The sequence below is a fragment of the Tetrao urogallus genome, assembly GCF_951394365.1.
Source record: "Tetrao urogallus genome assembly, chromosome: 13".
In the NCBI taxonomy this organism is placed as follows: Eukaryota; Metazoa; Chordata; class Aves; order Galliformes; family Phasianidae; genus Tetrao; species Tetrao urogallus.
Window position 1 is genome coordinate 9,651,860 of NC_136826.1, and position 60,948 is coordinate 9,712,807.

Consider the following 60,948-nt stretch of genomic DNA (forward strand, 5'->3'; position numbering starts at 1 on the left):
CTTGTCTCTTCGCTGTGGAGATGGGTTCTTTCTCCTCCCATAGTTAGATGATGTTAATACATTTTCTGAACATAGCCATCTGCACCCCGAAGGTGCTTTGAGTTGCTGTAGTAGTAGTTACTGTGAATAGGCACCAGAACACATTGGAGTGCTTTGGCTGAAGCTAAAAACTCACAGCTGTTTCCTATCCTCTTTCATTTCAGTATAAGGATTCCTTTGCATTTGCCATTTCCTACAAATGTGCACTTAGATAGTTTGCATTTCTTATCCAATGCATAGTGCAGAAACTTGACATGTGTCTCACCCACAGCCACAGCAGTCATTTTGATGGCATCTTATCACAGTTGTTCTGCCATAAATAAAGGTCAGCAACAACCATTGTGGTGAGATCTATGTTACTTAATTTTAAAGAAGAAAGCAGTGGTTTTTATGCAGTTGTTCTTTCCTTATGGGAATATTGCAAATGGAAGGGAGAAGTATGTCAATTTCTTTTGTACAGTCATGAGAAGTGTACACAGAAATGCACCATACCAGAGCCTAGAGAAATGAAACCATGATGTGACATAACAGATCATTATCAAAACCACATAATAAAGGGTATGGAAACTATAATTTTCCACTCCAACTATAGTATTCTACATCTCCAGCTAAATGAATAACCATTTGATTCTAAAGTCATTGGATTAGCCATTGAGATTTTCATTGCACTGAGTGAAAACTACTGGCATTTAGACATATCTTGTAAGAGAGAGTAGAACTACTTTAAGTTCTAAATTGTGGACTTACAATATACAATTAACATCATTTATATTTATAACATTTCCCTCTTAGAAGGATATTACATTGATTTACGTGTTCTATAACTTTTTTCTGGGCATCAGAAATAAGAATGACCCATTAGGTCACCTAAGTCTACAGTTCTGCTGGTGCAGGTTTTATATCAGGATCCCTTCTCACATCACTGAACTGCAGCCACTTTGGTTGTCACTAGGCAATTAATCTGCCATACATCTGCCCATCATATCACTACACTTTAAAAGGGCAAATTAAAGTAAGGGAAAATTGTTATGTCCTTGGAAATTACCTCTACCTTTGACAGTCTGATGGTCAGATAACCTGCTGAGCAAAGTCCCCTTATAATTGCTTTCATGAACTTGATTTGAGCCAAGAATCTGGCCAGGAAAACTTAGGGAGTTACAGACAAATCAGATGTCGTACACACAAGAAGAAAATGAAAAGAAATTCCTTTCTGCAACAAAAGTGCACTTTGCCTTGTTCCCTTTTACACTAACACATTCACTTTTGATTCCAAAAAGAAATTACTAAACTTGATACAAGCTGTTTAATGAATGAATATTACAGTTATTAATCCCTTTTCCATCATTTTCATTAATCCCGCATTTTCTCTTCACTGTATGCAACAGCAAAAATTTTTTGATCATCTTTACATTTATTCTGAAATACTATGGGAAAAAATGGGTTGTTCTGTAAAGAATTACTATTATGAAATGCCATCATCAGTAATACAATGATTACTTTTCATATGGAGAATTTTCATTGAGTGAGTTGAAAACAGGCTGAAGGGGCTAGTGGCAATCCAATCCTAATTAACATCTTCACTAATGATCTAAGTGATGGGGCAGAGTTTACCTTCAGCAAGGTTGCAGATGACATAACCTTGTCATGCTTCTCCATGGGAGCTGATATATCAGAGGTGCTGCTGCCATCCAGAGGGACCTTGACAGGCTGCAGAAATGGGCTGAGAGGAACCCCGTGCAGTTAGCTCTACAAGCCCACGTAGGTGGACATGGCAGAATCTAAGGGATGATGGTGCACACCAAGTTAAATATCAGCCAGCAGTATGCCCTGGCTGCAAAGGAGGCTAACTTTGCACTATCCATTCTGCAAAGTACTGGCAGCAGGTTGAAGGAGATGTTCCTTCTACTACACTCAGCAAATGTTAAGCCACATCTGGAGTGCAATTTCCAGTGCTGGGGTCCCCAGTATAAGAGAGCCACGGCCATGCTGGAGAGAGTCCAATGAAGGGCCACAAGAGGATTTCCTCTCCAACTAAGAAAGGCTGAGAGAGTTGGACTGTTCAGCTTAAGGAAGAGGTTGTGTGTATTATTAATGTGAGTACTTACCTGAACAGAGCATGTCAAGAAGAGAGAGACAGACATTTCAGTGCTGACCTCTGACAAGATAAATACAACAGGCACAAACTGAAACACAAGAAGCTTTATCTGAACATCAAGAAACACTTTTTTACTATGAGAGTGATCAAGCACTGGCAGTGAGTTTGGATGAGATGATCTCCAGAATTCTTTCCAACCTCAACCAACCTGTGATTCTGCAAACTCCAAGGCTTGTTAGAGAGAGTTAAAGAAACTAGGCAGAACACGACCACAGATGATAATGAAGAATATTCTGTCTTAAGAGTCGCTTAGAAAACTAATTTGCCTGCACAAAGTGCCTATGCTCCCTAACTATAAACCATAAATGAATATGTTTGCATTTCAAAAATTCAAGAAACGGTATTCTTCTCTGATGCAGCTTGCCACTAGATCTTGTTCAGCATCTCTACCTGTCCTTTTTTTGTTCCTCCACTAGCTGAAATAAGAGGCAAAAAAGGTAATTCTTGTGCTTACCATAAAGATTTTCACTGCACTGAAAGAAAGGTGCTGCATCTTTCTGCTCCTGCTTAGCTGTAGCACAAAGATGTTCAGCTTGCTAATGCTCCTGTGTAAATTACAGCACACTGCTTTCATACCTGCAGAACCTTCTGCAGTGATTTTCTTTCTTAGACATAGAACTTGCTTCTTTTAAAACCCAATTAAGGGAAAGATAAGCTGAAATCATACCATTGCATGGAATATAACAACAATGCTTCTTAGAATTAAAAATACACTCCTGTATTTTTATATGCAACTCTATTTTACTGCTAAGCTCTTAAAAAATGGCTCCTGAAATCTACCATTTTTTTTCCTGTTTAAGAGACCATACGTTTGATTTTATTTTTTTGTTATAGCAAGAGAATATTAAAGGTCTACGTATGGTACAACATTATACAGAACTCACATGGGAACATTTTTAATTCACACAACACGCTTTTGATCCCTACACGATCACTGGCCATTTGTCTGGGATTTCTGGACATCCGCAGTGCTCTCAGAACTAGTTACTGCTCTGAGTATTTTACGATCATTCAGGAATCCTGGGCAAATGACCAAAGGCCTCTAATCCCATCTGGCAGCATTTCTGGGTGGAAGAACAGGGCATGTTAGAAGCCCATCTATACTGTAGCCACAAAATTCCTAAATAAAGTGGAGCAGAAGTTGAAGAAAATGCTTTCCAAGATTATTAGTCTCTGTTCCGTAAAAAGCTGAGCCTTCTGTCAGGCCTTACAAACAGTACGTTATACGTATCTAATGTAGATACAAGGGAAAGCAGAACACAGGTTATTCTCTATCTAATTTGAACTTGCATCTTACTAATAAGATGTGAATCCTGGTGGGGAATTAAGAGTTTGTTTTCTTAAAGCATTATCACTTGAGAATTCTGATATAAGAATTTCTCTAATATTCAACAATAGAAACAATAATTTCTCTGTAATTATTTACAGATATTTTTTTTTCACTTTAGAACCAAGGATAATTCTTTTCTAATTTTGATGTTTTTAACTGATAAATGCCAAGAACTCTGAAAAAAAAATGTTACAAATGATAGCTTTCATGAGGAAGATATTGTGTGAAAAAATATTATTTTTCATATATGTTAGGGATGACATAGGTTCAGTTTTATTTTTTCCTATCATTTTTAGCAATTCTGTTGATTTTGTTAAACAATATACAAATCTGTCTGGACTGTTGCTATAAAATGAGCAAAATAACTTTTTCATCTAACTTTGTCTAAAAATATAACGAAGTCTGCCACGAAACAATATTCTTTGGTAGATATGAGCATATGTGGAAGAACTCTAAGGGATATTACTGCCCATGACCCATTGCAGAAAAATAATTACAAACCCTTGGCTCAGGTTCCTCCTCCCTCACTCCTTCCTTCACACATTCACCTATAGCAGCAAATTCTTAAATGTTTCATTGATAACAATCTTATCTAATAAACGTGCATTTATCTAGAGATCAAGTTCTCATTCTCAAATACCATGAAAGGAGCTTTGACAGGAGATTTTCTTTCCTATAGATGGTAATAACATTGCTCACACATTTCCCTTTCAGACTTCAATGGGAACCACCAGTTAATAAATCTCATTTGTGGACTAATGAATTCATACTGTCAGGAACAGCTTCAATGGGCACAGGTAATAAGATCATCTGAACAGGAAAACTTCTGGAAACAACCCAAAAATGTGTTCTGTAATCAAACCTAGAAGAAGTACCTAAACTGTTTCATGACTTCACACACCAGGCTTTGTGGAAAAAGCCTAATTCTGTATACCACGAAAACAGTGATACTAGTGCCATGTTAAAAAAGTTGCTTGAAGTAGAACAGACATTTCATGAGGGATTGTGTGAATGTAACAGCTAGTCACAACAAGGTACACTGCAGCTGTAGATGTAAAAGTTTTCTGGGTAAATTGCTGAGCTTTGATTCCTAGTTGTAAGGTATGTCAATACTTTGTGACTCTTCATTTTCTATTACAATCACACTTCAGGGGGTTGTTTGTTGGTTCTCCCAGAGCTACACATTACTTTTAGAGATCATATCACCTGTAGGTTAAATGGATTGTATTTCTCCATGCTTTCGACAACATATTCTTTTCGTGCCTAGAAGTACAAGCTGACACAGTTAATCTAGACACGATGTCATACTTTCATAAAGTTGGAACATTATTAGAAGAAAGTATCGAGGTGATACCTCATGGCATTGTGGTCAAGAGGGGAAACAGTTAGTGAGAAAAACAATTCAGTGTAGCCTTGGGCCTTTGACTGATCAAGGCAGACCATGTAAAGTGTATTGTTTGCCTTGAGCTTATAGCATTCCTGCCCTTCCATCAAGGCTGGAAACTAGACCGTGTGCCATACTGCTGCACAGAGCATGTTGGCTCTGCACCCAAACAGCAGGGAGAAAAACTTATGTATGAAATGGAAGACTTTGTGATTTAGGAGCTTATACCAGACTAATAGAGTGCTGAGAGAAAAACAGCACTAAAACCTCTTTTTATGCTAAACTCTTCTAATTTTTGTTACAAACATGCCAAAACAGCTGCCAGGATGCATTGTGGAGATGGATACGTTGCACTGGCAAGAATGACCCAAATTATCATTATTATTAGCTGTCATACAAGAAACTAAACAATCTTCTTACAGTAGTGATTAGGAAACTACCTGCACCTTCATCTAAGAATTATAACTTTTTTAATCAAAAAGGATTAAAACAAAAACAAGTTTTTCAGCAGCAGATTAATAACTTGAAGAAAATATGAAATCTTTAAGCAATCACTGAACCTTTTACAACTTATACAAGTTATTTTACAAAGTAAAAAAAAAAAAATAGAATATTCACATTCCACTTTTTCTGTTTTGAAAGTGCTGAAAATCAACTGTTCTCAGTAATTCCTAATTTACACATAAGAGAGAAATTAGAGATCCTAGGCATTCTTCCAAAAAATGTTACATTACCCAATGTAATGCAGGTCTCTCCAAAAGTTGTGCCTTCTATTTATTCCTGTGAAAATGGAAACAGATAGAAAGAACACAATAACACCGTTTGATAAAGCCAATTCTCAGCACAAAGCATCTTTTCCAACATAGCCACCACCATTAGCTATGCATTTTCACTAGCAATGAATAAGAGCCTTCATTCCACACTCATAAAAGCCTGCAGCAGCTGTTCATAGTCATCTAGAACACTGCTTTTCTTTCAAATCACTGTCATCTCTGCTGAAACACACCACCCACCACACCTCCATGCTCACATCCACTCTTTGTTCTCCATAAACATTCAGCAAGCACTGATGAAAATCAATTGGCAGCATTTTTTCAACATGGAGGAATTCAATTCCACCCCTTTGCTTCATACACATTTCCATATCAGACACCATTTTGTCAGACTGCCCCCTGCTGCCATCTGTCACATGGCAACAAAATGGAACAGAATACTGATGTTAAGGCTCAACCTTCCCATCTACCAAAATTCACCTTTGATGTCATTGGCCAATATAATAAGATAGGAGGCATTGCTTTTGGAGCAGTTCTCACATAAAGAAGTTACCTTTTTATACAGCCAACCTGTTATCTGAGCATATGTCTATCTACATGCTTACACGGGCCTTACTGGTGAAATATCCAACCACAATTAGCAATGAGTTTTATTCTCCAGACACCTAATAGGTCATAGATCTATCACACACTGTAAGAAAAAGGTCAGCAAAATGCGTGCTTACCCAAAGCTAAACAGGTTTGCAGCGAATGAAAGAAAGGAATAAAAATTTCCATGTTAAGTCTCAACTCTTAAATGCTAGAGTCTTACTTCAAGACTCCTCACTGCAAAGTACAATTTTATCTCCTGAAGATTTATGAGATTCTTCAAAGAGCATTCGCGTGGTGATCAGAGAGCAGTAACTCTAAACATATTAAAACTGCCTTTTAAGGACATTAGGCTCATAATGAATGTCTTTCTTTTATTTCAATAAGCTACAAATACAGTGCAGTAACGTATTTGCTTTCTGGTGATTTGAGATGTCCTTGTTTCTCTATGCAGAATTTAATGATCCCATCTCAATCAAACTAGAATATGAGGTAAAAAGGACATGAAGTCAGTATCTATACAGAGATGTGGATGACAGCAAAGAATCTTTGGTAGAAAAACTTCCTAAAGAGTGAATACTAAATGTAAGGAAAGCCAACCAATTATGTTAATAAACTGCTGAGGAGCATCCTGGCATAAGAAACCCTACAGAGAAATACTGCTTCCCATGTAACACACTGGAATCTGATACTGCATGACACAGAAAGTAGCCTCGAAGGAATACTGCATTCTAAATATATTCCTGACACCAATGCACAACCACTTCAATCTGTAAATTTAGTTACTTCTTTTTTTCTGTGCTGGAGGACATCATTGTGCTTGAATGGGAATTGAAGCCACTTCTGATGTTTCAATTCATGTATACAGTCTTTTGGTACTACAACCTAGTAATACACTTTTATCTTTTTTATCTTTTATGTTTTATTGTTTATAGTAGCTTCATATTTGCGTTCTGTATTTTCACTTGGAACAATCAAAACCAATAAGAAAAATCTTGTATCTGAATTTTGTTTCCTCTTCTCACCTATTAATATTCATGTTTCATGCCATGCACAACCACTAAAGATAAAATCCTCTTGGCTATGTGCAGTGAGACCTAGAGAAAGATCGAGGAAGATTCCCTTCATGCGATTTTGCTTGGGTCACACAGAAGGGCAAAGTTAAGGATGCAGCAGCATAGTTTTTTGGCAGGAATTCTATCCTAAATCATGTCAAATGCTATTCAGATACAAAATGTCTCAATATTGCTATTGCTAATTAAAGAAAGGTTGGTTGTTGACAATCATGCTGATCAAGGGGAAAAACAAACAGGACTGGAAGGAGTAAAGGCGCTATTTAGGGAGCTCTGTGCTTAGGGAAATAATGCTGGCTCTTAGGTAATGCAGAAGCCAGCGCCTCAGCAAAGGCTGGGGGAGGAGGAGGGGAAGCCACACGGGGGGGTGGAAAGGACAGCCAAAGGGAATGGCCACTGTGCTCGGCACAGCTGCAGTCACTGAGTGGGCTGAAACATCTGCATCACATAGATGTGTGGGCAGAAGTACGTATATCACTCTTTTCTATTTTATTCTGCCCTCCCTGATAACTATGTTGTCTATTATAAAACTGAATTATTCAGAAGAGTAGTCAAATAAATCTTTGGCATGCTCAGGGTGGTTTTTAGGGTTGTGTTTTTGGTTTGTTTTCTTTTGGTTGGTTGGTTTGCTTGCTGTTGTTGTTTTTTTTGTTGCTTGGTTGGTTGGGTTTTTTGTTGTTGTTTTGGGGTTTTTTTTGTTTGCTTTGCTTTGTTTTTGTTTTTAACGCAATAGCTCTTAGGCCCCTGGAGAGTTAGCAGGTCTGGACTTGCAGGTGAAGTGTGCACAGGTTCACTGCAAAGGTCACAGAGTCATAGAATCATTTAGATTGGAAAAGACTCTTGAGGTCATCAAGTCCAACCATCAACCTAACACTGCCAAGACCACCACTAAGCCATGTCCCTAGCCACCACATCCACACAATAAATACCGCTTAAATACCTCCACAGATCAGGGCCTGTTCTATTTCAAAAGAAACATGCTCATTTAATATAGAATTGCCTGTTAGAGATATGAAATGGCTGCTTCTTTCTCCTTTATTATTGGCATTACAGTGTGCCCCTGGGCTTCCTTTAATTTATGCACTGTGTGTGTGTGTGTGTGTTAAGCAATGCAGAAAATAGGACTCCCTTGAAGTACCAAAAGAGAACTTTCATATAGGAAAATCAGAACAGTTTGGAGAATCAGGACAAATGTTTAGCCCGTTTTTTAGATTAATAGCAGGTTATCTCTTATCTTACACACATAAAGATCCACAATGAAGGACTGTAATTCACATTCTGGACTTCTAGTCGGCTTGGTAAAGCCAACATTTTGCCTGCAGTTTTTCTGTTTGTATTTAAAAAGTGTTAGAGGAGGCATTTGTTATTGCCTATTGCCCCCTACAGAAAAACATGAAGATAACAGTAAATTGAGTGAAGAAGAAGAGAATATGTCTGTACTGCAGACCATCACAAGTCCAACTTTTACTGATTCAGAAGTTTCTGAGCCTGAAAATAATGTCACCTATTTTAGTGAAGTTTTAGCTTAATTACTTTTAAATTTGGTGGTGATCATATAAAAAGCAGCAAGCAAAACCAAAGAAAGGTAAATAAAGCAAAGCAACAAATCACGCTGATTTTCAGTCTAGCAGTGGCAAGAAATCTTGAATGCTGTCATTTTTCTCCAAGTCTTTTCCTCCACTGCAAATAGAAAATATTAAATCATCTTTTCTGCTTCTTATGAGATCTATGCAAACCAATATCCATCAGTGTTTTATTCTAACACGAAGGAGAGTTAAACTTAACTTCCTTGACAGGAAAAAATATTGAGCAGAGAGAAACTTATTTATCAGAGAGACGCCTTTAAAAACAGATCTCCTAAGCTCGTATGGATACAGGAGAATGAATTAAGCGTGAGAACAAAGGCACACACACACACACAGGCACTTACACAGAAAAGCAGTTTTCTCCTGCAGTTTGAAAGGAAACTGCACAACGACTTCAAAACATAATGATCTCCTAATGAAATAAGCATGTATCAGCAATTATAATTTCAGTGTGAAATGCCATATACAGAAGAAAACTTCAGCAAGCGAAGATTAATTGTGACCTGCTTTTTAAATGGGTAGGGTTGCAAATGTTCTACACAATGATTGGATTAAAATGTGAGTGCTAATTCCATTTCAGTTTGCATGAATGGTTCCGCAATTAGGTAACTGCTCCTGCATAGTCACTGCTCTGGGGTCACTCATAGGACGCTAAGAGACATCTTACAGTTCTAGAAGTTTTGTCTGCCTTTCAGGGAACTGTGTCACAGCTCTGGACTTGCATTGCACTCTGGGGTGTGAAAGAAATTTCTCAAAGTGGAGACAGTTTTAGTCCCATGTGAAACGTGCTAAAATGTGCTAAAATGTGCTAAAATTACCTACATCAGTCAGCCTATACTCAGCAAGCAGCTGCAGCTATGAAGATACGTCCTTCTGAACCAAGAATCCAAGATGAGTATATGGTCTAATAAGCAAGAAGAGATTTCCTGTGTTGTTACTTGTCAAGTCTAATGCAGAATGTCTCAGAACAGTCTCCAAAGCAAAGCTGCCAGGAGAGCTCAGGAAGCCACCTATCTGCTTCTGGACTGCAGATCACTTAGTCATCAGATGATGCTTTAGTACAGCAGCAAAGACCTCATGTTATTGAAATCTTACTTAGTGACATTTTGCATAACAGACTTTTTTTTCCCAGTATTTCCAGGATATATTCATCATAATAACGAATTCTTATCACAACAGTTAGTGTAACTGGTTAGGATTTTTCACTGTTACTCCATTTTCTGTAATAAACATACTTTTGCCAAGGCAATAACTTTCTGTGGAAATGTACTGCCTTAATATCTTCACGGAGAATTTTTAGATTAAAGGTACAACATTCATGCTAAAGAGGAAGGGCTTACTTTGCCCAGGCATTTTTCTATTTGAGCAACTGCAAAGGACATGAAAGATTCAAATTCAGATCCCTGCACTGACCGGAGAACCTTTGGTCAACTGCCTATGAAAAAACTGATCAAATTTCTTGCCTGGGGAAGAAAAGAGATGAAGACAATAGAAAGCAGGTTGCTCAGGTCTTTCTGTATCCAAGATAAATTTACTCATTAGAGTTTTGCCACAGAAATGACATTTTCTGAATTGGGGAAATAAGGAAATCAGTCACACTCACAGAACTACACCAGACAGTTCCACTTAAATCTTCAAAAAGCTTTTATAAGTGCTTTTGAGGAAGCAGACTTGCTTTGCAAAGGAAAATCATTGTGGTCTGGGCACTAGTAACATCCAGACAACATTTCACAAGCATTGGTCTAACTTCTCAGAATGCTTCTGACTCAACTAAACTTCCTCTTCAGAGGGATTTCTCTTTCAGTATGTCATTTTTTGGTTGGATATCTGCTAGGAAAATGTACCATTTGATCTGTGGCCTTCAAAGTGAGCTTTATCTCAAGCTACTTCTTTTCTTTCTGTAAGACTAATGTCAGACTCTTCTCATTACAATAAGTGCTTAGACACAGATACACATGCCTTTACAAATACATGTACATAGCACATGCACACATGCACACACATACAGAATGTGTCCGTTTTATATAAATGCATGTATAAAATCTACATTTGTAGATATAAAGTCTCATTACTCAACAAAATAAAAGGCCAAACTTGTGGAAAATATTAGCGCAGTTCTTACCAGCTGGTATTATTCCATTTCACTTCCCTAGGGTTTTATTTGTTATCCTAAAGATTGAAGTTTAAGAACTGCATGTTGGATGTTGATCAGAATTTACCCAATATTCTTAGCAAATACCCTGAAATAGATGGGAGGTGGCGGTGAGAGATCCATCAGCCCAGAACTCTTTTCATGGTAATAAGAGTAATAATGAACTCAAACACAGTTTGAATTCTCAAAACACTGAGCTGATGGAAATTGGCTATTCCAAAAAGCCATCAGTGTGAGGTAAGTGAAGAGGGAAAGCTCCTCCTGAAAGGCATTTTTTTTGTTCTTATTTTGAGAGATTTATTTTTTTAATCTTCATCTGTTTTCATATTATTTCCTCTTTCTGCTTTCATCTTTCAAAGTATCAATTCTCACAAAATAAATGAGTACCTAACAAATGTAATATTCTTTAAATCACAGCTACGTGTATAAACTGTAAAATGCAATTACAAATCATGTCTCTCATCCCATTTCCTTAACCTTGAGTTTAGTATCTTCAGAAACAGAAGACTTTAAGCCGTGACTCTTCTTAACCATTTTAACACTGTGAAAATTTCTAATAATTGCAATGATTACTTAGAAAGCAGAAAGCATTCAAGTTATCAGAGTTTTCTTTAGAGATTATTTTTCTTTGCAGAGGACACTGGCAGAATTTTATGTACTCACTTCACAAGTTACGTTAGCGTAAATAATCATCATCATCAAAAATATATTGCTCTGTGCAGTTACTGAGGTTTAATTGGGCCGTAACTGCGCAGCTCAGGCAGAGATGGCGATAGAATATGAATGCATAAGGTAGAGCTTGTGCACTAAAGACAGAAAACAGTTGTGTCACCCTTAGTTTAAAAGAGCACATACATACAATAAGTTACGCTTCTGAGGCAACGGAATGGATAAAACAGCCTACATAAGCACACTTGGCTCCTTTGAATGTGCTTAGATTTTCCAGCTGTTCAGCAAAAAAAATATCATAGGTAGAAGCAGAGAAGAGCACCAGAATAAGTCACAACCAGATTATTCTTTTAAAGTAAACTTTCTTTTAAGGAAGGAGAATGAATAGCTGTTCCTGAAAGTCCCACCCTTGAAACAATCTAAAATCAAAAGAATGTTGTCTATGCTGGAGCCCTATTTATACAGCACGTGATTTCCTGCCTGGAATGTGTTGGAGCGATCCTATTGTTAGCAAATGACAAATGCAGATTGCCGAAATGTTATTTGGGAGAGGGGGGAGTTAAAGAAACATTTGGGAAAATACAAGTAGAAAATTAATTCTTCTATTTTATGTTCTTGACAATTTCTTGCTCGCTTAGAAATAATCAGTGAGTTAAAATGTGGTACCCGATTACTAAAAACTATTTAAGAGTCATTTATCTCATCCAAAATTCATGGGCATTTCAAATCACATCAGAAAATAAATACTTATAGTTAGTATTTTCAGCAAACACCCCTCAAATAGAGCGAGCACACGATCACGGGAAAGATTAGCCAGCTTCACTTATTTGTACACTTATATGTACTGTGCTATGGAGGATTATGCATAGTTCCACTGGGACCTGCTTCTCTCTGGGAGGATGCATTTCAGTACTTCTGATAGAAGATAAAGGGTACGGGTGGAAACCTTAGAAGCAGGAGGCAGGAAATATTGCCCTTACTGCCCGGCAATGGAGTCCGCCACCTCCCGAGGCTCTGACCGCACCAGTTTGTGCTGCCGGGCTCTGCCACTAGAGGGAGCACGGAGACCGGCTGTCAGACACGGCCCGCTCTGATGCGGAAGACCGGCGAGAAGGAGGAGGAACAGGGCCGGCCTTCCTTCCTTCCTTCCCTGCTTCCCACCAGGGTCTGGGGATGCTCCCAGCTCTAGGCCCCAGCCCGACGGCGGCACTGCTGCCAGGCCCTCTGCATGGGGCAGGAAGGGGCAGGCAGGTGGCATCCTGATACCTTGTGCGAGTCTCCAGTTGGCCCTGGCTGTGGCAGGGGACTTCTGGAGCAGTCACAAGGAAGTTCGGGGTCTTTATACGTAGCATCCCTGTCTTTGTGCTATCTAGTGGAAAAAGCCTATCTGACCCGCTGCCAGGGCACAGCAAGGGCTGGCTGCTCCTCTGGGCCAGGCTTGGAGGTGCAGTTTTACCCCAGGCAGGGTAAGCAGGCAGAGCCAGGGCTGTTTGTTAGATCTGAATAACTGCAAGTTCAGATAATCAGGAAAACTCGTGATCTGCTCTCCCCACTCCGCAGAAACTCAGCTGCCTGCCGAGAATCACAGAAACAACCTTTCCCAGACCTGCAGCTCTGAAGGAAAAGGGACTGGGGGCGCTTTGGTCAGACTGGAAAATGAAACCACCCACTGTGTCTCCTAGCACACAGCTGGGTGCCACGAAATCCAAACCTCAAAACATAGAACCACCCTTCCCTCCAACACAAGATACTTTCCTTTCATGTAGAGATCTTCATGGATGTAATCCTGTACAGAAGACAAGGGCTGCCCAAATGCCTTCTGCTGTACTGTTCCTGGGTTTCACTTCCTACTGTGAAAGCAAGAGCAGAGACAGCTGTGCTGAATGAGAACTAGGAAAGTAGGATGTGGAGGTGGTGGACAGGAAGCACAGCTGGCCCACATGGGCAGCTGATGCTCCAAGACCCCAGCTGAGTGCTGCATGGCTGGGCTCAGGCTGTCCTATTTTTTCTTTTCTTTTAATGCTCTGCTTTGCCAGGATGTTGCAAAACCCACAGCTTCTTTTATTCTCTGCAGCCCAGAAACAGCCAGGCGTAGCATCCCAGTGTCCCAGTTTGGAGGAGACAGCAGCCATCCTAAGATAGAAACATCTTTCCTTGAGGTGCAAAGATGGGTCCTATGGCTGAATCAGGGAAAGTTATGCTGTGTGAGAAGCTGAGCGAAGCCAACCCAAACCCTGACAGTTTGCAGGGAACTACACAAACCAGCTTTGTATCACAGCTTCCCGAAATTGGGGTTTCAAAATAAACTGGCCAGAACAGGTGAGGTGCAACCCAGTGATTTGCAAAAGGATGTTTCTACAAAAATACTTCTAGATCGTGAGTACACCCTGCCCCATGAGCTGTCTTGACAAGTGGGGGAAGGGGCCTCTGGCAGCTCCATGGGTAGTGGATGTACATGAGCCTTCTCTCAAGGAGCTCAATAGTTCTGAGGATAGGAAGGGAAGAAGGCTGAAAAAGCCCTGAGCCAGCGGGAAACCTGCGGTGGGAAGTTCTGAGTCAGTTCCAACCACTGAAATTTGTCCCCCCTGCAGCCTCCATGTGGTTTGCATGATTCCCTAGAACACAACAGAGGGTCTGCGTGCCTAGCAGAGAAAGCATATGCTGTGCATGTCTGTGTCTGTCTGTGTGTGTGCTGGAAAGAGGAGCACAGAGGTCTTGGGATTTTGCTCTCTCCGAGGTCAGTCCAATGCTGACTCAGGTGGGTTTAGGACAAAACCAAAAAGCAAGTGTTCATTTAGATAAACTGGCAGAACTGTGGTATGAACACTGCCACACTCTTTTCAACATGGGCAGCAAAGGACTTTATATTCATTATTAAAAACAAACAAAAAAAACCCTTCCACAGGCCTTGCTGACAGCATCAGCAGTGTGTGATCTGAACAACTAGGCAGACACAGCTATCCTGCACACCCTCTAGGATCACTTCTGAGATGGACTTGCATTGTTCTGCTTGCCCCACCGCTCCCTCCCCAGGAGCTGAGACTCCCTTTCCAGAAAGACATTTGGGATATGGCTGGAGAAGTGTTTCTCTACATGTCTCTCATAAACACAGATCATGAAAACTTTTGGGGTTGGCTGAGGAAATTTTCTGCTGGTTCAACTGTGGTCTCAGGCAGATTGAGACTGCCAATCCCAGAGAGGGACTGGGTGCAGAGAGACTGCTGCATTGGCATCGTCAGTCAGCGTTTGGGCGCTGAGTCATGTGGTTTGAGTGCTGAGTCATGTGGTTTGGGTGCTGAGTCATGCCTGCTTGAGTTGCCCCTTCCTGGGCCTGCTGGCACAGGGAACCTCTGTGCAGCCCCATGGTATGTGTGCCTGCTTTGGTGCCTGCAGCTGCCAGAGCCTGAGCAGCCAGGCCAGCTAAACCACGTGCTCCCACACTCGCTCTTGTGGCCCCCTGGGAGGGCAAAGGGGCACCACAAGCTCCAGGCTAAAACACTTCAATCTCTTCCACTCTGAATTGAGGCTTTATTTTTTTCCAAGAGCATCTGCTGCATTGGCCACTTCCTCTGACATTTCCTCAGTAATGTCCCTGTGACCCCAAAAACTCCCAGCAAACACCCTGCCACACACTGCCTGTGGGCTGTGTGCCTGCTCCTAGTGAGCCCACAGCCACATCACCAAGGGATAAACCCCAAAGTGTCTTTCTCCACCCCCACCCCTCCTCCTGTTTATCTGTCTCTAAAGCACAGGTGAAATTTGGGCAAGTTAAATGCGCTGTAAAATCTCTGGTATTCTGGGTGGAGGAGATAAGAGGCCTGGCTTTAATCATCTCTCTTTGTTCAAGCAGCAGCAGGTCTGCCACAGCCATCTCCAGCTCTTTTCTGCTCATGCCGGATGGAAGAATGGCAATTTCTGCTTGGAAACATGGCAAAGGAAAACACCACGTCTTGAAAAGCCTGAAACTGATTGTAGGAGCGGGGACCAGCATCCCAGCATTTCCCTGCTGGCATCCGTTCCTTTGCACTATTTCTATATAATGAGCACCCTGAGAGCAATCCTGCTATTTGCATATTTTCTTGGAGCCTTTAATCTTCATCCAAATCAGCCTTTCCCCCCTTTGTCTGAATGCACTCAGTCAGGGAATGCCCCTGCAGCATCCCATAGGATGGACATACACCAGAGCATTGACCAAGCTAAGCATCTTCCTGCCAGGCATCTCAAGCACATGAGCAACCACACAGGTCCTCTGAAAGCCTGTGTTGAGCAGATGGAAACTGAGGCACAGAAGGGCTGAGACACATCACTGCCAGTCCACTGTTTCCCAGGTTCCTACTACAAAAAAAGCATGCTGACCCAAGGATAAGGTGAACCATCAGAGGTTCTCCCTGAGGGTAGAACTGAGCCTGATACAGATGTGGATTCTCAACATAGTTGAGACAGACTGGTCAGGAAGATGAGCTGATTAAGTGCATCAGCTGGAAGCACCAGGCTTCCTATTGAACCTTGGGAGTACGATCTGGTACAGAAGAAGATTTTTTGCATGAGGCTCAGTGGAGGAATTGATCAGTTCAAATCGAAAGACAAATGTTTGAGAGAGCATACCAGAAAGGTTAGCAAAGACCTTTCTGAGCTGCGTGCGCTGATTTCACATCCCGGGGGGGCTGCTGTTTCCTGACTAAAGATCATGTAGCCAACACATGTTAGAAATCAAGCCAGCGAGAACAAGGCTGTGGCTTGCCTTAAAGGAGCAGTCTCACAAAACTGAGAACTGGATCTGAATCTCTGCTCCAGAAGGTACAAACCGGGAAGGAATGAATGCCCTGGCTAACCCAGCTCAAGAGGAATCCAGTATAGCCTAACCCGGTGGATACTGATTGTACTATCACCTCCATAAAAACTGGGAAAATCACATTACTAAATTGTGCATTCAGCCATCATACCTGAAGCAAAGCCAAAGAGAATCTAAGTTGCAGACTGTAAAACTCACACAGCTCACATCACTATGCAGGCAATATCTGCCTAGTTTCCCCTATTCCAGCACTTTGGTGATGATGCAAGGCCGCAGCAAAACACTCTCTCCCACTTTCCTGCACTGGTTCTGCATCACTGAGTGCTGAGGAAACAGCTTTCCAGGCTCAACTGGCCCAATTCTCCTAGTGCACGGACCAGGAAATATTAGAAGTGAAAAACAACTCTCCAGCCAGTCTCAGGAGGCATTTTTTTTATCTGGCTCCCAGCCAATTTTCTTTTTACAGTCCAAGTGCTGGTCCTGCCCTCACTCAGGCTTGGCTGCTTTGCAAACCTCCCATCTCCACGGAACAGAGATGAGCTACTGAGCGCTTGCAGCTCCAGGTGTCCTGCTGCTCACTAGCAGAGCCCAGGTGGGCCCTTTCCTCACTGTATGGAGAAGCAAGTGGACCAGGAGCACAGCACATGGATGAGTGCTACCCAAGCTGCTTCTGCAAATGCATCCACATTCCAAATTGCAAATGCATTTGGCCCCTCTAGCCCGTGTCCACCACCAGTTACTGATCCATTTCTCATTTTCCCCTTCTCAACACATGCCAGGGCAGGACAGTGCCGTACCAGTGCCTGAGCAGAGCAGCAGCCTCTCAAGGGCTTAAGGCACCATGTCATGCACGGAGCCAACGGAAACCACCCAGTCACTTGACAGATGCTTTTGGCTGGATGATCCCCCAGTCTCAGTAGTATTTTTCCTGATACAGGGAGAAGGGGCAGCATTTCCTCCCCACGTCCCTACAACACAGATCACCAGGAATTCAGCAACCATTTCCCACAGAAAGAGTGGATGCTGGGAAAGGGTGGTAGAGATCTTTGCACAGAAAATGAGTGATTAGATCAGTGATCTGAAAACATTTGTACTGAGCTTGCATTATTCAAGGCTCAGCAAACACTTTTATAAAAGCAATAAGAGCAGATAAGGTGACTAGTTACCCACTTCTCCATGTCTGGGAAGCCATAACTACTACTCATGTGGCTGCTCTGTGTGCAGTACATATCAGAAGCCCAGAGAAGCCTGTCATATCTGGCACTGCTGAAGGAATTCTGCAAATGCATGCACACCTAAGTCTTGAGGCTATGAAAGCACTGAGATTATGAACCCACCATCACCACCATGGGAAAGCAAACATGGATGGGGGCAGACCTGTGAAGAAAACATTCTCAAAACTACTCCTGTGGTACATGCCCTGCAACTCAGTCCACAGAACAAGGGTCAGGAGGTACGATGAAGGACCCTCCAAATCTGGCCAGGAGCTCCAGTGCTCCACGAACAAGCTCCAGTGCTCCATTTGTACACGGAAAGAAGAATGCACAAGCAAAGTAGGACTGCAAGGATGTTTGAGAAGTTCTAGTTCAAGCTCCTGTCCTGGCATCTGAAGGAAAGGACAACTCCTGTACCTCCGTAGCTGATCCCAAGGCAATTGTGGAGCTGCTGCTTCACCCCCAGGCATACAAAGGAAGCAAAGCAGCCACGATGACTTGTGAAAAGATATAATAGAACTGCTCCTTTGTTTTAAAAAGGTGGTTGCTGTGAATAGTTCCCTCTTCCTGCATCCCAACCAGCAGCTCCCTGGGGGAAATCTGTCTGCAGAAAGCCAGAGCTTTTGGGATTCAATGGAAGATATAGTGTATACAGTGCCACTTTTGGCAGGCAGGATGTAAAATGGGACAAGTTCCTTTCCTAAACAAAAAAAAAAGCCAAAACAACCACCATTCATGGTGTGAGAGCCCTGAAGAAGCAAGGCACTGGTGTGTTGGCTCTCCCCAGCAGCTCTCCTCACTCCAGAGGTGTGGGGCTCCTCTCTCCTGCTGTGGCTTCAGCACTGGCTGTGGCCCTGCCTCCATCAGGGGCCCCTCCTGCTCACAGTCAGCCCCTCATTTTGCTATAAATCTTAAAGTTTACCCCGGGGTACCACTTGGGGTTACTGGAGCTGTCTGTGGGTTTGGCCTGGGGCCAGCCCACAGTTTTCCCACATCCCATCCTTAGAGAAGGGACAAGGGCTCGGGGAGAACTATAGTATTTGTGTATGAAGATCTCACTTCCATTGCAGGGGTAAAAGCACTACAGACTGCGGTCACCCGAGCACAAAGCAGCGACTGGCAGTCATCAGGCAGCAATCCTCCTCCAGGTTTTCTGTTTGCTTTCCAAACAATTCAACATCCCCACTTCAGAGGACAGGGAACACTGCTCACCAGCAGAGCACAGCCTTGGGGTCAGCAGTCAGCTATCAGAGAACAACCAAACGCTGCTTCCAACCAGATGCTTTTCCAGCACTCGGGCCCAGGATGGTTTCTTAGCGGTGGGCAGTGGAATGAGCCCCGGGAAAGACTCACAGCAATCAATACCTTTCTGCAAACATTAGCCTCTGGGGAGACCCGCTGAACCCTGGCAGACATCCCCGGCACCCCATAGTCTGCATCACCCAAATCATTGGCCCAGCCAACCCCGAGACCTCCCGTTCCCAGCCCAGACAGCGCAGGGACTCTCCACCGCCTGCAGCAGAGCGTCCCCAAGCCCTGCACCTCCACCACCCTGCCAGCCTCGTGCGGCTCACAAAGGACACAGAGCCTCACTCTCGCAGCGCACGAACGCCCACCGCCCCTCTCCTGCCGCGCAGGAGGAGGTGCGGGACAGACCCCACCCCCGAGGCCACGCTCGACCCAAAGCCCGAGGACCACCCCCACTCCCACCCGAGGCCGCCTCCATCCGTGTCTCCGCCCCTCCCTGGTCCGTCCCGCCGGAGCTGCGGGCAATTCGGAGCGGGGGGAGCGACGGCCCGGCCATGGCCCCGCAGCAGCCCAGCGCCGGGCAGTACCTGCGCTCCGACAGCGGCGGCTCGGCCACCCGCATGCTGGGGGACGGTCCGGGCACCGATCCCGGGGAGTTGCGGGAGAGGCGGCGGCGATGCGGGCCGCTCTGGGGCAGCGTGGCCGTCATGGCCATCCTCGCCCTGCAGATCGCCTCCACCACCGGGCTCTTTGTCTACTTCACCATGGCCATCTCCAAGGTGAGCGCGGCGCGGGGCCTCGAGGGCGGCTGGGCGAGGGCTGCACCCCGGGAGCGCCCGAGCCGCGGCTTCGCTCCCGGCGTGGGACGGCGCTCGGCGCTGGGGATCGGGGCTCCTCCGCGGATCCCTCCGTGCGCAAGGCGAGCCCTTGTCCTGGGCGGCGGGTGCCGACGGAGCTGCTCTCTGCCCGCGGGTAACCTGAGGATGCGGGTCCGGGCTGGGGCCAGGGAAGGGTCTGCACGGACGCCCTTTGGTCCCTGTGCCCTGCCCTGTGCTTCTCATCCCACGCACACTCCAGGACTTCTGCAGACGCTGCAGCCTTCTTTCTCTCTTTGTGAGGCTGGGGGAACCCCACACCTGGAGCTCTCAGGCGCTTCGTCCTATTGAATGGCGCCCAGTAGAGGGGTGCAGCCTCTCTGGCTTGCCCTCGGCATTGCTCCTGCCAAGCTGTTCCTGATCTCAGCTCCCATGGACCAGGTGTTGCAGCCAAATCCTGCCATTGACAGCTGCACCACTGCTGCCCGATGGGCATCAGCAGCCAGAGAGCTTCCCAGGGCCCCTTGACCACCCTCACACAGGCACTGCCCTTGTAACAACAAACTGCAGAGGATGGCCCTGGTCCTACAAGCCCCGCATACACACACTGCTGCCCCTGCTATGGCAGATCCACAGTGGTCCCCCAGCAGTGGAAGGGTCAAACACCAAACAGGAGACATGGAAAACCAAAGGACTACCAGGCAGCTCTTATGAGGGAGGGCCCATCAGTGGAAGGGCACGGGAATGCTAAACTTCGCACAAAACCACAGCAGAGGTGAGAAATTGGACAAAGCCCCATCCCTGGGTGCAGGAGGAACAGTCTGTCCGCTGACTGCTTCAGCATCCTTCAGAGCATACTCCAGCCTCCACATTTTCTTTCCTCCCCTGGATCTCCTGTGGCACCCACTACAAGGGATTTACATGAGAGGTATCAGCAGGAGAACGGAAATGTGGGCAGACAGAGCCTCAGGGAAGGGCTGAAGGAAGAAGGCAGTTTACACTGATTTACATCTTTGGAATAACTTCTGGAGTCTCTCACTGGATCCCAACATGGGAACAGTTCTGCTGGTAGCACTCAGAACTCAGCATCCCGAGGGCACAGAATCACTTGCCTTGGCCAACCTCCCTCACCCAGAACACACGCACACCCAGTCTGCCCTCCCATTTTACAGAAGTTTCTCCTATTTTTCATTTAATTTAAGGGGAGACAGACAAGGTAGGGACTGCAGTTATCCTGTACAGTGAGAGGTGCTGGTGGCACATGCAGCCTATCACAGTGAGCCTTAATCAAGGCAATTAGCAGAGCCAGTCAACTGGTAGTCAACTGGTGGCCAGAGGGGTATGGTTGCAGTGCTCATTGTTATGCTGGGACTGTGCCACCACATTACCAGGGCTGACCCTGATTATATGTGCCTACACCACAGTTAGTGCTGCTGGCAGCACAAAGGAGCTGGCTGCACACACTGGCTCTGCCCAAGCATGCATTGTGTTGGAGAGTTTCATGCGAGCAGCCTCATCACTTGGGGATTTACAACAGGCACTGTGCTTCCACCCACTCAGACAAGCATGTCTTTGCAAGGCTGGCAGCTCTGCCACCTAAACCCACCCCAGGTGAACCCCTGCGAGGGCTGTGCTTACCCGCCTGCTGTGCCTGCGCCACAGCACAGCACTACAACCCATCTCCCACCCACTGTGCTCCTGGTAAACCCAGCCCCAAAGCACACACACACACAAAAAGTGAGAGAAAAAAAGAAGACTTTTTATCTCACCTCAAATAGTCTTTGTGCTGATTCCAGAATCTCCACTGATCGGGGTCAGGAGGCAGGCAGACATCTGGTGGAAGCTGCAGGCTGACTGGAGGAAGCACAGGATGCTGGTGGGACTGACAGAGTGTCCAAGGGCTGCTGGGTTGGCTCCCTGATCTGGGAACAACCCAGGTGGTGCAGGCAGGCTGGTCCAGGTGCCTGCACTAGTTCCCAGCTTCTGAGTGGCAATTTCAGGGCAACTGTCCCATCTGGGCCCTGGTTTTCCCACAGCCAGCTGTGTCCATCATCCAGGCAGCAGCTGTGCAGAATTAGGCCAGGTCAGCCTAAAGACACGCTGGCGAGGCATAGTTCACTATGCAACAGCCCACATCACTTGGAAGGAAGGCTTCCTTCCCCCAGCCACAATACAGCACAGATTACAGAGTGTTTGAGCTCTGTCTGGGCTGATGCAGTACTTGGGGTCTGGTCTCCAGCCAGTATTGCTTGGCCCTGGGAGGGAAGAGATATGTGAGAGCTTAGTTTACAACAGGATCAACAGCAATAAATTACAGAGCCTCATCACCATATAGCAGCCATGGAACAGGCTGCTGCATGCTTCAAGCATGGAGCTGGTATTCTTACCTCTCTGCACAGCCCCTGAATGGGCCAAGGACTGCAACCGCTTCCCCAGAGTCTGTGAATATCTTCTTCACAGCTAAGGCTGGGTCATGCTTGCTTCCCCAGTGTCACAGCAGGAGAGGTGAAGGAGATGGAGAAAAGGAAATTTCAGTACCTCTCCTTTACCTGGTGCTCTGCAGCTTGCAAGAATCTATGTCTTCCACTCATGCTCAGCACTGAGACTCAATGAAAGGAGCTGTCACATTTCTATAACCGCTGATATGAGCAAGCTTTTGCCAGCTATGGGGATCATAGGAGGACAAGGAGGATTCAACCCATTCAATTTACAGAACAGGTTTTGGACAGAGCTTGGGACACACTCAGCTCTCTGCCAACTGATTCTTTTCCAGAAGAGCAGCTTCAGTCCACATTTGTGTCCTGATGGTACCTGCCCATCCCACCATCAGCTTTGTGCCCAGAGAAGTGCTGGGTTATGCTCTATGCCATGGTGTGTCTGTGGGCATCCTGACACAGGAAGAGCCACACCAAAGGCAGCTGACCTGGGCATGCACCCTGCAGGGATCCCCACTGTGCCCAGCCAAGTCATGTGCACTGCTTTACCCTGCTCTGTCCAGTCTGTGAACATCAAGGTGTTTCCATTCCAGCTCAAAGCTCAGTCGCAGGGCAGCTCGGAGGAACTGAGGTGTCTGCAGCTTATCAATCAGCAGCAGGAAGGCTCCAACTTGGAAGAGCTGATTAGCAACCAGTCTTGCCTCAAGCTGGCCAACACCATCAAAGCCTACGTGGCCACGGTGAGCCTGGGGCTGCTGGCTGCAGGGCTGGGGAGGGTGGGATACATGAAAGGAGAGCTCCCATTTGCCTGCCTGCCTCAGTTTCCCCATTCGCTTCAGCGGTGGGTGACAGAGGCTCAATCCAAGCAGGACTGCATGCCAAACCCTCTGCACAGAGGAGATGGTAAAGTCCAGAGGCATAGCATGAAAGAACATATTGAAAGCTTGGAAGGATGAGAGGAGCTGGGGGCAGGGAACAGCCTTTGCATCTTTAAACCATGGGGTTGTTTTTCTTCTCTAATGGTTCAGGTGACAGAGAACGCTATCAGCAGAAGCGTGGTGAATGGTGAGTGCATCCCTCTGAGCACTGGGGCAGGAGTTGGGGTTCCACTCACGGGGAACCTTTGCTGCATGGTGTCACGGGTCACTGAGCTGCGCTGTGGGCTGAGCCATGTCCACGTGCAACAGCTCAGCATGGGGCTAGGGCTGCCAGCAGGTCAAGGGTGATCGGCCGCTCCCAGGGCAAACTCCTCCGGCACAGCACTGTGAGCTGGGCGGGAGGGCAGACTGCCCCACCGGGTTGGAGGGATGTTATGTCTGCTGGATTGGAGACTGGGGAACCCGTCTACCCAGGAAGCAGCACAGAATTGTTAGATAATAATTGACTACACAGTCACCCCAAGTGAACTCCCCCTGTGTAGGGTCAGTGAGGCGTTCTGCTGCCTTGTTCTCTCTAGTTGTTAAGTAAGGACATGCCAGAATTGGTCTGCAGGTCCCTGCACACTCTGCCTCCTAAATCCATTTGTCCCTTTCTTTGCAGAGGCCCAGAGGAGCTACTTCAACAGCTCAGAGGGACAGGTTGCTACCAAAACACTCGGCAAACCCTCAGCACATCTCACCCTCCGCCCACAGAGCCCGGCCCAGGATGGTGAGCCAGGAGACGCCAGCAGGGAGCTGGGGGGGCTTCTGGGGTGGGGGCGGGGAAAGATCATAGAATCATAGATCTCCCCCAGAGATCTTCACCTGAGAGCTGAGCATAGGAAGTTGCATTTTCCAGCAGATAGAAAGATGTTTGTCCTTTCCAGTCCAAGACCACCCTCCCCACCCCACCTCCAAGCTGGATGGTTGTAGGAGCACGATGGGGCCAACCCTACTGGCCCTGAATTGATGCCCTCAGTGCAGTACGCTCCCTTAATCACCCTGCCTTCTCCTCAGGAAGCTCCAGACGCTTTGGGAACCTCTCGCAGTCCTGCCGCCACGCCATCACTCGCTGGGAGGACAGCACCATCCACTCACACCTGCAGAACATCACGTACCGGGACGGCCGGCTGCGGGTCAACCAGGCGGGCAAATACTACGTCTACTCCCAGATCTACTTCCGCTACTCCCGCGATGGGGCCGGCGCCCGTGTCTCAGTGCCGCAGCTCGTGCAGTGCATCAACTGGAAGACCTCCTGCAGCCAGCCCATCCTTCTGCTCAAAGGGGTGGGCACCAAATGCTGGGCACCCGAGGCAGAATACGGCCTCCACGCTCTCTACCAGGGGGGACTGTTTGAGCTCAAGGCCGGTGATGAGCTCTTCGTCTCCGTCTCCTCACTGGCCATTGACTACAACGATGCAGCAGCCAGCTATTTTGGGGCCTTCCGGCTCGACCTGTGACAGCCTCCTTATCCTCACACCTTCCCTCTGCTCTTGCTGGATTGACTATTCTGCATGGCCTAGGGCAGAAGCAATTTGAGCTGCTGTTGTGTGCAGCTCTCCTCATGCTGTTGCCTTCCTCTGTGTGGGACAGCCAGCCAAGTGGCCAGCGGTCCAGCTGGGCCTGGCATAGTGTAATTCCCTGCATCTGCTGTGCCTGGTGGGAGTCAGCTGGAGCTGGGCGAGTTGGCACAGGGAACACAGAGCAGAACACACTTCTACCAAGAGCCACACCACTAGGGTGCTTTGTAACCACTTGCTGTGCATCTGTGTGCCCCCCACGCCATCAAGGCGGAAGCACAGAGGCCACAATGTCAGACTAATCCTTCTCATGGCAGGACCACCCCCCTGCAAGTCTGAATCTAGATTTGGCACATGCAGGTAGCAAATCATAGCCAGCCATGCTGCCAAGCTCCCGGATCTTGAGCTGGAAGTGCTGGGGCGGAAGTCAAGGTTAGCAAAGAGCAGTGGTATGAGGAGCATGGCTGCAGGGCTGCCCACCACCCCATGGCCAAGCAGCCTGCAGGCACAGGACAGATCCAACACCAACTTCCAGGAAATAGTCAAGGAGTTTCAGTTCAGATCAGTTAGAAACCTGATCTGTGCCAGCAATCAGCTTCTAAGGAGGCAAAGAGCAGGGTCATAACGCTACAATAATTACCAGCACAAGCAGCTGCACCCAGGCACATGGCAGAGATGCACTCCTTGCCCAGGTTAGACACAGCATCAGCAGAACCCAGCATGTGGCACATCCAGAGCAGCATCTTCTCCCTGGAGAGAGCTGGGGAGCTGCAGACTTGCAAGACTGGCACCTTGGGCTGGTTCTTAGCAGGATGGAACAAACAGCAGCACATACAGCACTCCAGGTGCTTCTCTGTCGCCCACATAAACCCCTGACGGCGAGGAAGGGACACTGAACCAGCTGTGCCCAGGGTGCAACGTGGTCCTCAGCAACTTTTCACGAGCCTTATGTGACAGCAATGAAAATGCAGAAAAGCGGTGCCCCAGCCCCTTGGTGCTGAGCAGGGCCAGCAATCCACATGCTGGAGACAAGCTGGGCCACCTTGTGGGGCAGCCCACATGCACACGACCACCGAGATGAGGAGCTTGACATCTCGCCTCCCTTTGCTTCTGACCTAGCATCCCTTTCTTTGGGATTTTGCTTCTCCCAGCACTGTTGGGCAGCAGAGCCACTCTTTGCTCACATCAAGTTGTCACCCTCCAGGATTGCTGCCCAGGCCACGCTTCAGCTCAGGCAGTAGTGGCACAGGACCCAGGACAAAAGCAAACCCCTTTTGCTAAACCTCCAGGACACATCGGACACAAAAGACAGGTTCAAGCAGAGCAGAGCATGATAAAGCTGGCTGGGCCCACGGACACTGTGTGGACATAGACCACTTTGATAACTACTTGTATACTCTGTATCATATTATGAATGTTAATGTACAGGGACAGACCAGCAGCACAAGCTGCCACAAAGGACACAAACACCCCTCCTGCCAGCACAGTTCTGGGGGGGGGGGTCTCAGTGCGGCTTTCAATAAATCCTGTACTCCAGCCCTGGCCTTGCACCTCTGTGCAGCAGCCTCAAGGTGGGTATTTAGTCATATACCATTGCATAGTAATGCTGCTGGTCCAACCAGACAGCAGGATGTCCAGGCCAGCACACCCACCTGCTCTGTGCTAGCACACTGCAAAGCACTTGAGTGCTGTGCAGACTCTCACTGCAGAGCAGCTGTATGTGTTCTTCCACTGCATTCCTTGCTATAGCACAAGACCCAGCAGAGGCTTTCCGCAGGCAGAGTGTGGCACAGGCTGGGCACAGAAGGTTGGTTTGCCCACTGCAGCCTGCAGAGTTGTGCTCCCAGCCCTGTTCCCTGCACAGCACCTGCAGCAAGGCACCGGGAGTGGTGAAGCAGCTCAGTGTTGAGCGAGAGCTGCGCGTGCCAAGGACACCTGGGGGAACAGGTGCCTGTGATTCCCAGCAGCTCCAGCCCTGCAACTTGCAGACAGTGAAGGCTGCAGGCAGCAGTGGGGTCTTGTCTCATCTTGCATCACCAATGGCTCCACAGCCCAGGCTAAAGTCATGCCAAGGCAGCTGCACCCTCTCCCCATGAATGCCCCAGGCTTTCCCAGAGAGACACACCTCTGCTTCCTAGTGCATTCCCTGCCAGGGCCAGGTGTGGCTCCTGCTGCAACCCTGCATGCTGGCTAAGCTCAACTGGGCATTCAGCCCCCACCCCGCTGAACTGGGAAAGGGAAGGGCTCAGATGTGGTGCAGGAAGCACACTGCTCCCATCAGCAGCTGTCCAGAAGAAGCGGGAGTCGGGACATCCCTCCCAGCTGCCTTGGGGGAGTCCTCATTCTGCTCCTCTTTGCTTTTGGGTTGCTGAGCCAGCTTAAGGCTTCCAGAGCCTAGGATGGCTCAAGCCCACCCAGTCCAAGACCCAGGGAGCTGAGATGGGCTTTTTCCTCTTCCTGCCAAGGCCAGGCAGGAGCTGCTCCTTGCTCCTGCTGTCCACCCCCCATCTTTTCAGGCCTAAGCTTTCTCTACATCATCAGTTGGGGCTGGGATCCAGTGCAGAATGAGCCAGAGCACTCCTGTGTCTCTCTCTACATCAGGAATGTGATCTCTCCCCCCCACAAGCAGAAGATGTTTACCTCCCTCTCCCCTTTCCCTGCCAGGCCAAGGAAAAGAGGCTGATAACAAAAAAACTGCCCAGCAGCAATCCTGTGGTTTGGTAACCCATGCTTCCCTCCTCCACCCTGCCTGCTCTGCATCACCTGGCCCCTAACGCACTGTTCTCTGCCTGACAGCTCTGCTCTGCACCCAGCACCCTCCACACCCAACATGTCCCTTTCCCTCTGCTGTGTCCAGGCAGGGCTCAGAGGGGTGCAGCCCTGCTCCAGCCCCAGCAGCCTCTCCCTGGCGCTGTGCAGGAGGCGAGGCTTGGCGGTGCTGCATCTTAGTCATGTTTTGCTCTTGTCCAACACAAACAAAACACTGAGGCCTGCAGTCCAGCTGGATTACGCATAAGACTGTTATGCGAAGATCCCCAAACACAGCAGCCCTCATTGCATCATTCAGTCTAGTTGATTTCTGGTGCTAGTTAAAAGCCCTTCCTTCAAAAAGTACCTTGCTGTTCTCATCTTTGCATGAGCTTGGTGAGCAGCAGCAGCAATCAGCCTCCCAGGGCTCTGCCAGGAAACAGAGCAGGTGGTTCAAAGGTTGTCTGTGAAACATAGCTGAGCTTTCCCCCAGCATGGAGGGGTAGCTAGATTATTGTTTTTCATGCAGCATCCAGGAACTGACAGCACTCCAGGTAAACCTTCCTGTTGCATGACCTGGGACAGCCGAGTGCCAAGTGAGGCAAGGGGCCACTGCACTGTCCACTGGATGCTTTTGTAGAAGATAAACTGCATGGCCAGCTGGCAGCCTCACCAGAGTGGCGAGAGCCAGGCAGTACTGTGCAATGAGAGAAACTGGTCAGGAGAAAACAGGTATCTGGCACAATAGGGTGTAGTTTGGCTCTGGTTTGGGACTGTCAAGGTCTCTGCTCTGCAACATCTATGGCTCTGCAGCTTTTCCGGTGCTTGTGTGCGCGCTCCACAGGGCTCAGCCGTAGGGAGAGGGTTGGAAGCATCCCCCAGAAATGGAGCTGTTGCCAATAGCACCACTGAAGCTGTTGGGTAGACCAGGCCTGCAGCCACACACTGCAGGAGACCAAGATCTGATGGAGAAGTCCCCACGCTGCTTTACCTCCACAGGGCCCTAGGCTGTCTCACTGCCTTTGCCAGCACTGACAGCCCGGAGCTCAGGGAGCAGGGACATGTACCAGCTGTTTCTGCTGTCTCTGGAAAAGTAACAGTAACTTTGCCCAGGCCCTCCAGCCTTCCCTTCACGCATTACAGTCATGGAAAGCTGTAGCAGCCATCAGCAGCATGGTCCAATTGCCCCTCTCTGCTTCTCAGTCCACCAACCCAAAGTGATGTTATCAGCAAACATCTGTTATCACCAGATCTCATCTGCTTCGGGGCCTATTCCTGGTGCCACCATCAACACCAGCCAAAGACCTTGATTGACCCCGTGTCACAGATTTTACACCAAAAATCCTATACGTGCCTGTATACACTGTGTGCCTGGACAAACACGCAGATCATTTACCACCTAGCAGCACATACATAATACCGTCTGTACCATTACTCATCTGCTTGCCTGTGGCAGTGTTACTTTGCCCAGCAGTGATTTCTTCCTGCAGAGCAGGGGCAATGTTGGGCGGGTGCCGGCTGCGTGCCTGCCTGTGCCTCCATGGGGAAACCACGGCTGCTGGGAAAAGGATTGCTGCTAAACCTCAGTGCCACCAGCCCAGTTACAAAAGTACTCCAGTAATGGAAAAGAAACGTGCCTTTCCCATTCCAAAGGCAGAAGGACTAGCACAGACACTCTCCACGAGTGCCACTTCAGGTTTCTGCCGTCACAGTACAGAACTGCACAGAAAAACCCTGCACCTCAAACTGAAGCACTCTTGAAAACACTCCAAAAACTTTCACTGAGTAAACCCACCACTGCACCAGCACAGACCCCTTCCCCCACCACAACCCCCTGCACCACAGCCTGCTGTGAGCAGTCTGCCAGTTGGCATTCCAGAAGCCTCTCCTGCCCTTTTCTGATGCCTTAAGAAATATGGGGGGACAGAATGACAGCTCTAATAACATGCTCAGGATGACCTTAATTCTCATGGCTTCACTGTGTTTATTTGATCTGGACACATATTCCTTCCTTGTAGCACTGCCAAAGTAAGGTCTTATCTTTGCTGTCTTGAAGCTTTGCTCTCAGTTCATTGTGTGGCTGCACAGACAGCTCAGACAAACTTGCCAGACAGACCAGGACCTTTACAAAGGTAGCCTCATTGCCCTTTATCTCTAAATAAGTTCTGGGACTGAAATCGCTATTATTTTTTTGCTGTTGATACTGACCAGTTCATCGCTATATGCAAGTCCTTTGTTCCATTCCAAACAAGATCTGCTTTTACTTTCAAGTCCCAAGCCCAGAACGAGTCCTGAGGTAAGGAGGAAATCAACACTGAAAAACACGCCAACACCCCAGGAAATCATTTCTTGGAACACTGTAAATAAAGTGCACAAAGAGAGAGCGCATGCAGGTTACGAGGTTACAGCCCTGCTATCACACAAAGCCAGGCACAGGAATCCCCACAGCTCCTCCTACACTCCATGCCCACCTCCCTGTGCATCCCACAGCACAGCTCTGCTCTCACAAAGAGAGGCTCATCGCTGTGAATCTGCTAAGCCTTTGCGAGAGGCAAATGAAACACAGCAAACCTATTTCCTTCAGCGATGCAGATTCGAGCAGCTGGAGGAAGCAGGGGGCTCTTTAAACCAGTCCTGTTTACAGGGAAAACAGCATCACATTTCTTGCTTAGCTGCTGAACTTATAGGCTTGGTTTCTTTCGTCAAGGGTATGGATTTATAAAACCACTTATCAAATCCCTCCCTGAACTGCCTCCAGCTATGATCTGAATAATGAGCCATTTCCTGGAAACTCTAGGGCTCCTCCTGGAGTCTTCTCTGAAAGCAAAACAACGCAACAGCAAGAACTGCACAGGGCAAAACCCTTCTCAGCCCCTACAACTTCCCTGGGCAGGGAAACCTATTTCCAAGCCAGCATGATTATGATCAACATAGAAAATGCTTCAGCTCAATAAAACTGAGCATAATTTCTGCCCTGCACAGAATTTCTGATGGAAGTTTAACTCATTCTGATAGGAATTTAAGTGATGAGGCACTCCATTAAATAAAAGCTGGCACCAAACAGCCAGGAGCCTCTGTAACAGGCATCAACTTTACCAAGGCATCAGCCCCAGTATGGAGCTATACACCCAGCCCAGCAAAACCCCCCATGAGCCCTGTGTTCTGGCATCACTGCTGCACCTAGTGGAATAATATTGACCACGTAGTTTTGCTGCAAGCTTCCATGTAGAAAACCACATCTCAGAGAGAGGTCTGGAGCTGGAATAAATATTTTCATTACATGGACACAATTTCCATTGGTCTGTATGTGGTCAGTAGGTTTTCTCTGAGAGTAGGCTACAAAATGGTCCTGGGCTTCTATTTTCACCTGGCTCCCATACACCAGACACCTGCTCTTTAAACTGTGTATTCACAGGAAATGATGCACGAGTGGAAAAGTATGCTCAGGCAAGAGGCAGCTTCTCTCTTCTCCAAAGCCAGCAAAACAAAACCTCTTAACATTGCAAAACCTTTTTATTTGCCCACCTTCTTCATGTTTGGTTTGGCTTCATGAGGACTTGGTTTCTCTAAAATGCAGCTCTTCCAGGCCTTCCCACTGATTCAGTATGTTTTCCCTCCCTCTCACCTTCCTGGGCACAATTTTTTCAGGTCAACCTCTTCTGGGCAGCTCCCCATGCCAGGAAGCCATGTGAGAGGCTCTCTGTCCTCACTCCACCCAAATCATCACCTTCAGAAATCCTGGAATGAATTCCACCTGCAGCTTATCAGGCAATCCTGTCCTCCCCGGGCTCAGCTGACAGCTCGGAGGAACTACCTGCACACAGGAGAGCACAGCTGGAGAACCAAGCACAGCTCAGCTCTGGCCAGCAGTGGTCTCTTGTGGAGTCAGCTCTTATCTAATGTGCCACAGCTCCTGGTCTGCTCACAGCAACCTCTCTGCTACCAAAACCTTACCACAAGCCCAACAAACTGGTCTGATGCCAATGTGATGTTTGCATTTCAAATGCTCCCAGCCTCTCAGGACAGCTGGGCTGTGTGGTCAGCTCTGACAGCCTGTGCTCACTGCCCTGCCAGCTTCCACAACAGCTTCTCTGCTGGGGATTAAAGCACCAGGCAGCTGTGACAACTCCAGCCCACAACTGGGATTTCCTGTCAGCACCTCCTCTGCCCTCCTGGCACACAGGACTAAGGCTACTGCTGCCCTCCCACAAGTAGTTCCTCCTTTCCCCTCCCTGATTAGGAGACTCAGCACAGTGACCAAGTCCAGCATCACGTGCTGTTAGAGAAATGGACTGGCTTCTATTTCAAGTACAGGTGAGGACTTGGTTTATATCTAAGTGAGTTTAAAGCTGAGAATGTTGCCAGCCACTTGTAGCCAGGAGCCCCACCTGCCCACCAAACAGCATTACCCTGCAGCATCAGTGGCCTTATAATGACAACCCATCACCTCCTGCCACCACACCTTAGCCTCACCCTGCAGCCCCAGCCTGGGCTGAGCAGCTGGCACCAGGACCTCTGGGGCTGAGGCTGTGCAAAATGTAACACCTGCTTATGTCTGTCCATCAGGAAGCACAGTCAGATTCTTCACAGCCCTTAACCCCTGGCCAGTACCAAACAGCTCAGCTCCTGCCAGATGCACTGACAGTGGTGAGCTCTATTTTCACTAACAAGCCTCAGCCACAGATAGTGAAATGAAGTCTGCTACAGACAGAATCCATTATGAATATAATAACCTTCAAAGGCATTTATATACCTTAAAAATTCCAGTAAACTTATTACCAGAAAGTGAATTTGAACAAAGATTTGAGAAGCACAGACTTGGAATAGAGCAACTCAGGAACAAGTTACGTTGCTGATAGTGGTCAGGAAAGGTTTTTATTGCATAGTTGTTGGTAAAATGAGACACCGAGCGGTGAACATACATAAAGTGGCAGTGTTCTCCATCCTAGAGCCAGGATCCAAGCCTGAGTTTGGTGCAGGGCTGAGGAGAGGAGCAGGGAACAGAAAATGCATCCACGTAAACATCCCAGGCTCAGGAGTCTCCATTAAGACATCCTCAGCAACATAAGACACTGCTGATTAAGGAAGAGGTCAATTGTGCAACATCTAATATGATCAAAGTTTACTTGGAAGTGCAGTAAAGCCAAGGCTTCAGGATTCAGTCTTTGCAATTTTAATTACATGCTCAAGAAAAATCAAGAAGAAATCCTTAGGCATATATCAAAATAGAGATGATGACAAGAATACAACTACTAACTCCTCCTGCCGCCTCCTCTGGATTCTCCTAGCAAGCCAGCATCGGAGAATAATTAAATACATTCACAGAAGATTAATCAAAATAAACTTCTTCCCAATCAGAAACCAAACCCAATTTCATGAAGATTGGTCACCTGGAGATTTGGTTTTTCTCCTTCTTTCAGCGAAATATCATCAGCAAGCCAATAGAGATTACTGAGGAGTTAAGCTCTTGTATGGGGTTAGTTACAGAGCCACTTATCATTTTATAAGGGTGTTTTTCAGCACTTTTTGTTTGCTTGTGTGTTCTTGTTCTTTCTTTTATTTTACCAGGTTCTTATTTTCACTAAGTAACTAATTGGGAATACACTGCCCCTGAGTTACAACTGTATCGTTCTGCCACCACCTGAATACTGTGTGCAAAATCATCCTCCTTCAAAGTTCCAGAAGGTATAAACCTTGTCTTCCCCTATCCACATTAGTAACAAGAGTTCAAATAAAATAATAAGAAGATATATAATTCTGTAGCATTTTGCTTTTACTCCTTCATGGAATCTTTCCAATGCAACTTCACAAAAGCAATGTAAATAGTCTTTTTTTCTTCTAAAAAGAAGATTATTTTTCCACAGACTACGTAGTGCAATTGGTTATCATGTAGAAAAAAAAAATCTTCAGCTCCATGGAAGGAAATGCTGAAAATAGTTCCAAGGTCTCAATAAAAATAGGAGAGAATATCCAGAATCTTCTATAAAGTATCTTTTGTGTTTAACACAATACCTACTAGTCTGCCTTTAATTGAAGAGTATAGAATCTGGGTCCTGGTTAGCCAGCTGTGCAATGTGCTTTAGTACATCCTTCTTGGTAATGATCCCAAGCAGTTTCCTAAAAAAATGAAAACACATTTTTAATGCATCAGCACCCAAGGAATGTATTCTTGCTCTTGCATAACTTCTCCTACGGCAACTATAACGTATTGCAGTAGCTGAAGCACTTATGTGGATCCAACACTGAAACTTCATGCAAAATATGGTACTCGTCAGCACCAGCAGACACTTTACCAAGACATGCTAATGATTTCTATTAACACCTACCTGCCTCCTCCAAACAGATGGACCTGAACATCTAGGATTGCATTTTAAGTGTTGCTTCTCTCAGCAGCTCAGTTTCCAAAGCATAGTGGTTGGAACAGTCACGATAGGAACTATGACAACTTCTGCTGGGAAGGGTTGCTTAACAATGCTATTTTCTGTCAGAAACTGGAAAGAACGACTGGTCCAACTGCACCACAGCGAGGGACAACAAAGGACAGGGAGAGAACTCCTCTTTACTTCGGCTCTTCAAGGAGCAGATTGCTTGTTTTAATTGTTGGCTCCTATTCCTTCCCACCTCGCCAAGCACACTGCTTCAGAATTGATACCACAGTGATTTCAAGAGATGACGTGATACATCACCAGATTTGTAACAAAAGGCTGAGAGCTTTTCATTAATTTTAGGTATATCAAACCCATCCCCAGCTGTGTCTGACCATTTCACTAGCTCACAGTTACTGTTTCAACTGAAAGAGGTTCAAGGGTTCACAGCTGTTTCTTTCCAGATCGTATTTGCCTAGAGGAATGCTTATCTCTACACACTAGAGGCTTCTGTTTTCTTGAAGAAGAGGTTCTGACTCAGATCTGGAAGTTTAATCATTGAATGGTTTGAGCTGGAAGGGACCTTTAAAGATCATCTAGATCCAAACCCAATGAACTCTTATACTCCTGCATGGAGTTTTCCTGCCAAAGTTGAGCAGAACACCTCAATGACCTTAACTAATCCAGCACAACCCATTGGGACCTCAGGCCCAGGGCTACCTTCTTACCCATTGTGAGTAACGAGGCACTGGCGCAATCCAAGCTTGCGAAATATATCCACAACAATCTCCATAGGTGTTTGGTCTGTCACTGTGAAAGGACTGAGGTCCAGGATGCTCCTGAGTTTCAGCATTGAGGGGGAGCTTGGCGGCAGTGGAGGAGAGTGGTCAGTGAAATAAATAATTGAAGTGCTAACAATTCCATCCTGCTTCTTCCGTGCATTTTCTGAAAGAAGAAATATTTGATTAAATATCATGCCTCTTTTCTAAATTGAAGGGCATACCTTTTTCTCTTTGCCACACTGAGATGGCCTTAGAAGTCCATTTAAGTTACTCAAGACTCATACCTAATGACCCAAGTGGTGACATGATTCCATCTTCCTTTCTATTCTCTAAGGACTTCAAAGCCTCACCATAACGGTAAGCTCAGCACACCACGTTACAGGGCTTTGCTTAATGTCAAGCCTGTGTATTTCAGCATTTTGCTCCAGCCAAAAGGACACAAAGTTTTAGAGACAGCATATTTTCACCTCCAGAAATAGTAACTGCTGCATATGATTTCCATTCAGAGGACATGCACGGTGATAACTGTCGTATAAATGCAAGTCCTGGAGATCTTTAACTCACCAGTTTAAGAGCAGGTAAATAAAGTGATTTGTCCTTTTATCAGTCACTGCTGTGGGTCCCAGCAGGGTAGCTAAAGAAGTATTTTTAAGTGTATAACCTAATGGCTTAGACTCCACACTTCCTAACCAGAGCCAAGAATAGGAAAAAAAGAAAAAAAAAAAGCCATCAACATGGTGTCAAGAACCTGATGCTGCTCAGATATTCACACTAGTGCATTACTGCCTAATGCTGCTACTTGGACAATTTGGATGTCTGCTGTATTGCTGTTTCAATTTGATATTTACATTCCAAGACTCACTGGGCAGGGAATAACTTGGCATCCAAAACACCAGACTTGATATTCAAAGCAGGCTGTCAAAAGCAAAATCCCATTTTCTATGTATCCTGCAGAAAATATTATTTTTAAAGGATTCCCAAGAGACTCAGAATAACACAAACCCACGAATTCATGGCCATACCACAGAATAGCCTGACAAAACAAAGGAGATGTCCATAATTATATGCTACTGCACTTTTTCTGTATTTTATTCCACTTGATCATAAGCATTTGGCCATATATGTATCAGAAGAGCAATACTTGAGTGCTCCAAAATAATGTGCTGTATGTCCTGAGACTGAAAACTTACCTTAGAAGAACACACAAGGTTGAGTCACAGCTGTAGGCAACTTATTACAAGAAGTATTCTACCTCTGCCCTAGCATATAGCCAGCTCAGGAACCAAAACTTCTCACCATCCATACAACAGACATCAAGCTTGTGTTACAACAGTGCATTAAACCACACACTGGAGAACACACCACAGAGCTCAAGACACCTCATGCTTCACAAAGTTTATGAATTCAGCACAGCCATACTAACTGCACTGGTCAAGCCACGCTGTCCTTCACGCTCAATGCACGCAAACCCCACAATGCTGGGAGATGGAGATGCAGGCTCGTGTAAGTACAGCCACCATCACTACTGACTCAAATCTGTGAAGTAAATTAAGAGTTGGTGCTACTTGAAGGCCTCAAACTGCACTCTGCATCATTTATCTGTAGAGCACCTTGCTTCCTTGCACATACCAATTGAAATGATGAGGTCTCTCCTGAGGACAAATCCAACAAGCCTTTGGGACTCCCGTGACACCACCACTGGATAGCCACTGTATGTGGTTTCATTGATTATGGTCTCAATGTCTTCTACTGTCATGCTGTCCTGAGTGATGACAGTCAGAGGAGGATCATTCCTCCGTGGCCTCATTACATCCATTGCAAGTGTCTTGTGTGAGAACTCCTCCTTGGCTTCCAGGAAAGGATAGCCATTGAGGCGTATGTGGGCATCGTAAATGCCCTCCCGCCCAATAGCATCTGCCACCCACTTGCTGGTCATGGCTGCTGCCATCAGAGGAACTATGTATTCCAGTCCACCAGTGAGCTCAAACATAATGACCACTAGTGACACAGTCATTCGGGTCACTCCACCTACAAAAAGAACACAGAAAAACAGAAGACATGAACACAGTTAATGGAGATTTACAGCCAGGAAAGCTGTCCTGACATTTACTACAGCCATCCTCCAAAGATGACGTTAATTTCAACAGGCAACAGGACATACCCCAGTGCCACATGTCCTCTGATTGCACATCATCTGAATTACAGAGCTCTGTGAACAATGTGGTTTATCTGTTCTAAACTTACTTCTTAAGACTATATAATATGTCAAAACATTTCCTAGTGCCAATTTGCTGTTACTTAACATGAAATTTAGCTAGCTGCAAAATAGTCTGGTCATGACATAAAGTGGCCTTACAAATAACAGCCATAAAGAGATTCATGAAATGATCTCTATGACGACCTTTGTGTATAGCTTAAGTAGCATCCTGACATCCTCTGCTTGCTATCATTAATTTTCCTAACAGCAAGGTTTCCCTATATGGAAATCTCAAGCCACTGGCCAGTCTCACTTGTTCTAGCTACATATTCAGGAGATTCCCCACTGAAATTTGTCGTGTCCAATGATATATTGATGCTAGTAAAAGAATGCAAACAGGATGATAAACATATTAGATGCTAGACTATGACGTTCCCTATTCTTGAGATTGAGCCCATTTTTTTGTTTGTTTTTCCTGTTTTCTGTTTTTAAACACAGACTACAAGAACATCATCAGCATTTCACTACTACACATTCAGATAGGCAAGCAAGATTCAAACTTGCACTAGGACTTCAAGAGACATCTCTTGCTTACCTAGACATGCTGCAGCCCCAACCATGGCATACAGGCCAGGAGTGATACAGTCAGCTCCTTGACTGCACCAGCCACTGAAGATGATCCAATCATGATGGTAAAATGCCAACTGCTCCATTGCTACCCCTAACAACCTGCCTGCTATAGCACCAACTGCCATGCTTGGGATGAAGAGACCCGAAGGGACCTATGAAAAAACACATCAGGAAATATGCCATTTCTCAGGGAAAAAGTGTTCAAGGCTAGTGACAGTCAAAAGTTTAAGTCAAGACCGATTTAGAGGTTATACTAAAGTTAAAATTGGTATGGATGCCATGCTCCATCACTTCTGCTTGTCCAGCACCAAAAAAATGGTGAGAGAACGCCTCCTTGTGTCCTTGAACTGAACAAGCAACAGCACTGAGAGTGCCAAATGCTGTCCTTACTGAAACAACATGTGTTCTAAGACCTCTGTAACAGAATTTGGATGTATATCTTTCTGAGCAGGAGAAACAGCCATACATCAGTTTAGTGTGGGCTAAAACACCACCAACACTCCCTTATGCCTTTCCAACTACATGAGTATTTGAGTACTTATTTATGTAATTCACAGGATTTTCCCACTCCGTTGGCTTCATGTCACTTTGCAATTAGGAAAGGAGGGATACAGGAGAAGTATCAAAAAAGGCTTAAGGAGAGACGAGTTAGAAGTATATGGTGTTTGGAACACAGGACTTTCCCATGACCCAGCAGCTTGATCTAGCGGTCACACACAGGATAAAAGGTTTCTATTGCCCTCAGTTACTAACAACAGAATAACTGCAGTCTATCACCCCTCAAAAAGCACAGGTGTTTTTTTCCCCCCTTTTAACAGGGCTCGGGGGGAAAAAAAGTCAATTTACTGGGCAAGTAAAAAAAAACTCTAAGGAGCAGAGTTTCTGCACAGAATGAGAAAAACATCTTTCACAGCTAATTCTCACCTTCATGCCAAAGGTAAAGATTGTGATGAAGACTTTCATTATAAGGGCCAAAGCTAGCTGCCACATGGCTGTGTAAACTCCCGGGCCAGCAGCTCGGTCTGGCAGGTCATCCCCTTTGGTGCTGTTGAAATCATTCACGTACTCGCAGAGCTTGGAAGAGTCCAAAATCCCACAGTCATTGAAGAGTTCAGAGATCAGCTCACTGGTGCTCATTCTGGTGTACTCATTCGGGAAGGCCAGGATGGCTGTGATGGCAGTCACTACAAACACCTCAAGCACAGGATATTTACCAAGCTTGGTTGTCTTGCGTCGCCTGCACCAGGCAATGTTGCTGCGAATGAAGAAAGCTCCCCAGAGCCCACCAAAAATTCCCAAAAGGATGAATGGCACAAGCTCCAGAAGATGCCATGGCATGTGGAACTCCACGTAGAAGAGAACCAGGCGGCTGTTCCCAAAAGGATTGATGGAGCGCAGAGTAAACGCAGCTACCAGAGCAGCAAAGAAGGAGCGCCACAGTGTCTTGAGAGGAAAATAGTAACTGACCTAAAAAGGAAAACAAAGCAGATTCTGCCACTTGACAGGACACTGATTGTTGCCCCGTAACAAAACCACTATTGCATGAACTACAAAGCAAGGACTGAGACTGGTGTTCACTGGATACATACCCTCTACTTCAGCTGAGCACCCCAGATTTGATTTTGAGCTCCTTTCTACACAGATCACAACAACCAGGATGTACCTTGGTTTGCACACATTTTCAGTGTAGCAAAGGCTCTCTATGATCCCTTAAGCAGAGACAACTTATACAGATAAGCTATAAGCTGAATTTGGAGGAGTATTTGTCTTGCATGCTTGCAAGGTCCAGAAATGCTAAGCAATTGTGTTTGCCATAGCAGCTACCACAACTATTGCTCAGCTGAGCAAAGCCATCCCATTCTTTCTCTTAGTTAAACCCTGAAGACAGAAGTGATTATGTATTTCATGTCTGAATCAAAAGAATACAAATCAAAACTTCATTGGTAAGAAAAGCAGTTTGATGAGCAAGATAAGTTTGTTGTGAGGCAGCCTGTGACAGAGCTGACAACAGAATATGGACATACAGAAAACACGAGAGGCTGTAGCTGCGAGCAGTGTTGGTGAGCATGGACAGGTTGGGGAAATCTAGCAGGTTTACTGCAAAGCTAGAGAAATACATAATCCAAAATAAGGTTCTCCAGCACCCATAAGAATTACCTGAATCCCCAGTAAAGTTTAGGTTGATTGGCAGACTTAAAATATACCACAAGTCAGTATTCAACAGGGTTTCCTTTCCACACCCAAGTAGTTATGAATGGACTGTATTTTCAAACCAGCAGGGTCAGTTCTTGCAATAAAACGGCTCGTGAAGAGCTAATAGAAAATGCTGATGTTACCTCTTCCAGACTAAAGAGCACTCCTCCAATCGGTGCACCAAAAGCTACAGACACACCAGCAGCTGCAGCTGCTGATAAAACCTGTGAGGAAAAACTCAAGTCAGTCACACATTTTCAATTTCCCCATCAAAAACTTTCCACTTTTCTGTTAGATGTCTTTACTTAAGGAAAAAAAAGGTACAAATAAATCTGCAATCACTACAGAGTAAGTTTGTCTGATCTGTTTTAAAGACAAGAGGGAAAAAATGGAGTGAGCTAACTCCTGTAATTCCTAAGTAGCTAAAACAAAACCAGAAACAATTAGCATTTAAGCAATTCAACTCCTAAATCAGCGGAACCAACATCAATTGCAATTACCATATTCTGTTTCACCTGATTTCACACTGATTTCACCTCACATAAAGCTTTAGTTAAACAAAACTAATATTTTTATGTTCTCCTTATACCTCTGATAGAGTCAACAGTTCTTCCCAAATTAGTGCTGTCCACAGATTTTCTTAGTGCATCTTCATATCCTGCACCCATGTCACTGATGAAAACATTGAAGAGCCTTGGCCTGCAAAGCCCCACTAATGACAGCCACCAGCCTGCTCTAATTCCATTAACTATGACCCCTTCATCCTGACTTCTCAGTCAATTGTTCACCCATCACATTATGTTTTTGTTGAGCTGTATGCTGTATATTTAGTCCAGAAGGACACTGTGAGAAACAGTATGAAAAGTTTTGCTGAAACCCAGAAGTATGACATCAGTTGGCTTCCCTTGGTCAACTAGATGGGTAACCTTGCCCTAGAAGGACAATAAGTCTGTTAACCAGTGACTGCATTATCTTTTAGTTGGTTTTTTTTTTTCCTTTAACTCATACAACAATTTTCTCCATTATTTTGCCAGGCACCAAAGTGAAACTGACAGATCTTCAATTAGCAGTGTCATCTTTGTTGCCCTTCTTGAAAACTGGGAAAACATTTGCAACCTCCAGTCAACTGACACTTTTCCACAATCCCAAGATGACTGGAAAGTAATTGAGAGTCTTACAGTGAATATCAACCAGCATTTTGAGTACAGGCTGATAAACCCCATCAGTCCCCATAGACTTATATGCATCCAGCTGCAACACCAAATTCACTAAAGCTCAGAGCTGGCTGGAATTTATCATGACTGCAGTCACAGTCATCCAACTGAGAGCTCCAGTGGTCCCAAAGCCCATCATCAGCATTGAAGACAGAGGCAATGAAAGCATTAAACATTTCTGCTGTGTCTACATCCCTACTACAGTCTCACCCTTCCTGATGAAATATCACTGCACCACTTTACCTCTCTTCGCTTCGCTTCGTTCTTCCTGTATTTGGTGAAGAGATGGCACAGGATGTTTCCACAGCAGCAGGCAACGTGCACCAGGGGGCCCTCTTTTCCCAGGCTCAGGCCAGAGGACACCGCCAACACTAAGGTAATGGTTTTGATGATCAGCGTCCACTTGCCCAGGTAGCCTCTAATGATGAAACCACTTAAGATAGTTTTGATCTGGAAGTCAAGCACACAGAGCTCTACAGGCTTTCATTCAAGCCCTGGTCAGAGCTCCCAGTTTGATAGGCAGCGCCAGTCCTGCCTTAGCTTTCCACTACAGTTATCAGAGTCCCTCCCTCCCCAGCTATCAAAGGTAGCACAGTCAGTAAAAATGCAACGACAGAAATAGCCCTTCAGCCTTTCCTTCAGGGCTGCTTTTCCTAGCAAAAAATAACTGGATGCTGCTTTTCTGTCTTCCACAAACAGCACACTTTCGTTTGTACCTTCTGTAGTAAGTTTTGGCATTTACTTTCAGTAAATTGATTTCATTTTTTAAAGAGATCATATGGAGACTTAGAACCAGACATGTTTCAGTAACAAAGTTTGGAAAAAAAAACATATATACTAGAAACATATGGTGACTTGATGTAAGTACAGTTACATAGCAGGCAAATGTAATCTTTCAATTATCCCACCTTAAAAACAAACAAAAATCCAACACATCAAACACATACCAAAAAAAAAAACCCCACACCTTCACTCTCACTCACCTCTGGGATTCCTGAGCCACAGGCATAAGGAGCAAAGCCTTTCACAAGTAACACAGCAAGAAGGGAGAATAACAGAGCCCAGATAACATACATGAAGTAGTTGAGAATATATGCAAAAGCTCCCTGAAATGCAGAGAAAGTTAACCAAATTCAATTAAGCTTTCATCAAACCAGGGCTCTGAAGCAAGCACACAGAAATAGCAGGTAACCTCAAATACAGTTATCATCAGATCAAAACGAATTGCAGTAAGCCTGCAGTTTCAAGGACAAGTTGCATATGCTGAGTTAGAGGACTGGGAGCCTACCATATTTCCAAAAGCCATTATATGAAATGGCAAACAAGGTACACAAACACTCCCAGTCAAGATGGCTTGCTCTACTTGATAGTGCTGCTAGTAACACAAGATTTGAGTTTGTCTGGCAGTCCTTTAAAATGGTCATGGGAAAAATATCCTCCAAGCAGCAAGTTTCAAACAACTAAAGCAGTGCACTTGTCAATGTGTCAATGTTTTGACGCCCCAATGAGGACAACATGTAACCTGCTTACTGAAAAACCCCAAAATTCAAAGTTAAACCAGTGAAAAACCTAATTGCACTTCTAGAACATATATACAGAACACACCAAGACAACGCAGGCTGGAAATGGAATATTCAGCACTGAAAGTATTTCTAGGCACACATTACCTCTCCATGGCCAATAATAAGCTGCGACCAGCTCATCCACTCAGGGCACTTGTCTCTGTCTGTAAAGGTTGTGTTGGACTTCCAGCAGCAGTGCTCGTGGTTAAACCAGAAGCCTGCTAAACACACTCCTTCTTTCAAGTCTGTCATCCAGTGGGCAGAAATGTCTATTAGACCTGCTAAGGAACCTAGTTTAGAAAAAATGAAAATTTAATAGTAAGCATATGATGCAGACTCAGATATCTGAAAGTCTCTGTTTTGTTTTACTCTGTCTCTATTTTGACTTACCTACCATTAAATAGAGCAGCACTGTTATTTTTGCCTACAATTATCTTTTATTCTATTATTACTCTTTACAGAGCTAAAGGAAGGATTTGCTTAAGTCTACACTGAAAAGAAGGTCACACAACGAAGCACAGTTAACAACATTTCCAAGGTTAACCATACTTGCAGTAAAAATCATTCTAAGTTGCGCTAGAAACTAATCATTCTCAATTACATGGAATTATATATAGCATGAAAATCAGTTGGAGGAATTGGTCCTATCATGTTCCTGGAGAACATAAAACATGTCACTGGTCTCCAGCACAAGAGCTGGGATCCACAAGTTATAGTAACAGTGCTAAGGCTGGACAAGGAATAACTGAATTTGAAGAGAACATTTCCAATCCCAATTAAAAACAAAAAAAGAGTCAGTAAGGAAAGTAATTTTTATTTTATAAGAGGAAGCTTCAAGTAATTTTCTGTTTTCCTATTAAGAATAACTCCTACAGCATCCCCAAGGCAAAAAGCGTCATCATCTCAGTTCTTAGGTAAAATGCCACATCAACACAGAGGCCAGGAATACAGACCTCTGATCTGTAGCAGTAAATCCTAATATAGGCTCCAGAGATAACATTTGGCATATCTTCCAGTTAATGAAAAACTCGCCAGCAGCTTTTCTATGTAAATATTAACAGAAGATTTAATATCATCCCTCATGTTGAAGGTTTAGCTGCCTTCTACCAAGACCTGCATCCAGCTGATCTATATCTTTTACTCTTGGGTTCAAAGTTTCCTTCTGAACTAATTTAAAGAGTTCGGTCAGTCAACTGCTGAAAAAACCTGACTTCGCAAGAAACATCTCTCACCCTTTATTCTCATGAAGAGTGAGGAGGACAAAAAAGAATCTTGTTAGCATTCCTTGGCATCAGCCCCTCCAGTGTTAATAAAAAGCATTCCAAGATTATTTACATCCTAACACTTCCCTCTGATCCAGCCTATTTCAGAGCGATGTACCAGCAGCAAACGAAGAACAGTGTCCAGGACAGCTTTCAGTCTGAGTTTTGTTATCTTGGCGTTTACACAAATAGGACCTCAGAGCATTTAGAAATAATTCTCCTTAAATCACAAAGCAGTAGCAGAGAGACAAGCATCAGTGCAGTCCCTCAGCCCTTGTTTCTGGGACAAATTTTCCTGTTCTAATAATATATCAGAGTTGATGCAAGGAATCGATGTTTAAAATTAAGGTTTGTTCTTACCTGCCAGCAACCCAATGAACAGCATCAACAACCAGCCAGAAAAGGCATCGCTCACACTGTGTATCAGGGCCCACGTTGACTCTTTACTTTTGCTGGTAATCTAGAAAAAAAGGTTATCAAATAAGAAAAAACCAATCAATTGAGACACTGGTCTATTTTGGTGTAAGCTCTCTGAGATGCACATGGTGACACTGTTAGTGAGAGCATCCCTGTAGCAGTATCAAGTTGCTACTAGCTTGATGCCACAGGCAAATCAGAATGCTTATGGGGCCCCCCGAGCACTTTGCCCCCAGCAACTTCTCTGTGCTGCCTTGTGGTATTGATACCACACCAACTGAGAAAGCAGTTGTGACCAACTTTTTCATGGTTTCCAGCTGCTCCCTCAATATCTGTAAGGAGTAGTAGAATTATCTATTTGCAGGCTGAAAACCAACGGAGTTTGGAAATGACTTATGAGCTCTAGAAGAAAAAAGCATTGATTGCACTTGAAAGCTGGACTTGGAGCTGTCCTCAGACCCCAGATACCGCAGTACAGCGAGTTCCTCGGAGGCTCTGGCTGGGTCTGCCTGCAATAGACAAGGATGGCTGCAGCCTGCCAGCCCTGTCAGTCTGACTGTGCCTGACAGCAGCACAAAGAGGCAAGCAACAGCTACTGTGTGCCCGCTGCCCCAGCTCCTTTCACAACACGAGCATTCCAGTACACCATCATTATTCCCAGATGAAAAGGCACATTGAGGAAAACAACAAGTCCTCACTAAAATGAGAAAGAATCCTTTCTTTCTCAATGATTTTCCTTCTTTTTTTTCCCCTCTACATTTTGTCTTTCAAATGCTACACTGTTCATCACCACCACAGCTACTGAATGAAAGTGAGGACTTAAGTAGTAGACAAAACTACTGCCCTGATAAAGGTTTTTATTTGACCAATGTACATCTCTTTGGCCAGCAGTATTTTCTAGCTTTACCCAATTTCAATTTCTTAAAATTTTCCTATCTACATGTCTTTCTGTAAATAGGAAATAGATTGTCCTGTTACAAACTCACATTCATTGTTTTTGCATATGTCTCCGTGTGCGTACGTGTGAAAAAATGTTGGGGTTTGTACTCAGAATGCATAGAAAGGAACATTTGGGGGGGTGAGTGGCAACAACTGGGCATGGAGCCTCTTAGTTGGGCGTGTACTTGCACAAGTGATGACATTACATTGTATTCCCACACACAGAGCAGCAAGGATTGAGTTCAGCTTGTGTACTGTTCTTACTTAAATCACAAGTTGCTTTGTAAGGCTCAAAAATAAAACGTTACAGAATATTCTGGCAAGTAAATAGACAACTTTAGTTCAGTCAACACTCCAAGAACTCCACTAGCAAGAGCTTCTCATGAACCAAGAGCATGTTGGGGACACTGGTACTTTATTTAAAACATCCCTTGCTTTCTAAGCAGATCCCTTTAACTGCTGACAGCACTGAAGTCCCAGAAGCAGAATTTGTTCCAGCTTTTTCAACCATGCAGCAAAATTTCAGTAAGAAAATCATTCAGAAGAGTATCCCATTTCTTTATCAACAGCACTGTGTATAGCAGGATCATAGGTGCTTATGTTCTTCCATATAATCCACGTAAAAGTAATATAATTCTTCCAAATAATGCATACACCTTCCATAAGTACAACTACAGGCTTTGCTATGCTTCAGAATTGGGCAAATTTGATATGGTGTAAGGAAACTCCCACCCTAGATATTTCTCTTGCAAATGGCTCCCTAGTAACATCATCAGAACTAAGATTAGTTCCAGGCAAGTCAATTCTTCGGCCTCAAGTGCTGAGGAGGAGGAGTAAAACAATATTACCTCTCTGTGCCTGTCCCGGTCCCTGGACTTCTCTCGCACCCAATCTATAGTGTTAAAATCTTCATAGGTCCCCACACCAGGAAGTGGTTCCTCCAGAAAATCCATCATTTTGCTTGCACCGTTCATCCCTCCTCCATTATATGAGGTAAAGCCTGGTGGGAAAGTAAGGGGAAAAAATTGAGCATTTTTTAGTTTTCCCTCTTTTCAGGAAAAACTTTAAAAAAAAAAAAACTTCATCAAAATACTGAGCGAGGTCAAACTATAGAAAGTTGGAGGAACTAATCAGTTTATCAGCTCTTCCATTAGCTAAATGCTACCAATTAAGAATTCCAGGGATAACCACCCAACATTTGTACACACTTCCCCAGCTCCAGCATTTCACATGGAGAAGGGCTCTTTCCTGGAAACATCTGCTGAGGAAGCACTAAAGTAAACTAGCATCTAGATTTAACTTTTCCGTAAATCCAGGGTATATCATGGCTGTATTTTGTCACCTGAGGAAAGTGAGAGGAGAAACTGAGTATTTAAAACCTCCAGCAGAACTGAAGGGAACCCTGGATGATCCAGAGCAAGACTAAAGTAGCAATCAAACCAGGACTACGAATGGGAGTGGGGAGAAGCAAATGGCCATCTGCCTCCCAGACATCACTGGAGTAGTGCCCACAAAGCAGAGAGAAAGCAACTAAAGCTTGAGAAGAGCCGTGCCTTCCTTCCTGTATTACCTCAGGAGTTTGCAGTCTCTCTTCAGGTCCAGTGAACCCTGTCAATGACAAATCACTTGACCTTCTGTCTCCTCTGCTCCAGCCCATGGAAGATGATGTTGAATTGGGATGTTCCCAAACTTTTGGTGACAAGACAGTCTCTGCTCAGTTGGGAGTGCAGACCAAGAGATTGAGGAGGGCAATGTAAGCATAATGTGGAAAGCTAATCACTTGTGTTGTGAGAAAGGTTGACCTAGTTCTCCTGAAGGCATGCAAAAACTGTGCAGAGTATATCACTGCTTCAAAGCAAAACCTCCTAAGCGTCATTCCCCCAGTTCCAACATCCTCTGCCATGGAAAAAAAAAATTAGTCCTGGACCTCATCACAAAAAAGGAGGTTCAGCCCAATGGACTAGGGTTGCCTTTGTTTCCAGAAGCCAGGCCCCTGCCTCCTTTCCAGCCCATCCCTCTGTTGAGTGCTTCCTCCTCCCTAAGGCATCATATGCACGGGCCAATGACCACCCACACCACAGGCCTCTAGGAGCTTTCCTCTCATGTACAGCAGCTAGAAGCAAGTGTCAGCAAGCTGAGCAGCAGCCCCTGGACCACCACTATGACCTCCATCACAGATCACTCCCTGATGTTCTTGGTAGAGGTGGTCAACCAGTGCCATTTAACAGGCTCTACTGGCCAAATCAAAAGGACATTTCAGTCAGTGGGAACAGAGACCTTCAGTTGAAACAGGTAATGAAGAATGCCTATTAAGTCAGATACAGGACCAATTTCATTGCCATGCAAGGTTGTGGATGACAGAAGAGCTCTGTCATGCTAAAAGCTGCAAGGATACACGAGCACACTTGATCACAGCAAGACAGGCCTGCGGCAAGGGTGATGGCAGAAGAGGGAGGAGGTGAACTGTCCAAGAGCATTGGGGTCAGGGGAGTAAGGAGAGAACAAATCTTGCCCAGCATCCTGTCTTCCCCATTGCCCTGCCAAAGAAAAATGCGACTGAGCAGAAAAGCAGCAGAACAAGAGCTGCCCTTAGAGCTTCTCAGCAGAAGCCCTAGACCCCAGTGGGTTTCACTGCCCTGGAAAATGCAGTTAAAATTCTTTCACCTGGAAACATTCACACATTTATTCCTGATTTCACTTGCTCCTAAAACAAAATATTGACATCCTCCTAAAGAAACTTTAGAAACTCTATTAACGTCACACTTAGTGCTTGTTCCTTTAAAACTGTGTTTCTTAAAGCCCTATTCAAGCAGTTTGAAGGTGATGAAATGCATAGGGCAAGTGGGGAAAACTAAACAAAAGCCTTTCAAGCTTTACCTAAGGAAATCAAAGAGTCTTCTCAACAGATTAACCAATAAGGAACAAGTCCTTTTATGCAATTCAGTCCAAGCTCCATTCCTTTGCTTGTACAAGTACTGAGGCCTTTGCTCCAAGTCAATACCTACAAAATCCTTCGGTAATTTTACTTCATATAATTTTCTTGAAGCCATCAGATACTGAAAGGGCAAGAAACATTGGAGATGAAAAGTGCTCTGCAGTACTTTTTCCACTGTACAAAACTGTCCACAGAAGATACAAACAATGCTACTCCACACACCAAATACTAATTTTGACACTCCCTTAAGAACCCTTTCATGCTACTTCCATTCCCAAGGCCTCTCTATATGGCTCTAACAGTCCTCCTGAGACCTCCTAAGCTTTACTGTAGCCTGCTGCAGTGCCATTTGCTTTTTCATTTTTAAAAGCTAAAACCACAGTAAAAGAAAATCACCATTTCAAAAGTATGCAAACCAGAAAGGGCAGCTTAGAACTGAGAGCTGACAAATCCCTTCTTTGCACGACTTCAGCTCTTCTGATCAGCAGCCTTCACTCATTGACAGTTATGATTCAAACCATGCTCAAGTGAAGAATGCCTTTCGTTATAAGAAAATTAAAGACAGAGCAGTACATTTTTTACATTGAGCCCAGATGATGACGAACACACAATCAGGAGATATCTGTTACACACTAAGTTGCAGAGGCATCTTTGGCATGCTTGGTCACCACTCTTTCCCTTGATATCTTTACAGATCATAAGCCAGCAGGAACACCCCACTACCTTCTATTCACAGCCCGTCCCAAAGCAAAGCCTCTTCCATTCAGTTTAAGACATGGCAGAGAAAGGACGCACCAGCTGAATGGGAACTAGAGCAGAATGCATCTGACAACCTCTCCTTTTGCACCTGTGACCCACCTCTGTCCTCTGTGCACAGGAAGACAACACACCAGTGACACCCAGCCACTGCACTCCACTCCTGGAGGGACACAGAGCAACGTACCACGCACAAACCTCAGTTCTGAAAACTTTTTAAAAATAGGTTTGTACAACATGCTGCTGTTCAGGAAATAAGAGAAGGGTGCTGCCAGCCAGATAATGTGCACATTGAGCAACCTCAGTAAGTGCTTGCCAGCCAGCAGCAAACCAAAGGCAGTTCAGATAAGCTATGAGAAGGCAGAAACATACTGAGGTCCTCAATAGCCCACTTCTCATCTGAACTGGAAATCCCTGCCTTAAATAACAAATCATTCACTTGGCAGTCCAGAGCACACCAAGTGCCACTTAAGCCCTCTGTGTTCTGCAGAGCAAGCAGTGGCTCACACAGTCCTAGTAAAGCAGTCAGGCATGTTCTAGTCCACAATGCATGTTCCTTCTCTTTCAATACACTGCTACAAAAAGAGCTTTCAAGGGCATACACATGCAGACCTTGGGTAGAGAAGCTAGTTTTTCAGACTTGCACAGGTGAGCAAATCTAGTAGAAGTTCTATAGCTCTGTAAGGCACTGAAGGTTTACAGTTCAGAGGAATATAATAACTAAAAAAGCTAAAATTAAAACTGGGTCAAGATTTAAAGGCAGTGGAGAATAAGTGTTAAAATTCCCATATAAAAGGATAATGCTTAGTATTTCATTCACTGTATTTAGATTACAGACACCACCATGCAGAAGATGTCATTGGGTGGGGAGAACTTGAAATTACTGCTCTCTACCTTGTCATCTAAAAGCAAGAGAGGTGAAAAACAGACGACTACAATGCCTTTCCAAGCCCGCTTCCCAGATTTGCATAGCAGCCTCTTAACAGAGAAAACGCCTCAGGAAAAGATCAGTCACACAGCATACTTGAAAAGCACCACAAAATAACCTACTTCAGAAAGAACAGAGAAAAAAAGCCTTCCTACTTCATTTGGGATAAATATATACACACACATATACACACATACATACGTGTGTATATCTATCTATCTATATATATGATACAGATATATATGTATAGAAAGTGAAGTTCTCAGAGATCTTCCCAATCAGTGGAGTTCACAGACCGCAAATACAGCCTACCCAACTTGCACTGTAAAGAAAATGGGATATTTGTCAAATGCTTTGAGGAAGTACTCTGTCTTCAACATTTTTGCAGTCAGCTGGACATCTTGGACATACGCAAACTGGTGTCAACGTTTTCAAAGACTTCCTCATTCAAGTATGCCCACTGGAGATCTTAAATACTATTCAACTATCCAACAAATCTGACAGACCAAACCCTCCTCAACAACTCATGAAAGTAACACATTTAAACAATCTTCTGAATCTTCTGAACTCAAATCCTCTGTGTCTTCTGAACAGTAGACAACCAGGTTCACCATGTCCAGCAGATACCTGCAACTCATCTGCCCGTTTACCTACGTAAACCCATATGGGTGAGTTGCTTCTATGGGGCATCGACACAGTCAACAACAGCTCACATAAATCTCAATTCACAGAAATATTAAGGTTGGAAAAGACCACTAGGATCATCTATTCCAGTCATCGACCCATCACCACCACGCCACTACGTCCCTAAACTGACGCAATGACTGTGGCTCTAGCAGAACTTCAGTGAGAGTAGGGCAGGTTTTGTCCAACACATCAGCTCAATGCTAACAGCCATCCACAAGCATGTTAGTACTTCAAAGACCACTCCACATCTACATGAGCCACTCTATGGTGTATTCTCCGTGTCCTCACCACCTTGCTCACCTTTGTCCAGCTCCCACTTAAAGGACCATCTTTTACATTTACAGCAGACTTTGAACATCAGCTCTATGACAACAGCTACTTATCTGGAAAAGTGAACTATTATGGTAGTTTGAAACTGATGGCAACTGATGCTACTTTGAGAAGCATTTTGTACAAAAAGATGACACTGGCATCAAACTCTACTCGCTCTTCTGAAATAACTGCAAATAATAATAACTGGATATATATATCATAAATAACTGAAAGAGCTACCACAGAGCAACACAGCAAGACCTCAAAGGCAAAAAGCCAGCAAACAGCACTGGCCAGCAAGCAAAAGGGGCTGCAGTAACCAAATCCTCAAGGTTTACCTGCTATTCCAGACCAGAAGACTCACAGGCATCAGAATATATAGTACCGCCAATACCACATTCAGCAACTGCTCTGGGAATCTCTATGAAGAGGGTTTCATACTACAAAATCAGGGCCCCAAAGTATTTGAGCAATACATGGGAATTTCACAGCTGTGCAAGAGGGTAAGCTGCCCATTTGACGAAAGATAATGAGAAAATGTCCTTGTATTTCTTCCCAAGTATAATAACTGAACTATAAAATGGCTGACAGCCATAAATATTTATCAAGATCATATTTCCTGCCTCAGCTCACTGCAAATGAAGAATCCTACGGAATCCATATAGGAATAAAGGACAGAAATATGCTCAGTAATGCCTCGTCAAAACAAAATGAAGATGATCCTGCAGCTCTCCACAGTTCCGAATACATCTTTAAATCAGTACTTAATACCCACATTAATACCCACAGACAGTAAGTTAAAATGCACCCATCATTTTTTTCAAACACTTTTTTTTTTTTTTTTTTTTTTTTAAGCTTTTTGATCATCTCTTCTTTCCCAAACGGGTTAATGCTCCATTTTTTTTTTTTATATTCTTCCTGGCTTAAAAAAAAAAAAAAAAGAAAAAAAAAAAAAAAGAAAAAAAAAGAAAAAGGCAGAGCTTGTTGAAGTTACAGACATCTGTCATTTGCAGTACAGGAACCCCAGAGGATTTATTAATCAGCAGGCCAGTACAGCAAGACAGCAGCGCCAGCACCTGGGAGAGGGGGACTCCCTCCCTCCACACTGCTTCTCCTGCTGCTGCAAATCTGGAAAGAGAGAGGATTTTACAAACAAGAGGAAGACCTGCAGTAAGAAATCATCGCATGGCACAAAGCCCACAGACCACCCTGGCCGCTCACCCTCCGTAACCAGCCTTTCATCCAAGGAAGAGGAACGAGAACAGCCCCAGAGCCACGACCAGCAGCCTGCTGCTTGCCGCCTGCAACGTGCATCTTCAGACGGCTGCGTCCCCCCGCTCAGGTTCTCCGCAAGCGGTCTCCTCACCCTCACTTAGGCGCTCCTTTTCCTGCAGAAGCTCCTTCGAAAGCCCATCGCACAGCAGCGGGAGTCAAAAGAAAACGGGAGCTGCTCGTTCTAGGGCAGCGCTCGCTGCATATCCTTTCCCTTTGGATTCAGGTGAAGACCAACCCTGGGCGCGCTGGGCTCTCCTGCACTCTGAGCATGTCGTCAGCAGCGACAGTCACATGAGCCCTCCACCTCCTGCAAGGGGCAGGAGCAGAGAGGCACGGGGAGCAAGGGCAAAGGGAGCCGGCTGCCTGCACCGAGCGCAGCTCCTGACCCGCAGTGCCAGGGCCTCAGCCCGAGGCAGGCGCAGCTCCTCAGGCAGCGCTCAGGACGTTTTCCTGGCAGAGCGCGTTTCCCAGCGCTGAAACGCGCCCGGTTGCCGTGCTGCAGGCGCGGCACACAGATGGCTGAAGCTGACTGCGCACGGGCTTTAAGATGGAGAATAACTTGCTTCTAATGCTATGTGCTTACAGAAGCACTGGAAGTTAAACAGGTTTAAAGCTGTACAATGAGAACTTCGGGGTCTCCTTCACGCATTTAGCAATGCAGATTCCTGACAGCAGTGAGTCAGCCATCGACTGACTGCAAAAGCCTTTCTTTTCCCACGTGGGTGACATCTCACTTGCTAACTGGCTGGTGGCAATGCTTTCTGCTTACTGCCTCCCAGAAGGCAGGCAATGAATTTATCTGTTGCCCTCAAGTAATATGCCAGTGTGCTTTTCACAACCCCTCCAGGGCCTCATTAGCACCCTTTATCTTGCCACTCTATGCACATAAGAGCTCAAAGGGGTAACTGATTACGTTCTTCTGGTTCCAGCTTCCCAATGGTAGCTTGTCTTTTGTATCTGTATCTCACAAGTTTGAAACATTACACCTTAGCAAAGGTTGACTGGTCCTGTCCTTGTGCTGGCTGGCAGCTCAGCAGGGCATTCTGCTGCTCTGGAAACCGTACCTGTCTAATGCGGAGGTCAAGGATGGATGCATCTGAAGAAAGTGTGCCCAAGTGACAAAAGCACTGCCAGCTGAGGCAACACCGGCAGCAACAAGAGGACTTCCAGGTTTGAATGGCTGACAATATCACCTACACCAGATGTAGTCAGGGTTATCGTTTCAACTGTTCTTCTCACATACCTGTGTACTAGCTTATCACCCTGTTACACCTTAGATAGCATGTTGTTTGCTGCTATTCTATTTCTCAATTCTTTCCTTTAGAGCTCAAAAGAAAAACAGCAAGCCTCCTTAAATCCTACAACAAAATAAAACGTTCAAAAGGATGGAAAGTCTTTTAAGTTTTCCTTCAAAAGAAATGAGGAACACAAATCTGCTTTCATCATACTACATTTTAAAGTACGTCCAGAAGCCACTGTGATATTCCAGCGTTACACCTGGTTCCTGCACACCCAGGGGCTGCCTTCCCACTGCAATCAGCTGAGGAAGAGTCATTTAAGAAAAGCACAAAATAAGATGGCATCATTGCCAAACTTAAACTCCCAACCAGAACTGCTACTCAGAGGGAATAATTTGTATCTTAAACAGTTTTGAAAAGGACTATCAAGGTAATGCAGTACAACTTACCTTGATAACAAACAACAGACAGCAATATCTAAGTAAGAAGGCAAATTATTTGCAAAGATATCTGTTCCAATAGTGCTTCTATTAAGGAACCTGGCTTTGTAAATCTTTTATTTCTTTTGAAATGGAAGAGGACCACAGACACAATAATCTAACTGACAATGTATTTGGGGATCCATGAAGCTTTTTTACAGAACCTTCTTCAGAGGGTCTTAAATTAAGCTCTCTAGGAACAACAGGGAAAGTTCTCTCATGGAAGAGCAACTGGCTGAAGACATAGTATCTTAAAGGCTAAATTCATTGGTTTCCAAACAGAAGGAAAGCAACAGTGGAATCCCACTCATTCCTGTTTGCATTGGAGTATGCAATAGATTTGTAAGTCATCCAAGAAAGTAGTGGCAACCAGCACCTTCTCAGCTGGCTTTGAAGAGCTATGGCTGGATTACTGTCAACAACGCAAGGCATGGGCTGGAGGGATATGAGAAGACAACTGCAAATGATGTGAAGCTCCAAGTTGGTATGTCTGAAGAATTCAAGCGTCTGTGGATAATTCTCTGCCTCAGTACTCAACAACAATCAATCAACAAGGAAATAGCTTTTTATAAATTCCATAAAATAAAAAATAGAAAAAGATTTGCTGCTGTAGAAATGCATCTTGAATACCCTGTGTAATGGTATTAGAAGTATAGGAAAGAAGAAGCAAGCAGGATTCTGGTTTTAAACAGCTTCACTAAAAAAAGCCCCCAACCACACGTCAGATAGCAAACACAGCACACCAGACACATCCCAACTAGGCACGTGCAGAAGATTACCATAAGACAAACATCACTTAGCACATATCCAGCCACAGTAGAGCTTGTGCCACTGCTCCACCTGCATGACAGGCTGCACACCTGACACACTGCTGTCAGCAACCATGTTCTGAATTCAGTAGGGGAAATTCTGTAGAGAGAACTGAAATCAATGTTTAGGGAAAACTATTTCCCCTTTTAAATTTCCCCTTTTCCTCCAGTTTCAAAACCCACAAAGAGCTATGCTTCCTGCAAACAGAAAGAGCTCCTTTTGCTGAAACTGCTTCTCTCCACAACCAAGTTTACTAAAGTGATCAGGGGCAGACAAACAGCTGTTCTGCTGCCACACCACAGTCTCCTTCAGCACTGTCCTCACCAGCTTTATTCCGGCTTGCACATTTCAGCAGGGCAGACCTCACCACTGCAAGGACCAAAGACAGCCGTGCTCAAACAGATTTCACTGATTGCTGACACCAAGTTTGTTTTTTTTTTTGATAGAAGCAATTGCAGCCTTCAAATCCACTGAGCAGAGATGGACAAAACCTTGTTTAAATAAGGAGGGAAACAACTGAGTGCTGTTTTGGGAAAATAGCAAAACATTTGCATAAACTATGTTATCTATCACTGTTTCGAAAGTAAGAATAGAACAACAATTTCCTTGCAAGAAGTTAGAGAAAGAATTTAACCCATTCTCTAAATATGAAACATAATTCCTTAACTTCAGACATCTGATATCCAAAAAAACTATGGAAAAAGCAGTTTGCAAGAGCAGGTAATAAAACCATGAACTCACAATTCCATTAACAGCATGTACAAAGCAATTATTTCCTACGTATCTAATTTTGCATTAACTAACATGTGGCTGGACTTTCTTCTGAACAAGTTATTATGAGTTTTAGATGAGGTGAAGTGAACTCCCAAGGATGTTCATTTATAAAACTGATGCCCATCACTACGTCAGGTTGGAATAAGGACAGTGCCTAATATCTGTAACAGAGCTCATCTGTCAGGACTAGCCATTGTCCCTTCCATTAGCTGCAGTCAGCATAACTCACAAAACAGCATATGTCTTGTACACATTCCCTTCACACACAAAGAAGCACTTATCACTCAGAGCTGATGCAAGCACAACAATAACACACTAATTGTTCCCATGCTTGAGCCTTAAAATGATAAAAGGGACCAACTACAAACTCCTTACAGTATCTCCAGGGAAGAGTGGGTTCAGCTACTGGCAGGTGACAAGCATTTGAGGAAGTCTGTCTTCATTTGCACTACCTTAGGGCAGATCACGCATGCAAGGAGTAAAACAGAAGGATTACTTTTTAATTTTTGCCCTAGGATAAATAGGAACAGGGAAAGAAGATGATAAAAGGTTTATGGGAAGTCATGGAGACTTGCAATCTGCTGTTCAAATTCAATACTTTTGCTGTGAAACAAACTTATGATTAGAAAAATTTGACTTTGTCTTCTTTGAGTTATTTAGTTCAGTGATACACTGCAGATTAGTATCTCCCCTCCTGATTTCACAAATCCAGACTCTGATTAGATAGAAGTAGCAACAGATCTTTCCCAACAAGTGGTGATAAAGCTGTTCATGCTGCTCAGCATCAGACCCCCTTCCTCTGTTGAAGATTTTCCTATCCACAGCAGCAAGGCCAAGGACAATCTTTAAAATTATAGGCAAGGAAAAAAGGAAGCAGAAAGGGCAGTCTGTTCATATCACAAACTCCTCTCAGTCCTTTCACATCTACAATAAAGATACTTCCCCCATAGCATGGCCAGCTCTTCCCTACAACAGCTACTTCTGGAAATTCCAGAAAGGACTACTCAAACATAAAAAACAAAGTGGTAAGACAGGATATGCTGCATTTAATATGAAGATGATCACGTAGATGGTTAACAGAGCAGTTTTCTTCCCTGCCACATTACTGTATGCCAGTACTGAAGCAACTCACATGCTGGAAAAAAAACATGCAGTGCCTCTCCATTACACTGAAGTCATTCACATGCTTCTTGCAATTGCCATTTATTTTAAGGTTATTTTTTACTTTGCAGACAACACACTTCCCATCAACCACTGTTAAAAAAGCAACACTGGAAGCCAAGTGTAACACATGAACAATTGTTTGGCCATTCTGCAAAAGACTATTCACAGTTATAACGCAATGCAGAATACTGCAAACTGTGCTGGTGCCAGGAAAGGCTTGTCTTTCACACTAAGCAGAGACCACAGAGATCCACAGAGAAAATACTAACAAGGAGTCCTACCAAAAGACAATATAAAAAAAAAAAAGAGGATAGATGCACGGTATTACCTGCCATCTCTCTGTCGAGTGGTGGATCGTCATCTGCCATAGAGAAGTCCAGAGATGCTCCTACTATTTCTAGCATATCTTCATCACTAGTGCTGCTTTGGAAACTCCCTCGTCGATAGCCTTTCTGATCCATGGCCAGAGCTTCCAAACCTGCAAGCAAATGGAAAGGTTTAAGAGTAGAAATGTTTTTAGAGTAGGATGTGAAGACATTTTAGAAAAAAACTGGGCAAATGTCCACTGGACATTTTGTCCCAAAAAAACAGGAGGCAGCATTGCTCTTCCCATCAGAGGGGAAGACATACAGCAGTATTAGGACACTTGTGGTCTTGAAAGGTAACATGTTCAGAAAACTTTACACACCCATTTGCATACCCCCAATACCAAAGGCAGCCCTTGTACTGCAACCACGCCTGCCTCCCAGACAGCCTGTGCAAGCACACCAACTCCCCATCTTTGAAAGATGGCAGCACACATGATAGACCTAACATACAGGAGGAAAGGATCCAAAACAGAGCCATAGTGACTTTTTTTCCTCTATTTCATTTTCCACTGTACCCTTGTATTTATTGCTAAACTGATGTGCAAAATCCCCATCAGAGGACAGGACCTCACCAACACAGCCGTGTGACACTGCGCAGACTTGCCAAGCTCACTTGCCTCCTGCAGTCACTTCTCCCTCCTTCTTTGAGGTGTACACAAATTATCAAAACAGCTCAAGTGAATAATGATTTTTAGTTACCTGAACACAAAACTTCAAAATTCCATTCACTGATGGAAGCGTGCTACTAAACTTCATAAACATTCTTGATCAAGTGTCCTTAACCCACTGCCTGACCTGGCCCTCTCAAGAAGATGCTGGCAGTAGGCTACAACACAAAACCTGTCTTCTGCCCAGAGAAGTATGGGTGCCCCATACCTGGAAGTGCTTAAGGCCAGGCTGGATGGGGCCCTGGGCAGCCTGACCTGGTGCATGATTTAGTCAGGCTGGAACCCTTCCCAGAGATGGGGGTTGAAGCTAGACGACCTTTGAGGTCCCTTCCAAAACAAGCCATTTTGTGATTCTGCAACTGCCTAGGATGGCAGGGAAACGGTGAGAGCACAAGAAGATCTAAGCATTTAATAATAGCATAAGTTGGGAGAAAAAAGATATAATCAGGACTCAGCCTCAAAAATAGCCCATGGAACACAAAAATAGAAAGCTTTGCATCCCAATGAAATGATAGGCCGTGTTCACTTTTCTCTTGTATACACGAGAGAATTAGAGAGGAACCAAATATGCAGCTCAGCCTTAATTCAGGAAGGGAAAAAAGCAGCATGTGCAAACAGTCTGAATTACACAGTCTGCAAAAAGCACTTCCTATTAACAAAAAAGCACCACTCCAAAAAAACGTTGGCACTGCACAGCAAAGTGATACACTGAGCTCTTTACTGAGCCTTACGCTGTAGAAAACAGTGTTGCTTAACTTTTAAGCCCTGTTTATTCACTAAACTGGTGCAGAACACACCAGTAAAGAAAGTGCTGAGCACTTGCTGCTGGGAACTTGTTGTCCAGGAAGGCACATGAGCTGCTGGACTCTGCTCTGCCAGAACCGATGCTTTTAACACATTCCAAAAGCACAAAGGCAAACCAGGTTAAAACTCAATCAGTATGCACACAAAACTAATGGTGCTTTTTTTTTTTTTTTTTTTTTTTTTTTTTGAGCTCAAAGCTATTATTTGCCAGCTAATAATAAAATCAGGTTTCACTGAATGCTGTGCTGTCCCTCAGCTAATCTGCTCCCAGGAAGCACAGCTGCCTGCAGCAGAGGGGACAGGGCCAGCAAGACTCACCCCAGCAGAGAGCTAAGAAACTGTGCTTGTGCATCACAGGGCTAGCACACACCAGAACAGCCTAACAGGTATCTTCCAGTAAGACTGCATGTAAGCTTATGTGTGAACGAGGGTTAAAAGAGGTCTGCGTTCATATATTTCCTCTGCACTGAAAGCATGAATTCCCAGCCCTGCTAAAGCTGCCTCCCTTAGCAGACAAGAGGCACACAGCTGCCAGCACACACTGCCTGTTCCAAAGGGAGGAAACTGGAGCAGTGTCAGCTCCTGCTCTCTCCTCTTTATCCCTAACTTTGCTCTCACTCACAACAAAACCAAAAAGCAAACCAGTCTCCAGTGCTGGCAGATACTGGGTAAACATCTAGCATCTATACAGCTGGAAAAGGACACAGAAGATAATTCAATGACCCACTTCTTTCACAAGTCCTAAATTCTAAATCTTGAGAGATACAGCTTTAAACCACTTTTTTTTTTTTTTTAAACAATAATATCCCTTCTATGAGCAAGCAATACTTTGCCATGCTAAATCACACACACAAAAACACAGCGACTGCTCTCATGCTTATCTCATGATTAATGTATCACAATACTTAGACAGCTGCTGCTTTTTTCCTATCAGACCACGCAGCAGGGCGCTGGCATGGTTTGCACACTCTCCAGGACCCTCCCATTGCAATCATACATACCAAAGGGCTGCGGGCACTCCCAGCGCTCCAGTGGGTACCAAGCCATCCTTCTGGAGATGCTCCGTTAAGCTCTTCTACTTTTTATCAGCCTGACATTTTTTTCCATCTCAATAAGGCAAAGGGAAGCAATGAAACAGAACCCGAAGAAGCCAGCCCTGTGATGCCTGGACGTGACTCAGCAACAGCAATCAGGAAGCCCAGAGTACCCCACTGCCATTCTGGTTGAAAAAACCCGCCCCTAGTCTCTGTTACGATGTTGGCTCCATTGCTTGCAACATTTAAATCAGCATCAGATACTGCAGGCTTTTTCTCCCTGTTTCATGCTTTGACACCATCTCCCACCCATATCCTGCAGACCTGTTCTCTTCCTTGTCAGACCCTGTCTTGGTGCTCTCTCGGTTCTGAAACTATTTCCCCTTCCCTTCCCACACACACCAGCCCAGAGATACAGAAGGGCTGCTAAGCTAAGCAGGGGGCCTGGAGCAGCTCTTCAGGAATGCAAACCTGAGGCTTTCGAAGTTGGAACATGCTAAAAGTTTCCAAAACACTATTTCCTCCTCATCTGATACAAGGCTTGGCTCCAGCTCCACCACCAGCACAAAGACATTATGCTCTTTAAAAAGAGCATGGAGTAATTCTGATCAGCTGCTTCCATGAGTCATTCTTCCTGAGGGGAAGGAGCAAGTTTACCACCTAGCGGCTACTTTAATTTGAGAAATCAAGGGCCAGACCACAAGGCTACTCTTTTTCAGAGATTAGCAAATCAAAGCCGAGCTTTAAAGCTCACTGCAATTCTTCTTCCCTGTCCCACTTTGGTGTTTCATCCCGAGCGCCATGTTCTCACCACAGTATCCCTCTGCACAACAAGACCCACAACTAAAAAACCACAGCAGAGGGCAAGAGGAGCCAGCAGCTTCAGAGCAGAGGAGCCTACACCATAAGAACACCACCAATGCATTGGTCGACTCAGTAAATTGTTCTGGGCTTCGTCATACCACAGTCCATGAAACGTAAACCTGGGAGTCCCAGGTTCCCACGTGTAGGCTGGGAGTTACAGAAGGAAGCGAGCACAGCTTGCAGGGAGCACTGCTGGGTCACCCCCAGTGACCAGGCAGCACCAACCCAGCCTCCCAGCCTGCCCAGCCGAGCCTCAGTTCCACTGGGATGGAGCTGTGGCGCATGCACAGACTGTGCTTTTCAGACAGAGGAAAGGGGTGGGTGTTTCTTTTTTTTCCATTTTCACAAAAGATCAAAAGAAAATTCTTGATCTTAACAAACTAATTGTAATTTCTTCTTTAAAAGCTAAACATCAAAAGAGCACGCATACAGAAGACTTCCATGTGTGCGTCTCACACAGTTGCCCGGGTCCAGCTGCTAAGGAAAGACGATGCCAGGTGAGAGCTGCAGCACAACGGATTGCTGCTGTAACACAGCCTCAGAAGTTCATAGGAAGATTTGAACAAAGCAGCTTTGTGACCTGCTGCAGCAGCAACACAAATATTGTACAGAAAGGGCCAGAAGTGTCTCATGCACCCCAATAAAAAAAAGCAGAACATTTCTGTTACAGCAGGGTGCTGCTATAGCAGGCTGCTCCCTGTGAAACCCTCCTGGTCCCAGAAGATATCAGAAGGATTTTACCACCACAGTATAAAGCACAAACATCACAAACACAAGGGGAGCTCTCCTCTTTGGATTTTTTCCTGGCAGAAGCAGCACCCTAAAACGTTTGCCCTCACCTGAAAACAAATGT

The 60,948-nt window shown here is 45.0% G+C and overlaps 2 protein-coding genes across 2 annotated transcripts; one reads left to right on the forward strand and one right to left on the reverse strand.

Annotated features, from left to right (window-relative positions):
* Nucleotides 1-19,557: 19,557 nt before the first annotated feature.
* On the forward strand, nt 19,558-24,630 carry LOC306951544 (tumor necrosis factor ligand superfamily member 10-like; the record flags this gene model as incomplete). The annotated part of the gene is made up of 5 exons (XM_079542060.1): nt 19,558-19,782; nt 22,847-22,993; nt 23,282-23,318; nt 23,793-23,900; nt 24,188-24,630. The coding sequence occupies 5 exons, from the start codon at nt 19,558-19,560 to the stop codon at nt 24,628-24,630; spliced, it is 960 nt and encodes a 319-aa protein (XP_079398186.1).
* An 8,834-nt stretch (nt 24,631-33,464) lies between these two features.
* On the reverse strand, nt 33,465-59,244 carry LOC306951391 (H(+)/Cl(-) exchange transporter 5; the record flags this gene model as incomplete). Its single annotated transcript, XM_079541880.1, has 13 exons — nt 33,465-33,555; nt 34,532-34,748; nt 36,215-36,613; nt 37,378-37,564; nt 38,337-38,879; nt 39,749-39,829; nt 41,063-41,269; nt 41,803-41,925; nt 42,487-42,671; nt 44,004-44,103; nt 45,848-45,999; nt 56,686-56,835; nt 59,199-59,244. 13 exons carry the CDS (start codon nt 59,242-59,244, stop codon nt 33,465-33,467), a joined length of 2,481 nt encoding a protein of 826 aa, XP_079398006.1.
* Between the last annotated feature and the right edge of the window lie 1,704 nt (nt 59,245-60,948).